General features: G+C 36.3%; 1 protein-coding gene across 3 annotated transcripts; it reads right to left on the bottom strand.

Moving 5' to 3' along the window:
• Nucleotides 1-36,388: 36,388 nt before the first annotated feature.
• HINT1 (histidine triad nucleotide binding protein 1) lies at nt 36,389-52,417 on the bottom strand. 3 transcript variants are annotated; one of them, XM_074199479.1, is made up of 4 exons: nt 43,097-43,139; nt 42,899-43,057; nt 41,180-41,284; nt 36,389-36,691 (listed from the first exon to the last, which is right to left on the bottom strand). In XM_074199479.1, exons 2-4 carry the CDS (start codon nt 43,007-43,009, stop codon nt 36,527-36,529), a joined length of 381 nt encoding a protein of 126 aa, XP_074055580.1. In that variant the 5' UTR covers nt 43,010-43,057; nt 43,097-43,139; the 3' UTR covers nt 36,389-36,526. The 3 variants fall into 3 exon arrangements, with proteins under 3 accessions (XP_074055580.1, XP_074055578.1, XP_074055579.1); XM_074199477.1 differs by lacking the exons at nt 42,899-43,057; nt 43,097-43,139 and adding an exon at nt 52,246-52,417; XM_074199478.1 differs by having other exon boundaries at nt 42,899-43,173.
• Nucleotides 52,418-72,089: the final 19,672 nt, after the last annotated feature.

Raw genomic sequence — 72,089 nt, 5'->3', positions numbered from 1 at the left:
CCCCTTTCAGGTATAAACTCTTTTGAATTTATATGAAAGACATTCAACAAATTAATTCTATAATCAGCCCTGATAGGTACACTCCATTCCTGGTCAAGAACCTATCATTCTCTATTTTAAAGTCTGATTCAGAAATCTAAATCCAGATTCAGATATCTCAACCAAACATTCACTTTCCAGAAATGACTTTTCCATATCCTTTCCTTTTAATGGGAAGCAGTAATAAGAGCACCTTAGTTACCTTTTCACTTGAGATGCAGCCCAAGACTACATCATTTCTGAAAATGTTTTTTGAGTTCATTTGGATAGCATCATTTATGCTTACATATATCACTGGCTGTGTCATCTCTTTTGTCAGTTATCATGTCAACAAACTCTGGAAGACAGCACAATTCTATTTTTTACCAGATCGACAAATAAACTTGCTCAGTACTCTTCAGCAGGAGGTCATAAACCACAACTACTATTCCTTTCTGCTAACCTACATTGAATGGTTTTTCAAGTGAAAGACTTACCTGTGGGGAAAACTTTATCAGTCAACTCCCACTTCAGGAAAAACCCATTTTGTTTTCCTTATCTCCAAATGTTCAGGGATCTTACTTCTTCCTTTCTGCCTCAGTGTTTCCACACTCACACACAGTTTTCCACACTCAAATCTCCTAGCAACGATTAGAATTTTTTTTGCTTCTTCAGAATTTTATTGCTGAATCTCAGTCTAAAACACTTATTTCCAGAATTGTTCTGTTTTTGTTTTGTTTTTTAACATTAATAACTGTCTCTGGTAATATGAAGAGTAGAGTTACTCAAGCCATTTCACTTTCTTTTCTAAAAGAGAGATCAGAGATGAGGTGGAGCCAATTTGTTAGGAAGAAGCCAGGAAATTGTATGAACTCTCCCTTAAATTCCCTCAGAAACAACATTAAATCAAGTCTCTAGAAGGATTCTGGAGCAACATAATCTGCAAAATGATGAAATGAAACAATTTCCTAGTTTAAGATACTTAGAAGGACTTAGAAGGCCAGTTATGAAGGCTCCAACTCCAGTACAGAAGGCAAATGAGAATCCTGGAACAATAGATGAGAATAGGCCAGACCACTCCAGTTCAGGAAGCAAGTTGTCAGCACTTAAGGACCCAGCATGGAAAGCTAGGGATCAAGTCCCTTGATCCTCAGCACAAAAAGTTTGATGCAGTAACCCTGGGAGCAGAGCTCAACTATTTTAAAAATGAGCAAAACAAAAAACAAAACAAAACAAAAATACAAAGAACCCTGACCATAGAAAGCTATTATGGTAACAAGAAAATTTAAAATATAAACTCAAAAGAGGAAATCAGCAAAATACCTACATGGGAAACCTTAAAGGGATTTATGAATTGGATTCAAGCTCAAAAGTCCTCTTGGAAGAGTTTAAAAGGAATTTTAGAAATCACATAATGAGAGGAAGAAGAAAAATTGGAGAAAATGAAAGATGCAGGAGAATTATTTGATTAAATTAAATTATTTAAAAAGTCAATAGCTTGGAAAAGGAATCACAACAACTGACTGAAAAAAACAACTCCTTAAAAATAAAATTGGTCAAATGGAAAAACATCCATTCAATAAAACAGAGCACCAGCCCTGGAGTCAGAAGTACCTGAGTTCAAATTCAGCCTCAGACACTTAATAATTATCTAGCTGTGTGGCCTTGGGCAAGTCACTTAACCCCATTGCCTTGCAAAAACTAAAAAAAAAAAGGGAGCAAGGACACAACCTTGCTTCACTCCATTGGTGAAATCTCAAGAGCATTGTCTAATATCTAGGACCCAGGCAAACATGTCATCATGATGTACAATAATATAAACTTCTCTAGGCAGCCAAATACTTTCCATAAACCCTCATGATTGACAGTTATCAAAGGCTTTAGTCAGAGCTACAAACACTGTATACAGACCTTTAGTCTTCTCTTGGCATTTTTCTTGCAATTGTTGGGCAGCAAATATCCTGTTAACTGTTACTTGACCTTTTCTGAAGCCCCACTGGCTCTCAGGGAGGTGACTGTCTTCCAGAAGAAGGATCATTCTATTGAGGAGGATTCTGGCAAGAATCTTACCAGCAATGATTAAAAGAGAAATGCTCCTATGATTGTCACAGGACAATCTATTCCCTTTACCTTTACAGAAATGAACAATGAAAGTATCCTTGAATTCTTGAGTGATGATCTCCTAGATAACCAAGGAAATTTCAGTCAGCTTTTGTATGAGATTTAAACTCCCCATCTTTTAAATCTCAGTTGGAATAGAATCAGCACCAGGTACTTTGCCACATGAAAGGATGCTAACAGCATTCAAACCTCTTCTTCAGTTGGAGCTTCAGCTAGGGATGAATTGACTTCAACATGAGATAAATAGTCAATGGCTTCTAGTAATATAAAAAAATTAGGCAAAAAAAAAAAGAATGGGAGAGGAAGAAAGATAGAGACAGAATAGGGTAAATTACAGTATATGAAGAGGCACAAAGATATATTACAATAGAGGACAAGAAGGGAGGGGGTAAGCATTGCTTGAATTTTGCTACCAGTGGATTTGGTTCAAAGAGGGAATAACACATACTCAGTTGCACTTAACAATTATCTTAAACAAAATTAGGCAGCGGAAAAGAAAAACAAAAGGGAGAAAGTGTATGATAGAAAGGGGGCAGAACACGGAGAGAGAAAGGAGGGCAGAAAAGGCAAGATAAAGGAGGACCTGATAGAAGAGAAGAAAGATTGAGAGAAATGGTCAAAAGCAAAACACTGGTAAGGAGAGATAGGATGAAAAAAGAGAAAAAAAGGATAAACAGGAAAATAGGATGGAAGGAAATATAAAATTAATCATCATAACTAAATGTAAATGAGATGAATTCTTCCCTACAATGGAATCAGATAACTGAGTGGATGGAAAATCACTATCCTACAATGTGCTGCTACCAAAAACACATTTGATGCAGACAGATACATACAGCATAAAGGTAAAAAGTTGGTGAAGAATTTGTTATGTTTCAGCTAAAGTAAACCAAAAAAAGGGGGGGAGATAGCAATTCTGATCTTAGATTAAAAAAAAAAAGCAAAAGTAACTCAATTAAAAGAGATAAGGAAGGGCACTATAGCTTCTAAAAGTATCATAGACCATGAAAAAATATCAAGACTAAACATTTATGCACCAAGTGGTATAGCATCCAAATTCTTGGAGGAGAATTTAAGTGAGTTTCAGGAAATAATAGACTGCAAAAATTTTACTATTCAACCACAAAATAAACAAGAACAAGATTTTTGAAAAGTTAGATATAATAGACCTCTGGAGAAAACTCAATGGGGATAGAAAGGAATATACCTTTTTCTCATTGAACATGGTACCTGCACAAAAATTGGCTGTGTGTGTGTTAAGGCATAAAAGCCTCACTATCAAATGCAGAAAGAGAGAAAGATGAAACCCTTGCTTTTCAGATCATGATGCAATAAAATAAAGGGCCAGGAAAAGATATAGATTAAATTTTTTTTTAGGGTTTTTTTTTTTTGCAAGGCGAACGGGGTTAAGTGGCTTGCCCAAGACCACACAGCTAGGCAATTACTAAGTATCTGAGACCAGATTTGAACCCAGGTACTCCTGACTCCAGGGCCGGTGCTTTATCCACTGCGCCACCTAGCCACCCCTAGATTAAAAATTAATTGAAAACTGAACAACTTAATCTTAAAGAAAGAATGGATCAAACAAGAAATATTAAAAAGAATGACAAAAAGACAAAATACTGAAACTTATGCGATGCAACCAAAATAGCTGTAAGGGGAAATTTTATACTTCTAATGCTTTCATGAATAAATTAGAGAAAGAGGAGATAAATGAATTGGTTTGCAACTAAAAAAAACTAGAAAAAATCAAATTCAGAATCCCCAATTAAATACCAAATTAGAAATTCTGAAAAAATCAAAGAAGAGATTATTAAAATTGAAAGTAAGAAAACTATTGAACTAATAAACAAAATTCAATAACTATACACACACACACAAATACATACATACACTTTTGGTTAATTTAATTAATTTTCTTTTTGGTTTTTTTTTTAGGTGTTTTTTTTTGCAAGGCAAATGGGGTTAAGTGGCTTGCCCAAGGCCACACAGCTAGGTAATTATTAAGTGTCTGAAACCGGATTTGAACCCAGGTACTCCTGACTCCAAGGCCGGTGCTTTATCCACTGCGCCACCTAGCCGCCCCAGTACGCCACCTAGCCGCCCCTTAATTTAATTTAAAAAAACATAAAGAGGAAAACCAAATTACCAATATCAAAAGTGAAAAAGTTGAATTCACCATCAATGAAGAGGAAATTAAAGCAATAATTTGAAGCTATTTTGCCCAATTGTATGCCAATAAATCTGACAATGTAAGTTAAATAGATTAACATTTACAAAATGAATTTCCCAAATTATTGGAAGAAGAAATAAAATATTTAAACAATTTCATTTTGGAAAAAAAATTAAACATCATCAGTGAACTTCCTAAGGAAAAAAATCTCCAGAATCAAATGGCTTTACAATTCTAACAAACACTTAAAAATAATTAATTCCAATTCTTTATAAACTATTTGGGAAAAAAAAGGTGAGAAAAGAAGCGCTGCCAAACTCCTTTTATCACACAGACATGGTGTTTATACTAAACCAGAAAGAGAAAAAACAGGCACAGAAAATTATAGATCAATTTTCCAAGTGAATATTGATACAAAAAATTTTAAATAAAATATTAGCAAAGAGAATACAGCAATTTCTCACCAGAAAATACACTATGACCAGGAGGAATGTATACCAGGAAGCTAGGACTGGTTCAAGCTTAAGAAAACTGGAGTATAATTGATCAAATCAATAATAAACCTAGCAGAAATCATATGATTATCTCAATAGATTTTTTAAATTATTCATTTATTTCATCAATATGCATATGTATATTTTTAAGTTACAAAATTTCCTTCCATCCTCCCTTCCCACACCCCTCTGTTCAGTAGTGAACAGTCAGGTTATCATTGTAGACATATGTTTTGGATAAACATATTTACATATTGGTCATGTTTTGGTATGAGGAATTAGGACTAAGGGAACTAGAGATACATAAGAGATAATTTTTGTAAAGTGTTCATCAGATTCTGAGGGACTGGTTTTTCTTTTTTCTTTTTTTTGTTTGTTTTGTGTTTCTTCCACTGGATTAAGTTAGCATTGTCCATAGCTGGTCTCCTATGGCTGTTATAGCTCTCTGAACTGCTGAGAGGAGCTGTATCCGTCAAGGTTGATCAACTCACTCCCTTCACTCAGCATCAGATCCTGTAATTCATTCCATGCTTCTGTAGAAGGTGACTACTCATGGTTTCTCATAGAACAATAATAATATAAGGTATTCATGTACCATAAATACTTGTTTAGCCTTTCCCCAATTAATGAGCATCCCCTCAATTTCCAATTCTTTACCACAACAAAAAGAGCTGCTATAAATATTTTGGAACATGTGGGACCTTTCACATTTTTTGTGATTTCTTCTGGATATAGATTTAGAATTGGAAGAGTACAATCACTTTTATTGTTCTTTCAGCAGAGTTCCATATTGCTATCCAGAATGGTCGGATACATTCACAACTCCACCAGCAAAGCATCAAAGTCCAAATCTTCCCACAACCTCTCCAACATTGATCATTTTCCCTTTTTTTTCATCTTGGCCAATCTGAGAGGTGCGAAGTAATACCTCATTGTTGCTTTATTTTGCATTTCTCTAATCAATAATGATTAGGAACATTTTTCATATGATTATATATAGCTTTAATTTCTTCATTTGAAAACTGTCTATTCATATCCTTTGACCATTTATCAAATGAGGAATGACGTTAACCTTGTAAATTTGATGCAGTTCTCTAAATATTTTAGAAATGAGACCTTTATCAGACCTCCTAGTTGTGAAGACTGTTTCCCAGCTTTCTGCCATCCTTCTAAATTAGGCAGCATTGATTTTATTAGTGCAAAACCTCTTTAATTTAAAATAGTTAAAATCATCCATTTTACAGTATTCTATTGTTTGGTCATAAATTTATCCCCTTTCCATAGATCTGATAGATACAGTATTTCTTGCTCTATTAATTTATCTATGTATTGCCCTTTATGTCTAAATCCTGTACCCATTTTGACCTTATTTTGGTATAAGTTGTGAGATGTGGGTTTATGCCAAGTTTTTGCCATGCTATTTTCTAGTTTTCCCAACAATTTTTGTCAAATAGTGATGTCTTATTCCAGAAGCTGATGTCTTTGGGTTTGTCAAATAATAGATTGCTGTAGTCATTTACTGGGGTTTCTTTTGAACCAATCCTAGTCCACTGATCCATTACTCTATTTCTTAACAAGTACCAGGAAGTTTTGAGAACTGCTGCTGCAAAAGCTTTTTCTTGACTCTTATGTGAAATATCTTAACCACTTACTCTCCTTTCTCTTCTTCCCAGCACTTTCCATTATCACCCTTTGACTCCATATTTTTACTATATTATATCAATATATTCTACTCTTTCCTGTGCGCTGTCTCTTTATGTTCCTTCTAAAAGCTCTTATAAATGAGAAAGTTCATATGAGTAATCAACATCTTTTTCACATGCAGGAATACAAAAAAGTCAACATCATTAAGTTCCTCATAGTAAGTCCTTCTCGTCCATTCCCTCTATGGTTCACCAGAGTCCTGTACTTGAAGATCAAATTTTCTGTTCAGCTCTGGTTGTTTCAAGAGGAAAGCTTGAAAGTCCCATTTCATTGAAAGTCTATCTTTTCCCCTGAAAGGGTATGCTCAGTTTTGCTGGGTAGTTGATTCATGGTTGTAAACCAAGATCTTTTGCCTTCTAGAATATCATATTCCAATCCCTACAAGCCCTTTATGTGGATGCTGCCAGATGCTGTGTAATCATGCCTATAGAACCACAGTAGTTGAATTGTTTATTTCTAGCAGCTTTTAGTAATTTCTCTTTGACTTGGGAATTTTGGAATTTGGCTATAATATTCCTGGAAGTTTTTCTTTTGGGATCTCTTTCCAGAGGTGACTGGTGAATTCCCTCAATTTCTATTTTACCCTCTGCTTCTAGGATTTCAGGGCAATTTTGCTGAATTATTTCTTGAAAAATGAAATCTAGGCTCTTTTCCTGGTCATGACTTTCAGGTAGTCCAATAATTTTTAAATTATCTCTTCTAGATCTGTTTTCAAGGTTGGTTGTTTTTTCCAATGAGATATTTCACAGTTTCTTCTAATTTCTGGCTTTTTTGGAAGAGCTTTATTTCTTCCTGATTTCTTGCAAAGTCATCAGCTTCTTTTAGTTCCATTCTGCATTTGAAGGAGTTATTTTCTTCAGAGAGCTTTTTATAATCTCCTTTTCCAGCTGACCAATTTTGCTTTTTAAGCCATTATTCTCATAAAAATCAATTTCTCACAGGTAGGTCAAGGTAATATAATTATAAGAAAATTCATCTGGAAGAACAAAAACTCAAGACCATCAAGAGAATGAGTGAAAAAAATGCAAAGGAAGGTGGCTGGTTCTAAAATTTTATTATAAAGTGGCAATCATCAAAACTATTTCATTCTGGCTAAGAAATACAGTGGTGGGTCAATGGAATAGATTCAGTACAAAAGAAACAGTAGTAAAATGACTATAGTTATTTACTATTTGATAAATACAAAGACTACAGTTTCTTGAATAAGAACTCACTATCTGACAAGAACTGCTAGGAAAACTGAAAAATAGTATGGCAGAAGCTAGGCATAGACCAGCATTTCATGCCCTATACCAAGATAAAGTCAAAATGGGTACATGATTTAGATCAACAAAAAGGGTGATACCATAAGCCAAATTGGAAAACAAGGAACAGTTTATCTGCCAGATCTATGAAGACAGAAAGAATTTATGACCAAAAAAAGAGCATGAGAATATTATAAAATGCAAAATGGATAATTTTGATTACAATAAATTGAAATTTTTTTTGCACAACAGAACCAATACAACCACTTCTAGAAGGAAAGTAGAATGCTGGGAAACAATTTTTATAGCCAATATATCTGATAAAAGTCTCATTCTAAAATATATAGAGAATTGAGCAAATTTATAAGAATATAATTATTCCCCAATTGCTAAACAACCAAAGAGAAAACAAATTCTGCATAACCTTTGATCAAGCAATACCACTACTAGGTCTGTATTCCAAAGAAATCATAAAAATGGAAAAAGGACTCACAAAAATATTTGACAGTTCTTTTTGTAGTGCCAAAGGATTAGAAATTGAGGGGATGCCCATCAATTGGTGAATGATTGAACAAGTTGTAATACTATTGTTCTATAAGAAATGAAGAGCAGGTAGATTTCAGAAAAACCTGGAAAGACTTACATGAACTGATGCTAGGTGAAATGAACAGAACCAGGAGAACATTATACACCTTAACAGCAAAATTGCATGATAATCAACTTAGACTTAGCTCTTCTCAGCAATACAGAGATCAAAGACAATTCCAAAAGACTTGTGATGGAAAATGCCATTTACATCCAGAGAAGGAACTATGGAGTCAGAATGCAGATCAAAGAATTCTATTTTCACTTTTTTTAATTTGTTTATTTTTTTGTTTTTTCTTTCTGTTCTGATTCTTCTTTCACAATATGAGTAATATGGAAATATTTTAACATGATTCTATATGTATTACATAGATCAGATTACTTGATGTCTTGGGATAAGGTGAGGAAAGAAAGAGAGAGGGGAAAAACTGGAACTCAAAATCTTACCTAAATGAATGTTGAAAACTATTTTACATGTAATTGAAAAAATAAAATAATATTTTCTAAAAGAAAGATCAACCTGTACTTTGAGCTTAGATAATAATCATTTGTCCATGGAAGAAATACAAGTACTGTATTCTCAGTAAAAATTATTGCAAAATTTTTCTGATTCTTCATACTTACTAGACAGGAGATCCTCATATTTTTTCTTTCTTCCTAGTAGAAGAATTGCTCGGGAAAACTTACTGAAAGTGATTATAATTCAATAGTTAATATTAGGGATGGCTAGGTGGTGCAGTGGATAAAGCACCGGCCCTGGAGTCAGGAGTACCTGGGTTCAAATCCAGTCTCAGACACTTAATGATTACCTAGCTGTGTGGCCTTGGGCAAGTCACTTTAACCCTATTTGCCTTGCAAAAAAAACCTAAAAAAAATTTAAAAATTTAAAAAATAGTTAATATTCATCTCGACACTTTAGTATCTAGTTATAGGTACTTCATAGACACACTCAACTTTTAAAAACAAAATATAGATTGAACATAACACTTAAATATTTCATCATACAAAGAAGAGAAATATAATTGCATAAGAAATAAAGAAATAGTGAACACCTCTACATATTTAATATGTAGTTTCATATAAACACATATATGAAAATATATTTATATTTAATATATAAAATTTATTTATATATTTAAACATGTTAATATAAATTACTTATACATATTTTAACAAATATAAATATATAGGTATATATGTGTGTATATATAGATTTATAGGGGCAGCTAATTTGAGGTAGTGGATACAATATGAGGCCTTGAGGCTGTGAATCAGGAAGAGCTGAGTTCAAATCTTATCTAAGACACTAGCTGTGTAATCCTGGGTAAGTCACAACCCTATTTGCTTCAGCTTCCTCATCTGTAAAATGAGCTAGAGAAGGAATGACATGCTTCTCTATTATCTTTACCAATAAAAACATAAATATGGTCACAAACACTCAGACAAAAAATGATTGATTAACAACTACATAATGTGTGTATATACTTGTAAAATTTAAAGTTTAACAGGTTAGTAACATAAATATTCTTTTGTATTTTCCTTCAGCACTTCTATTTCTTTTATGCATTTTATTGATGGTCCATTCTGTTGATGCTATTTTTATTACTTCCTAATCCATCAACTCCAAAAAAATAAGTGTAATAAACATACAGTTTAAAAAAGGCAAATCAAGGCACTGACTATATATATAAGAAAGAATATCTGAGTCTCTACCTATAGTTTGTCATATGTCCTAAGAGATTTGCTTTGTCAATTTTCTGTAGGCATGACTGATTACTGCTTTATAGTTCATAGTTCTTTAAAAATAATTTCCCTACAAACCATTACTGTGGTCATTGAGTATATCTTTCTCCTGTTTTGGATTACATCAATCTGAATCCATTAACAAAAGGTTTTTTTTCTTTATTCCTTCTTATATGTTCCAATAAAAGTCTATTACATTCATATGCCACAGTTTGTTTGGCCAAAATGGGTACCCATTTTGTTTTCAGTTCTTTGCTACAAAAAGAAGTGCTGCTTTAAAAATTATCTTTTATACATGAATTATTTCCCTCTGACCTTGATCTCTATGGGGTCCATGATTAATGGTGCTTAAAGTATATACATAAGTTAGAGACTTTATCAGAAATAATTGTAATTCTTTCCCAGAATGATTCGATCAATTTACAGCTCTGCAGCGGTGTATTTGTGTGCTTGTCCTTCTTCCAAAAACTCCAATTTTTCTCTTTTGTCATTTTTATCAGTCTTATAAGTCTGAAGTGGAACATCATAGTTACTTTATGTTTCTCCTAGTGACTTTGGAAATTCTGTACTTGTTTTGAGGTAAAGAAAAGAAAGGAGGAGAGGAAAGTGGGGCAACCTTTATTTTCAAAGAGTCAGGGATGGGATGCCACAACACACATGTGAATTGTATTTTAGTTGAACAAAAGTCACAAGCCTCACTTTCTTCCCCAGAGTCATCTGGGTCCAATGGCTAAATATGGATTAGAACAACTGGAAATGGAGATGTAGGCTTTTTAAAATTGGATTTAGGCAACATCTACTGAATGATTAATGTAAGAAAGAAATTAGGAAAGTGGGGCAACATTTATTTTCAAAGAGTCAGGGATGTGATGCCACAACACACATGTGAATTGTATTTTAGTTGAACAAAAGTCACAAGCCTCACTTTCTTCCCCAGAGTCATCTGGGTCCAATGGCTAAATATGGATTAGAACAACTGGAAATGGAGATGTAGGCTTTTTAAAATTGGATTTAGGCAACATCTACTGAATGATTAATGTAAGAAAGAAATGAGGCAGAGAATGGCCTCTTTGACATAGTCCCTCTTTAATAGGACCTTCCTAGGGTTGGAGTTTAGAAATTTTATTCATTTGACATGTTTACTTCCTTATTGTCAACAGATTTAACAACGAAACAGATTTAAAGTTGTTGGTCAGTGAAATATCCAGGTTATTTGATCCCTCTTGGAGACAGGAGCCATAGAGGTAAAGGGGTGGAGTTTGTGTTATCTCCCTCCAGTCTTGTAAAAATAGCTGCAAACAGAAGGATATTCTTGGCCCATTTTTCTTTCCATTTATAAAAAGACACAATAAGTGAATGGTAGGAAAAAGAAAAGTTGCTGACACTTCAATCTGATAGGCTTAAAGGATTGAACTTTTTCTGCAAAAAATTCAAAAGCATAATCTCTAGAAGGAAGAAGTGAGGTGCACTGAACTACAGAGCATGAACTATGAGCATGGCTGGTGAATATAAAAATGTTATCAGAGCCTGGGTTCATATGTGAATTCTTCCCCATAGTTAGGTAAGAAGGTACAGAGTAAATATAAAATAAATACAAAGTAGATGAAAGAAGAATCCTGGCAGATATTCCATCTGAACCACAACTTGAAAACCAGGATTACTAGTTGTCCAACTAATTGCCTACTTCCCCAGTTTGTCACAAAAACCATCCCCATGCCTCCATAGCCCACTCTTGTCTCCTGCTCAAAGATGGTAACCTAGAAAGCTAACCCAAATTCAAGGCGTTCTTTGGTCATTCTTTAAGCTCGTCAATAATGATTATAATGTTTGTTTCAGAAGACCTAAGAGAAGACAATTTATAGCAAAAGCAAAAGAAAGAAAAATAGCAAAGAAAATTCTATATACACACAGGGATACATTCTCATACTATTCACCACACCATTGATGAGGGAGGGAACATGTATGGTGAGAAAACAAAAGTAGAAAAGAGTTTTACATACAACCAGGACAACTCCTAGTCCTGGGGCTGTGTCACAAGATGGAATTGCTTTTTTTGCCTCCAAATATGCCCTTTGAAGTTTTTCCGAAGCCACATGTCATTTTTAAGTGATTCCACTGCACTGTATTCTTTGCTGGTTTATTAACTTTGCCACTAGGTTATATATTGGTTTTCTCCTCTGAACTAACTTCATGGTTCTCTCCTGCTATCTCTGATAAACTGCTAAATTGTAAATACTATGTGAATACTTTTTTCCACAGAGGGGCTATTGTAGCTCTTTTCACAAGTCAGATAAATAGCTATCACTGGCCAGCCTGCAGAAGTCCTCAGGTTAAGATTCAGTCTTTCTTTAGAATATCTTTAATTCTTCCTAACTCAGGAATTTCTTTCTGTCCAGTCTATTATTTGATTTAGGATAGGAACTTTTAGTTCCTATCATACCCCTGACTCTTAGACTAGCATAAGAGGACAGAATTGTTCTGACCTAATTATACCAATTAAAGGGTGGCATACCCTCTGAGAGAAAATGAAATACCAATAAAATAGGGGCTCATATAAACTTGATTATTAATAAGTTTTATTAGAGTTAATTAGGTTCATTGGGAGAATTTACTCAGAAAAGGTCAGTTGTCCTAGGAGGCAGTAGGACAAAGTAGCGCTGTGAATCCCTGAATCGAATCTGAGGCTATCAGGTATTATATTGATACAAAACAAAGAAGGCATAATGCCAGAGATGGCCCAGAGTCACATGCAAATTTTCCCATATGACAATTGGAACTTCTTTTGCTGTTTACATTTACTCAAATAGTTTACATTTTTCTGTGGAGTCATAGGTCATATTCCTATTTTTTGTTATTACATATACCTGAGTCCTTGCAAAGCCCTGTAAGGATTTGTCTTGTAAAACTGTAATAGTAGCATCAACTGGGGAATGATTGAACAAACCATGATATGTGATTATGATGTAATATTATTCTACTAAAAGAAATAATGAGCAGGATGCTCTCAAGAAAACCTGGAAAAATTAACATGAGCTAATGCAAAGTTTGTACAAAGTAAAAGCAATATTTTAAAATAATCAGTTAAGAATGATTTAAATATTGCCAGTAATACAAATGACTTAGGGCAAGGCTTAAGGATTCGTGATGAAAAATGCTATCCATCCCTAGAGAAAGAACAAATGGTTTTTGAATACAGATTGAAGCATTTTTTTTTACTAAATTTTTGAGGTTTTCTTTTGCTGTTTTTTTAAAGTATGTGGGGGAGGGATATATTTTCAAGAACAACATTACCATTTTGGAAATGTTTTGCATTATTATACATGTTTAAACTAAAAAAACAAAGATTGTAAGGATAGGGTGGACCAAATGACCCTATGTCTTGCCTTACTATAGGTACTAAATTCATCTCTCTTTCCATTACTGGAATGCTCTCTATCCTCAATTATTTTCCTCTATAAACCAAAATTCCTAAGTCATTAGTACTCCTTCCTCAAATACTTTTGCTTATCTGTGTCCATGTTTATGCTTTAGATTTCATTTCTTTCTTTGTATCCTTAGCACTTAGTAGGATGCAAATTGTGAATTCTCTTCTACTGCCTGCATTTTCTTCTTAAACCAAGTTCATTTTTACCCTTAGATAATTTCTAACCTAGTCTTCCCCCTTTTATTACATGTCCTCTGGAACTCTGACACCATCACTAACAAATTCTTTTTTTGTCCTCTCACTTATCTTTTTATTTAAGAAAGGCTTTGTGAACATTTAGAAAATGTATCTGTAGTCACAGTGAATCTCAGCATGCCTTAACAAGAACAATTAACTTCATTTCCTTATTTGACAGAATTACTATACAGGCAGAAAAGGGAGATGCCACGGATGCCAAATTTTTCCCAGACTTCAGGAGAGTATCTCTATGTATTATTACCTTCAGGAATCTATCCCTGATGCTGTGTTATTTAACATATTTGGCAATGAGTAGGATGAAGGTCTAATATAAATGTCATGTTAAATTTGTAGATGATATAAAGCTGGAAGAGATAATTAACATTAGATTATAGAACCAAGATGTCAAAAGATATTGAAAGGCTAGAATTATGTGTGAAATCTAAAAAAGATAAAATCTATTGAAACAAAAGTAAAGGAAGTATAGATTTTAAAATATTAACTGTATAAGTAAAAGATGTAAGAGACATGGATAGGTAGCATTTTATTTTCAAAAGCTCTGTAGAATTAAATGCAATGCAATCCTTATATGAGACAATAAGGCAACCCAAAAGTTAATTCAGTTTCATGATATATGGAATTTCTAGTCTCACTGAATTCTAGTCAGATGTATGGAGAATTGTGTTAAGTTCTCTGCAAAGCATTTTAGCCAAGACAGTCAGAGGAGGATAATAAAGATATTGAAGGATCTGGATATAAAGCCATTGGTTGAAAGAACTAGGGATGTTTAGCTTACAGAAGATAGTAATGACAATAACAACAACAGTTAATGTTTATGTAGTGCTTTAATATGTACCAAAAACTATATTTAGTGTTTTACAATTATTATCTTATTTGATCCCCTCCACAAACTTGGGAAGTAAATGTTTTTATTATCTTCATTTTATAGATAAGGTAACTGAGGTAGAGATTAGAGAAGACTTAGGGAAGAAAGTGGAACAGAATAATAACATGTCGGGGCGGCTAGGTGGTGCAGTAGACAGAGCACTGGCCTTGGAGTCAGGAGTACCTGAGTTCAAATCCGGCCTCAGACACTTAATAATTACCTAGTTGTGTGGCCCTTGGGCAAGCCACTTAACCCCATTGCCTTGCAAAAACTAAAAAAAATAAAATAAAATAACATGCCATGGTAATAATAAAATTTATACAGAAGAACAATGAGATTTGTTATGTTCTATCCTACAGAACACAATTAGGAGAAATATTTGGAAGCTACAGAAAGGCAGATTTCAATTTGATGTAAAGGAAAAGTTTCTAATCATTAGAAGTATCCAGAAATAGAATGAAGACTCCCATTTGAATCTTTAAATGAATATTGAATAGAAAAGACTGTAGGATAACTTATTAGGAATATTGTGCAATGGATTTTTTGGTCAGGTACAAAATTGATTCATTTATTCAAGACCCCTCTAATTCTAATTCCAAGACTCTATTTTTCTTATATTCATAACACTGATTATTTTTCTGGAAAACACCTATCCTTTAATCTCAAAAAATCTTCTGCAACTCCAATTTATATAGCAATCAAAATTATACTACTGGGAAATCCTGGAAGTTAGTGAACTGAGAGGCAACTTAGATATATTCCCTCTCCCCCACTTATCACAATAAAAAATTCAAATAAAGAATCCACAAATGCAGAAAATTCAGCAATGACAGGAAGAATGAAGAGTGAAAGACTTCATTACCTCTCTAGATTTTCCCATTCCCTCCACATACCACCCACCACCTACCTCACAAAGTTCTGGTTTGGGGAAAGGAAGGAGAAAATTGGCCATAAGAAGAATATTTCCAACAAAATTACCACAAAAGGAAAAACTCATGCAGAATGGATGGGAGGATAAATAAATCAACATTTGGAAATATAATGAATAGATGAGCACTTTGCAACAAAGAAAAATGTGCCAAAATCCACTGAGGAAGATAAAGATTAACCATAATAAATTCTGTCAATCTCCTATATGTTAATAGAGTAAATCTAAGAATCTCAAGATTAATTTGGAAAAACAGTAAAGAATAAGTAAAAAAGTGGCATAGTGGATAAAGCACCACCAGCCCTGAAGTCAGGAGTACCTGGGTTCAAATTCAGTCTCAGACACTTAATAATTACCTATCTGTGTGGCCTTGGGCAAGCCACTTAACCCCATTTGCCTTGAAAAACCTAAAAAAACAAAATAAGTAAAAAAAAAATCAAAGAAATAAAAACAAAAAATAGAACTCTTAAGAAATCAACAAGAAACTAGAGATCTTACAATAGAAACTTCCATTAGATTCTTTAAATATAATCACAGAATCAAAATGCAAAAATTCAGACAGGAGTATAAGAAAGGAACAAAAAACAGAGAAGCATGTCAGAGTGCTAATAAGCAAGAATATTGAAATCAAAGATGTGATTAAATTAAACAATCTAAGAATTATACATTTCCCCTCAATGTATCATGAAAAATTGAAACAATAACATATTTCAAGAAATCCTGCAAAGAAATGCAGTATTAGGAGGATATTGTTGGATCTGAATCTATAGAATTCACATAATGCCAAAAGAAAGAAATCTGAAGTTGAACTTGCAAGAAATGTGATAATGAAATTTCAGAACTACATCAAAGAACAAATTTTGTAGGCAACATGAAGAAACAAGCAAACAAACTCCAGTTGCCAAGAAGAATGAAGCAGAATGGCATAAAATTATTCCATCATTATAAGAAATTATATGAAAAATAGAATTCTGAAGAGCAGGAGATCAGCTGACACTTCAGTATAACAAACCACAAATTAAGCTGAGTTTAAATGACAAAAGAAACTTGCACTTAGGAAAAGGGTAGGATCTGATCATTTTTTTTAAAAAAGAATAAAGGGTTGAATGGGATATCCAATATATAAATACATAAACAAAAGAAAATTAAATAATGAATAACAAAGCAACAAAATGTCTGTTTTCAGTGGCTTGGGTTGGATAAGACAAATGTGATATGGGAGAGATTTCTATTTGCTTCTATAATTGTTCTTTTATTGCTTTCAGTGAGCTTAAAGAAAATGAATCTATGCCCCAATATTTTCAGTTATAGTAACTGAACAGTTAATATAGTATATACATATACTACAAGGTATATAGTAACAGTTGAAGTATTTACAGCAATAGCAGTAAATATAAAAAGCATTATAGTAACTTGTCTCCAGATAACTATGAAATAAAAAGATGAAATTAAACATAAATATTCATAAAATAATTTAAAAAATAACCCCCTCAAGAAATATTTAAGATAGCTTAGGGTTGGTTCTACTGTAAAAGATTATCAATTTGATGCAAATAAAATAGAGTAAATAGTGTTCCTTTGTATTGGTACTACAAGAAATGTAGTTGCTAAATGAAAAATGAGAACTCCACAAGGTTTACCAGCAGGATAGTTCTTCCATTTCTAAGAAAGTAGAATTTAATTCCACCAGAAATGAAGTCCAACAATGATCAATGTTAGGAGATGGGAAATCTGGCACAATGATGCATTGCTAGTAGAGTTGTGAACTGATCCAACCTTTCTGGAGAGCAATTTGTAATTATACTAAAAGGGCAATAAAAATGTGATTCGGCAATACCACTACTGGATCCCGAAGAGATCATGAAAAAGGGTAAAAACATCACTAGTACAAAAAATATTTATAGCTGCCCTATATGTGGTATTAAAGGATTGGAAATGGAAGGGATCAATTGGGGAATGGCTGAACAAATTGTGGTATATGTATGCTATGGGACTCTACTGTTCTATTAGAAATAAGGATGGATGGGATTTCAGAGAATCCTGGAAAAACTTATATGAACTGATGCTGAGCAAGATGAGCAGAACCAGAAGAACATTGTATACCCTAACAGCAACATGGGGGTGATGATCACTCTTAATGGACTTGCTCATTCCATCAGTGCAACAATGCAACAATCAGGGACAGTTTTAGGATCTCTGTGATGGAGAATAACATCTGTATCCAGGGAAAGAACTGTGGAATTTAAACAAAAAATCAAAGATTATTACCTTCAATTTTTTTTTTAGGTTTTTGCAAGGCAATGGGGTTAAGTGGCATGCCCAAGGCCACACAACTAGGTAATTACTAAGTGTCTGAGGCCAGATTTGAACTCAGGTACTCCTGACTCCAGGGCCAGTGCTCTATCCACTATGCCACCTAGCTGCACCCTACCTTCAATTTTTTTTAAAAAGTTGCTTTATGTATTATATAATTTTCCTATCTCTAATATTTTATTTCTTCCTCAAGGATATGTTTTTTTCTCTCTCAACACATTAAATTTTGATCGATGCATAGCATGAAAACAATGTAAAGATTATCAGATTGTCTTTTTGTTGGGGGGAGGAAAGGGAAGGGGGAGGAAAAATTGTAAAATTCAAAACCTTACACAACATGATAGGTAGAAACTACTATTGTATATAATTGGAAAACAAATAAAATATTTATTTAAAAAAGAGTAAAGTCTAAGTGAAGCTTAGAAAGATGCAGGACTCTTGGCTCAGTAAGAAGGCAGGTGAAATTCAATTTTTTTAGACAGTAGCAAACCAAAATGCTTTTCTGATACCCTGAAAGCTACTTATGCACCAAAAACATATGATGCATCTCAGTTACTCAGTGTGTTGATGGATCCACATTAATTAACAATAAGGACATGATCCTAGAGAGATGGACTGAACATTTCCATAGTGTTCTTAACAGACAATAATCAATTAATGCAAAAGCATTAGACCATTTACCTCAAGTTGAAGTCAATCAGCTAATGTTCCAATTGAAGAAGAGGTTTTGAATGCCATTAGACTCCTTTAAAGTGGCAAAGCATCTAGTGCTGATTCTATTCCACCTGATTTTATTCCACTCATCCAAAAACCGATGGAAATTTTCCAGATTATATGGCATGAATAGGTTATCCCCCAAGAATTCAAGGATGTCTCCATCATCCATCTCTATAAAGGTAAAGTGAATAGATTGCCCTGTGACAATCCCAGGGGTATTTCTCTTTTAGTCTTTGCTGTTAAGATTCTTTCCAAAGACCCCAATAGGTAAATCCTTTACCCAGAAGTTGGTCACCTTCCTGGGAATCAGTGTGGCTTCAGAAAAGGTAGAGCAGCAGTTGATACGGTGTTTGCTGTCCAGGAAAAATGCCAACAACGTTGATAGAGTTGACCTTTGATACTGTCAATTGCAAGGGTTAATGGAAAACTACGTCCAAATTTGGTTACCCAGAGAAGTTCATCAGTATTGTACATCAGTCCCATGATAGAACGCAAGCCTGGGTTCCGGACAGTGAATGATGCTCTTGAGATTTCTCAGTCACCAATGAAGTAAAACAAGAATGTGTCTATGCTCCCATAATTTTTAGCATGACGTTTTCTGCCATGTTATCAAAATGCCTTCACTAAGGATGAACATGGCCTCAAGATCAGATACTGCACTAATGGAAATTCTTTAACTTGAAAAGGCCACAAGCCAAGACCAAAGTGGAGGGAGTGTTGATGCATAATATTCTGTTTATGGATGATTGTGTATTCAATGCAGCCTCTGATGCTGAGATGCAACAAATGGCTTGATTCTCTGCTGCTTGTGCTAATTTTGGTCTAACAATAAACACAAGAAAACATCAGCACCATCAGCCACCACCACACCACAAATGTGGAACCACTGATTACAGCAAATGGAGAAGTTATAAGTACTGTGGACAAGTTCACTTTACATTGGCAATGCCCTTTCCAAGGAGGCACACATTGAAAATGAGGTTGACACTCACATTGCCAGAGTTAATTCAGTATTTGAGAGGCGCCAAAAGAAAGAATGGGAGAACAGAGATATTAGACTGACTACCAAACTGAAGGTATATATAGGTCATTGTGCTGACCTCATTGCTATATGCCTTTGAAGCCTGGACAGCTCACCAGTGCCAGCCATATCAGGAAACTGAACCACTTCCATTTAAATTGTCTTAGGAAGATTCTTAAGATCACCTGGCAGGAGAAGATACCAAACACTGAGGTCCTTTCTCGAGATAAACTGCCTAGCATTCCAATATTACTACTGAGAGTTCAACTATGATGGGCTGGACATGTTGTTTGAATGCCAGACATATGCTTGTCAAAAAAGCTATTTAATGGAGAACTCACACAGGGCAAGTGCTCACAAGGGGGTCAGAAGAAGTGAAATCAATACACCCTGAAGGTCTCATTGGGGAACTTTAGAATTGACTGTGCAGCATGGGAGACACTGGCACAGGACCACCCAGCATGGCATTCCCTCATCAGTGAGGGTACTGCACTGTATGAAGAAGGCAGAAGTGAAGCAGCTCAAAGGAAACATGACATCTGTAACTTTAGAGTACCCACCCCAGGTATTCACATGTAGCATTTGTGCCCAACCTGAGGTACAGTATTCCTAGCTCACTGGTCTGATCAGCCACAGTAAGACACCCTGTAATTTGTCTCAGACATAGTGATCTCATTTTGGTCTTCTTTGACAAAGAATGGCAATAGGCAACCAGAAGAAATGAAGCTACCATCATGCCAAAATTTATGGGATGCAGCCTAGGCAGTCTTTAGGGGAAATTTTATAACTCTAAATGCTTATAATAAATAAATAGAGGGTGGCTAGGTGGCGTAGTGGATAGAGCACCAGCCCTGGAGTCAGGAGTACCTGGGTTCAAATCTGGTCTCAGACACTTAATAATGACTTAGCTGTGTGGCCTTGGGCAAGCCATTTAATCCTGTTTGCCTGCAAAAACCTAAATAAATAAATGAATGAATGAATGAATGAATATATATATATACATATATATAAGCAAACAAACAAATAAACAAATAAATAGAGAAAGAGAACAATGAAATAGGCATGCAACTGAAAAAGCTAGAAAAAGAACAAATTAACGATTAGCAATTAAATGCTAAATTAGAAATTCTGAAAATCAAGAGAGAAATTAGTAAAATTGAAAGCAAGAAAACTTTTGACCTAATAAATATAATTAAGAGTTGGTTTTTATGAAAAAAAATAAAATAGATGAAACTTTGTTAATCTGATTTTTAAAAAAAGAAAGAGAATAACCAACTTGCCAGTAACAGAAATGAAAAGAGTGAACCAACCACCAGAGGATATTAAAAAGATAGTTGAGCTATTTTGCCAAAAATATGCCAATAAATTTGGTAATCTGAGTGAAATAGATAAATATTTACAAAAGCACAAACTGCCCAGATTAACAGAAGATATGAAATACTTAAATAACCCCATTTCAGAAAAATAAATTGAAGAAACCATCAATAAACTCCTTAAGAAAAAGTCTTCAGGGGGCAGAGCCAAGATGGTGACAAGAAAGGATCCTGTCTTAGGTGCTCTCTCATAAAACTCATCAGCTAAGGACTCTAACTAAACTTTCGAGAGACAAAACCCACAGAGGGACCCAGCGAGGCAGTTCTCCTACTCAAGGTAACCTGGAAAAGAGCAGAAAGGCTCTGCTCCCTGGGGTCGGTGGGGCAGCCCGCCAGAGGGAAAGAACTTCAGCCTCCAGGAGGCAGCCCCAGGGCGCTGGGAGCCGAGGCTCATAGCAGTGGGGGGAGTCTCCTGAGCTACACCCTGGGGAGCACCAGGCACAAATTGGGGGAACAGCGGAGAACCTCTGCCAGAGCGAGGATTTGGAGCCCAGCCCTCAGGACACACAGCTAGCAACTTGGTCTTTCAGCAGCCCAGATCAAGGAAGAGAAGCTGGCGGAGCCCCCAGGGCATGATCCCATTGAACCTAGAGAGGGGAGTGAAGAGAGACTGCAGAGCTCTGTCCTCTGCCCCGGAACAGAATTCTGGGGCTCTGACCACATTCAGATCCTGATCCCAGTCTAGGCCCCAAAAGAACAGCAGCCCCCCCCCACCTCAGCCCCATGGCAGGGGGGCGGGGTGCACATGGCCATTCACAGACCAGGAGGGAGGACAGAGCCTCACACAAAGACCCTTGTGGGAGTGTCCCAAAAACTCAGGAAGCACCCCAAAACCAGGCTCAGGCTGGGAAAATGAGCAGAGAAGAGGAACACCATTGAGAAATATTTTGCAAATGAGCCCAAGAAATATCAAAATACTCAGTCTGAAGATGAGGAAACACAAGCTCCTGCATCTAAAGACTCCAAGAAAAACAGAAATTGGGCTCAGGCTATGACAGAGCTCAAAAAAAGACTTTGAAAATCAAACGAGGGAGTTAGAAGAAAAACTGGGAAAAGAAAGGAGATGCAGGAAAAACATGAAAATGAAGTCAGCAGCTTAGTCAAGGAAATCCAAAAAAAAATGCCTAAGAAAATAGCATGCTAAAAACCAGCTTAGGTCAAATGGATAAAACAGTTCAAAAAAGTTATTGAGGAGAAGAAAGCTTTAAAAAGCAAAATTGGCCAGATGGAAAAAGAGATAAGAAAACTCTCTGAGGAGAACAAATCCTTCAGACAAAGAATAGAATTCAGGGACATTGATGAATTTACCAGAAATCAGGAATCAATACTTCAAAATCAAAAAAATGAAGAATTAGAAGAAAATGTGAAATATCTCATTGAAAAAACAACTGATATGGAAAACAGACTTAGGAAAGATAATTTAAAAATTATTGGAATACCTGAAAGTCATGATCAGGAAAAGAGCCTTGACATCATTTTCAAAGAATTACTACAGGAAAATTGTCCTGATATTCTAGAAGCAGAGGGCAAAATAGAAATGGAGAGAATCCACTGATCCCCCCGAGAAAGAGATCCCAAAAAACCAACCCCCAGGAATATTATAGCCAAGTTCCAGAACTCCTAAGTCAAAGAGAAAACATTACAAGCAGCCAGAAGGACACAGTTCAAATATCGTGGAGCTGCAGTCAGGATCACATAGGACTTAGCAGCAACTACATTGGAAGCTTGTAGGGCTTGGAATATAATATACCGGAAGGCAAAAGAGCTTAGAATGCAGCCAAGAATGAATGAACTACCCAGCAAGGTTGAATGTCCTCTTCCAGGGAAGAAGATGGACTTTCAATGAACCAGGTGAATTTCAAATGTTCCTATTGGAATGGCCAGATACAGGACTCAGGTGAAGCATGGAGATTGGAGGAGAGGGGGGAAATATGAGGGACTTAATGATGATGAACTGCATGTATTCCTGAATAGAAAAATGACACTGGATAATACTCATATGAACCTTCTCAGTTAATAGAGCAGGTAGAGGGAGATTTTATAGTTGAAGCACAGGAGAAAGATGAATTTGAAGATAAAATATGGTGTAAAAATGGAGTCAATAGAAAAAAAGGGAAATGTAATGGGAGAAAGAAAAAGGGGAGGGGGAATAGGCCAAGATATCTCATATAATAAGTTTTTTCTTTATTACAATGAGCTATTGCAATGATATGGAACGGAGGGAGGCAAGGGGGAATGAGGGAATCTTTGCTCTCATCAGAGGTGGCTAAGAGAGGAAACACCATAAATTCATCAATGGGGTATAGGCATCTGGAGTAAGAAGGGGGGGCAGGGGAAGGGGTGGGGATGTGAATGAAGGAGGAGAGGATGGACCATGGGGGGGGGGGAGTGGTCAGATATATCACATTTTCTTTTTTACTTCTTGCAAGGGGCTGGGATTGGATGGCCTGTCCTGGACCATAGGGCCAGGTAGATGCTGGGCCTAAGGGGTGGTATGGGGGTCTCGGGGCCTCATGGCCCAGGGACCAGGGATCTGTCTACTGCGCCACTCAGCTACCCCAGCAGAGTCAGAGTGAAAGGAGAGAGAAAATATAGTACATGGTAGAAGAGAAATATGAAAGGAGGGAGTTGCGATCAGCAATGGCAATGGTGGAAAAATATGGAAGTAACTTTTGCAATGGACTTACCATAAAGAATAGGATCCACCCATGACAGAGTTGTTGGTGTTGGAACAAAGACTGAAGCGCATTTTTTATTATTATTATTTTGGGGGGGGGGTGCAGGGCAAATGGTGCTGGGTGGCCTGCCTGGAGACAGATAGCAGGGTGATCTTTGGTTGTCTGAGGCCAGATTTGGACCCAGATGCTCCTGACTCAAGGGCCAATGCTCTGTCCACTACCCAGCCACCCCTACTATTATTACTATTTTATTTTATTTTGGGTCTTTTTTTCCTTTTTTTTTTTTTTTTGGTTTTTGCAGGGCAGTGGGATTCAGGTGGCTTGCATGTCACATGGCTGGGTGATTGTTGGGTCTACGGGGCCGGATGTGGGTTCAGGTGGCCGTGGCTCCGGGGCTGGTGCTCCGTCTATTGAGCCACCTGGCCATACCTACAATTATTACTATTATTTTTTATTTTAATTTTTTTCTCTCCCCTTTACTTTATCACTCAAGCAAGTCTATATTTATGGGGGGGTATTTTGTTTACTCTTAAACAAGAATATTTTATTAGTGTAAAAAACATTATTTGTACAAAATGAGAATAAATATTAAAAAAAAGAAAAAGTCTCCAGGTCCAGATGAAATTAAAATTGAATTCTACCAAACATTTAAGGATAATTAATCCTTATTCTACATAAACTATTTTAAAACAAATAGGAGGAATTCTGCCAAATTCCTTTTATGACACCAATGTGATACTTAAACCAGAAAGAACCAAAACAATGAAAACTATAGGTCAATCTCCCTATTGAACATTGATGCAAAAACCTTAAATAAAATTTTAGCAAACATTAAATTACAACTAGGATAATACACCATGATCAGATAGGATTTATACCAGGTAGGTAAGTATGGTTCATTATTAGGAAAACACTTGACATAACTGAACATATCAAGAACAAAACCAACAGAAATCATATATTATTTCAATAGATACTGAAAAAGCATTTGATAAAATACAACATCGATTCCTATTAAAAACATTAGAAAGTATAGGAATAAATGGAGTTTTCCTTAAAATAATAAATAGCATCTATCTAAAACATCAACAAAATATTACGTGTAATTGGAATTAAACTCAGAGCATTTCCAATAAAATCGGGGGGTGAAACAAGGATGCCCATTATCACCATTATTATTCAGTCTAATACCAGAAATGCTAGCTTTAGTAATAAGAGAAGAAAAATAAATTGAAGGAATCAGAATTGCCAATGAGGAAGCAAAACTTTCACTCTTTGCAGATGATATGATGGTATACTTAGAGAACCCAAGAAAATCATCTTAAAAAACTCCTTAAAATAATTAACAAACTCAGCAAAGTAGTAGGATATAAAATAAACCCACATAAATCATCAGCATTTCTTTATATGAACAACAAAACATATGAGTAAGAGCTAGAAAGAGAAATTCCATTTAAAGCAACTCTAGATAACATTAAATACTTGGGAATCTACCGCCTAAGGCAAATCCAGAAACTATATGAACACAATTAAAAAGCACTTCTCACTCAAATAAAGTCAGATCTAAACAATTGGAAAAAAATGTCAATTTCTCATGGTTAAGTCAAGTTAATATAATAAAAATGATAATTCTACCCAAATTACTTATTCCATGCCATACCAAACTATCAAATAACTATTTTACTAAGCCAGAAAAAATAGCAACAAAATCCATTGCTAAATATCAAGGAAACTGATAAAAAAAAATATAAAGGAAGGTGGCCTAGCTCTACCAGATTGAAAATTATACTATAAAGTGGCAGTCCTCAAAAATACCTGGTACTAGTTATGAAATAAGAGTAATGGATCAGTGGATTAGGATAGGTTCAAAAGAAACAGTAATGGGGCGGCTAGGTGGTGCAGTGGACAGAGCAACGGCCCTGGAGTCAGGAGTACCTGAGTTCAAATCCGACCTCAGACACTTAATAATTACCTAGCTGTGTGGCCTTGGGCAAGACACTTAACCCCATTTGCCTTGCAAAAAAAAAAGAAAAAAGAAAAGAAACAGTAGTAACTGACTACAGTAAACTATTGTTTGACAAACCCAAAGACATTAGCTTCTGGGATAAGAACTCACTGTTTGACAAAAATTGTTGGGAAAACTAGAGAAAACTATGGCAAAAAAATATACATAGACCTACATTTCACAGCCTATAGTAAAATAAGGTCAAAATGGATACAGGATTTAGACATAAAGTGCAACACCATAGACCAATTAACATACCAAGAAATATTCTATCCATCAAATATGTGGAAAGGGGATAAATTTATGACCAAAGAAAAATTAGAGTCCATTACAAACTGCAAAATGGATGATCTTGACTATATTACAATTAAAAAGTCTTTGCATTAATAAAATCAGCGCTGCCAAAATTAGAAGGAAAACAGAAAGCTGGGAACCAACCAGGGGTTCTGATAAAGGTCTCAATTCTAAAATGTTTAGAGAACTGTATCATATTTGTAAGGTCACAAATCTTTCCCCAATTAATAAATGATCAAAGGATATGAACAAACAGTTTTCAAATGAAGAAATTAAAGCTATATAAAATCATATGGAAAAAATGCTCCAAATGATTACTGATTAGAGAAATGCAAATTAAAACAACTCTGAAGTGTCACATCACACATATCAGATTGGCTAAGGTGACAAAAGGGATAACAATCATGTTGGAGAGGTTGCTGGAGGATTGGGATATTGATGCTTTGCTGGTAGAATTGTGACTGATCCAACCATTCTGGAAAGCAATATGTAACCATGTCCAAAGAGCAATAAAAATGATCATACTCTTCCAATTCTAGGGCTATATTCAGAAGAAAACACACACAAAAATGGGAAAGGTCCCACATGTTCCAAAATATTTATAGCAACTCTTTTTTGTCATGGCAAAGAATTAGAAATTGAGGGGATGCTCATCAATTGGTGAAAGGCTAAACAAGTTATGGTAAATGAATATCATAGAATATTATTGTTCTATAAGAAACCATGAATGGTTGGACTCTAGATTAGCATGAAATTAATTACAGGATCTGATGCTGAGTGAAGGGAGTGAATTGATCAACCTTGATGGATACAACTCCTCCCCAGGAGACCAGCTATGGTCAACCAGTGGAAGAAAAACAAAACAAAACAAAAACCTACAGAATCTTAATAAACACTACACTCACTTTTTTAAAAATTTCTCTTATGTATTTCTTTCCTATCTCATGAATTTCTTTCTTTTCCTTTAATCCTAATTACCATACCAAAAATGACATAAATGTATATACGATAGTCACCTGACTGCCACTGAGAGAAGGGGAGTAGAAAGGGAGTAGTATAGAAGGCAATCATGCAACTTAAAAATATGCATATGCATATGCATGTGATGAATGTTGAAAAACTTTTATAACGTGTAATTAGAAAAATAAAATATCAAATAAAAAAATTGAGGGGATAGAAAAAAAGTGAAGTTATAGCAGAATAAATAAAAGATTGTCCTAATGGGTGAATTATGAGCATAGATGAAATAAAACTGTGCACTATACATCATAATAAAATAAAATTGATCTTACCAACTTTAGTTATAAGGATGAGGTCAAAATTTCATTTAGCTGGGTGTAAACACATTTTTTCCATTGAATCAAACAGTAAGCAGAGCCTGTGCTGTTAACAAGAACAAACTCCAGAATTTAAAAATCACTGTAGAAAAAAATTTCTTAAGTCATTTGGTAAAGAGAGAAGCTGGAAAGAAGTTTACCTCTCCAGAGCTCTGAAAGGTTTACAATTATATAGGGTTTTGACAAAGGAATCCATAATTAAGCCTCATATAAATCACATGAATTTCAACTAATAAGCAATTTCACCTATGGGAAAACTTGAAAGAACGATAGATTGGAATGAATGAAGAGATATAAAAATAAAATTTGGGCAGAGCCAAAACAAGTCTTGAATGTAATAATCCAAAACAATAACACTTTGAGTAAATCCAGAAACTTGAGGAATCCATAATACCTTGTAAGCATCTCTAGGATTCCTAGAAGTCAGGCAACATTCTGGGTACAAGCAACTTCTAAGCACATAAAGTTGAATTTAAACAGTATAATAATTTTTCCAAACAACACAACAAAGAATTCTTTCCAATTTTCTCCTGTCAGACTTTTTCAAGTCAACATTCTCTACTAGAGAAAGCATAATTGCAGAACTCAGTTATTATTTCAGTAGGAGTTCCTTAAAATAAGATGAATAAATGACTGGATCCTTGTTATTCTCTATCCTGTCTAAAGCCTGATATAATTTATTTAAGGAGGGGTAGGGACCAGATTGGTGACAAATTTTCCTAACGTCTCCTTGAGGGATCAATTTGAGTAAATCTCAAGGGCTCAAACTTATACTAGGAAACAAGTACGATGAGTATCACACAAAATCGTAATTTCATCATCTCTTTGATGTCATAAAAGTTGAACAAACTTTCTAAGCAGAATCATAGTATTATATACCCCTTAAGGAGAAAAACCTCATTAAACAGATTCTATAGGTAAATTAAGTCAGGTTACAGATTAAACCTATTTTGAAAGTTCACAATTAACTGCTTTAGAGATTTACATATCACAAAGGTAATCAAGAAAATTTAGTTATTTAGGGAGACTGACAAAAATACTTTAGGAAGCTCAAACTTCCCTTTTTCTTCTCCCTGAGGAATGTTGAACAATTAACATCATCATTCTATGATTCAGGTTTTGTTGTTGTTGAGTAGTTTTTCAGTATTGTTCAACTCTTTGTGACCCCATTTGGGGTTTTCTTGGCAGAGATACTGGAGTGATTTGCCATTTTCTTTCCTTCTCTAGCTCATTTTACAGATGAGGATGATGAGGATGAGGATGATGTCTGTCCTTCATTTTTGAAGACCATAACATCAGAGGTGATGAGATGACAAGCACATGAACTGGATTTGAGTGAGGGATGCTGTGCTAATCATCAGCCTCACCTTCTCCATCTGGGTCCAGTGGCCAGATATGAAATCAGGACAACTAGAGATGCTCCTGGATATGAAACAATCAAGAGTTAAGTGACTTGCCCGAAGTCACACAGCTAGTAAATATCAAGTATCTGAGACTAGATTTGAATTTCTGTCCTACTGACTCTAAAGCCAGTGCTTTATCCACTACATCACCTTTCTGGTCACTGGACCAGATGGGCTCTAGAGGTTAAAATGAGATTGGGGACTTAGCACAGCCTCACTCAAATCCAATTTACATGCATTATAGATAAGGAATTGAGGCAAACAGGGTTAAGTGACTTGGTTCTGGTTCAGTTCTGTTCACAACTAGGGTCACACACACAACTAGTAAGTGTCTCAAGCCATATCTGAACTCATAAAGATGTTCCTGACTACAAGCCCAGTACTCTATACAGTTAACCTTAAAAAATTGCAAAACAACTTGTCCTGATCCCTAAATAATATATTGCCCATTCATAAACATATCATGAAAAATAAAAGCCAGAATGATTCAATAATGATGATCAATATTAAATAACATCCAGTCTTATTTTTGTTAACCCACTCCCAGTGTCCATTTAATCAGTACATTTAATTTTGAATTCCAACTATCACATGTAGTTGTCTGGTCCCTAGAAATATCTTCCTTTTCTACATGTTCAAAAATATTTATAGTAGCTCTTTTTGTAGTGATCAAGAATTGGAAATTGAGGGAATGCTTATTAATTAGGAAACGACTGAACAAATTAGGGTATATGAATGTGATGGAGGACTATTGTTTTGTAATAAATCAAGAGCAGGCAGACTTCAGAAAAACCTGGAAAGACTTGCATGAACTGATGCTGAGTAAAGTGAACAGAACCAGAACATTGTACACATTAACAGCAACAATTGTGAAATGATCTACTATGGTAGACTCAGATTCTCTCAGTAGTTCAGTGATCAATGACAATTTTAAAAGAGTGCTGATAGAAAATACCACCCACCTCCACGAAAAAAAAATTATGGAGTCTGAATCAGATCAATGCATACTACGGTTACCTTTTAAAACTTTTTAATGTATTTTCTTTCTCATGTTTTCTCCCTTTAGTTAATTCTTCTTTCACAACATAATATGGAAATATTTTAAACATGACTGTACATGTATAACTTTTATAGATTGCTTGATGCTGCCATGGGGAGTGGAGAGGGAAGGTAAGGTGGTAGAAAAATATGGAACTGAAAAGCTTAATGTTAAATGTTGAAAACTATCTTTGCATGAAATTGGGAAAACATTTTTTAAAATAAGAAAAAAAGAAAAGAAAATAGACAACCTCAAAAGCTGGGAAGCAATTTTTACAGCCTGTGTTTCAGATAAAGATCTCATATCTAAAATAGATAAAGAACTGAGTCAAATGTATAAAAATACAAGTCATTCCCCAATTGATAAATGATCAAAGGATGTGAACAAAGTTTTCAGAAGAAGAAATTAAAGCTATTTAGTGCCATATAAAAAATGCTCTAAATCATTATTAAATAAGTGCAAATTAAAACTCTGAGTTACCCCCTCACATCTATCAGATTAGTTAATATGACAGAAAAGAAAAATGATATGGATGGATGGAATTTGGGAAAATTGGGACACCAGTGCCTTGTTGTTGGGAGTTGTGAACTGAAACAACCATTCTGGAGAGCAATTTATAACTATGCCCAAAGAGCAACCAAATTCTACATACTCTTTGATCCATCAATACTGTTACTAGTTCTATATACCAAAAAGATCATAAAAAAGGGAGAAAAGACCCACATGTTCAAAAATATTTAAAGCAGTTCCTTTTGCGACAAAAAATTACAAAGTGAGGGGATTATCCATCAATTAGTGAATGACTGAACAAGGTGTGATATATGAATGTAATGTAAAACTATTGTTCTTTAAGAAATGATGAGCAGACAGATTTCAGAAAAACCTAGAAAGGCTTACATGAACTAATGCTGGGTGAAATCAGCAAAACCAGGAGAACATTGTACACTTTAATAGCAACAATGTATGATAATCAACTATGACAGACTTAGCTCTTCTCAGTAATACAGAGATCAAAGACAACTCCAAAAGACTTTTGATGGAAAATGTCATTTACATGTAGAGAAAGAATGCATATCAAAGTATAATATATTAACTTTAAATTTTTTCTTAAAAGTTAAGTCTTCAGTCTTCGTTCAAACTCAATTCTTTAATTTAAAAAATGTCTTATTATGTCATTCTGCTATATCTCATAATATATGTTTCTTCCTTAATAATAGTAATAATTCTCTCATCACATTCAATTTGAATCAATGTATACCATGGAAACAATGTAAAGACTGGCAAAGTGTCTTCTGTGGGGGAGGTGGGGGGGGGAAGTAAGATTAGGGGAAAAATTGTAAAACTCTAAAATAAATAAAATCTTTTAAGTAAAAAAAGGTATAATTTCTCTCTCATCACATTCAACTTAGATCAATGCATACTATGAGAATGATGTAAAGAATAGCAAACTTCTTGTGGGGTGGGGGGAGGGAAGCAATATTGGGGGAAAATTTGTAAAACTCAAAATAAATAAAACTTTAAAAATTTTATATATATATATATATATATATATATATATATATATATATATATATATATATGTGTGTGTGTGTGTGTGAAACCTGTATCAGATTATTTACTGTCTTGGGAGGAGAGACACAAAGAAAAATTTGGAAATCAAAATTTTATAAAAATGAATGTAGAAAACTATTGTTACATCTAATTAGGAAAAAATATAATTGAGAAAAAATACAATATGAAACAGAAAACCCAGAGTGGTTCAAAAATGATTAACAGTATTAAATAATATCAAGGCCCCTTATTCCTGCAATCTACTTCCAGTGTACATTAATCAGAACATTTAATTTTGTTGTTTTTTTTAATTTATTTTTAAATTTCTTTTAAGGCAATTGGTTAAGTGACTTGCCCAAGGTCGCACAGCTAGGTAATTATTAAGTGTCTGAGGTCAGATTTGAACTCAGGTTCTCTTGACTTCAGGGCCAGTGCTCTATCCACTGTGCCACCTAGGTACCTCTATACATTTAATTTTGAATCTCACTTGTCACATGCAATTATCTGGTCCCTAGAAATTTTTTTTTTCCAAATCAGAGAATATGCTTCATTTAGAGGACAGTTCTTGAGGGGCTTCTCCTTAGTAAATCCACTTCTCTGGCTCCAAGTCACTTGCAGAGATTCCCAAAGTAATTTTACTAAAATATTCCAGGACCAAGACTCAATACACTCTTTCTGAAGGGTCTAAAAGAGAAATGAGAATGGTGAAAGTAGAATTTATGGTAAAGTGCTAGAATTCATAGATCACTTAAAGAAAAAAAAGTAACAAAAAAACCCAAAACAAACCAAAAAAAAAAAAAAAGGCTTCAAACTCTTAGACATGAGATTTAAGTTTAACAATTGCATAGAAAAACAACAAATTTCAGGGACCAGGAGAAAGGCCTTAAGTACAAAGGAAAGGAGATTTAAATAAAACAACTTCTATACCTAGCAAAAAATGCAGGAAGAAATGGAACAATGTGTCCCAAAGAGAAATGGATTTCAATATGCAGTCCAAGGGGAACTACCCAGAAAATGAGTTAAACCATAAATGAAAAAAGATGGATTTTTAATAATAAACAGGTGCTGGAAGCATTCTTAGAAAGAAAACCAGACCTGATAAGATTATTTGCTTCTCAAACACTCCAGACAACATCAATACAGAATTAATGAATGAGTGCAACAGACAAAGATAGCAACAGAATGACAGCAGAGACCAGTAAGGGAATTCTTTCTAAATGACAGGGGTGAAGGCAGAAATCAGGTTGGGGTGACAAAGAGGTAGGCTGAAGTGACATCCCACATTCAAATGAATCAATAGATTTTGCTATTTTAAGTGTTTAAATAACAAAGTGGATTACCGGTAAATGAAAGATGAAAGGGAGAGTGCCAAGATAGAAGAGGACAAGAAATAAGGGGATATAGTGTATTCAGAGGAGTGGGTGAGAAGGTAGAGGGAAGAGTTGAAAAGATAAAGGATAAAGGGGAGACTGGAAAGGGTACAATTTATGAGTGCTCCTAAAGTTAAAGAGATAACTATTTTGCCTTCAAAATTCCCTCTATCTCATTTGGTTGTGAATACACAACCCTAAGCTATAGCTGTTAAAGGGAACTGAACTAGTTCTCTCCTAAAATTCTAACCCAACGAAGATTTCCCCATATGAATAGCTTCTAATTAGTAACTACTAATTAGTATTTTTCTTTAGTTTCCGAGTCATAACTCTTTTCCACTTTCCAACAAATGTTTAGTCTTCATAAACCATGCAGTGATCTTAGCAACTGCTTCATTAGTACAATTTCATTACAATCCTATTCTACCTATTGTATTTTTATCCAGAATTAGATCCAGTTTTGGAGGAAATACATTTTTCTAATTGTCAAAATTGCTTTTTGTTAGTATTTAAGACTTAATTTCTATTTTTCTTCATTGCTTATAATTTCTGTCACTAAAATATTTTGCTTTGCAGTCTTCTTTGAAATAATTACTCAATTCAAAGCTTGTCTGTCAAAAATTTTTTTCTTAAAAGTATCTCCAAGTATGTGGTTATTCAGTGAAATAATTCAGGATGTGGTAATACTTAGTAACTATTTTTTTCCTCCTAATTCCACTCTAGTCAGGCCAAATGAAAAAAACAGTTACAATTGATTAGTGAAATCCCAAATAAAACAACCTATTGGATTGACTAACATGATTGAAAAAGGAAAAGATAAATCCTGGAGGGGATATGGAAAAACAGTATACTAAAGCACTGCTGATGGAGTTGCCAACTGGTCCAACCATTCTGGAGAACAATTTGGAACTATACCCAAATAATAAAATTACCTAGAATCTTTTACCCAGGAATATCATTACCAGTGGTATCCTGGATCTCAAAGAAATTAAAAAACAAAAAAAGGAAAAGCACTAATAATACTGTTCAAAAATATAGGAGCCTTTTTTTGTGGTGGCAAAGAATTGAAAATTGAGCGGTATGCTCATCAATTGGGGCATGGCTGAGCTAGTTTGTGTTTTATGATTATGATGAAATACTTTTGTGCTATTAAAAATGAAAGGGTTAGCTAGTTTTCAGAAAAACCTGAGATTTATATGAACTGATGCAAAATGCATTGAGCAGAGCACTCTAAAAAGTAATAGCATTACTGTAAGGATGACCAACTGTGAAAGCACTTAGCTACTTTAATCAACATAATGATCCCAGATAATTCCAAAGGATTCATTATGAAAAATGTCATCAACCTCCAGAAAAACTGTTGAACTGAGTGTAAGTTGAAGCATAATCTTTCCACTTTATTTTTCGTGCAACATGGGTAATATAGAAATGTTCTACATAACTTCATGAGAGGGAAATGGACTGAAGGAATAGAATTTGGAACTCAAATTTTATTAAAATAAATTTTATAACTGCCTAACATGTATAATTTATACCAAACTGTTCTCAAAAAAGGGAGTGGTGGACCAGTGGAATAGACTAGGTGCAATAGCAGGAAACAATTATAGTAATCTGCTGTTTGATAAACCCAAAGAGTCCAGCTATTGGGATAAAAACTCTCTTTGATTAAAAACTGCTGAGAAAATTGGAAGTTAGTATGGAAGAAACTTAGATTAGACCAACACCTCACACCCTTTACCAAGAAAGGATCCAAATGGATACAGGATTTAGACATAAAAAAAAAAATACCATAAGCAAATTAGAAGATCAAGGACTAGTTTACCTGTCAGATCTATGGAAAGGAGAGCAGTTTATGACTAAGGAAGAGATGGAGAACATCACCAAAAACAAACTAGATGATTTCGATTACATTAAATTAAAAAGCTTTTGCACGGATAAAACCACTGTAACCAAGATCAAAAGAAATATAGTAAACTGGGAAACAATCTTTACAACTAATGATTCTGGCATTTCTAAAATATACAGAGAACTGAGTCATATTTTAAAAAAAAAAAGCCATTCCCCAATTAACAAATGGTCAAAGGATATGCAAAGGCAATTTACAGATGAGATCAAAGCATTCCATAGCCTATAAAAATTGCTCTAAATCATTATTAGAGAAATGCAAATTAAAGCTTCTCTGAGGTACCACCTCACACCTCTCAGACTGGCCAATATGACCAGAAAGGACAATGATCATTGTTGGAAATCTGGGACACTATTACACTGTTGGTGGAGCTGTGAAATCATCCAACCTTTCTGGAGAGAAATCTGGAACTATGCCCAAAGGGCAACAAAAATGTGCATATCCTTTGATCCAGCAATACCACTACTGGGTCTATACCCTGAAAAGATGATGAAAAAGATCACTTGTACAAAAATATTCATAGCAGCCCTGTTTGTGCTGGCAAAGAATTGGAAATCAAGTAAATGTCCTTCAGTTTGGGAATGGCTTAGCAAACTGTGGTATATGTATGTCATGGAACACTACTGTTCTATTAGAAACCAGGAGGGATGGAAATTCAGGGAAGCCTGGAGGGATTTGCATGAACTGATGCTGAGCGAGATGAGCAGAACCAGAAAAACACTGTACACCCTAACAGCAACACAGGGGGTCATGATCAACCTTGATGGACTTGCTCATTCCATCAGTGCAACAATCAGGGACAATTTTGGACTGTCTGCAATGGAGAATACCATCTGTATCTAGATAAAGAACCGTGGAGTTTGATCAAAGTTCAAGGACTATTCCCTTTAATTTAGGAAAAAAAACAGATATCTTATTGTCTGATCTTGTTATCTCTTATATTTTTTGTTTCTTTCTTAAGGATATGATTTCTCTCTCATCACACTCAATTTGGATCAATGTACAACATGGAAACAAAGTAAAGACTGACATTGCTTTTCTGTGGGGGGAGGGAAGTAGGGTTGGGGGAAAAATTGTAAAACTCAAAATAAATAAAATCTTTAATAAAAAAGAAAAAGTTAAAGAAAAGAAAGGGAGTGGAAGGGAGTGGGGAAGGAGAAAAAATTTGGAACTCAAAAAAAATTAATTACATGTAATTGGAAAAAATTAAGTTTTCCTTAAAAGCAAAAATGTTAGAAATGAATTTTTCTATTAAAAAATGTCTTTTGCCTATAAAGCTTGTCAATCACTATGTAATCAGAAAAAGATTGCACAAATGGGCAAAATGGGCCCAAAATTAAGTAAGAGGAAAAATACAGGCTGAATGTCTTTAGAAAAGCTCCTTCAATGACTTCAATTTTCTCCTGAAAAAGTTATATCTTTTTAATATATTAATATTGTAATAAATAATTTGTAATTGTAAATTGAAACTTAATATTCTGCCTGGATAATATGATTTGGAACATGGAACAGAAATGTCTCCAAAGAAATGAATATCACATACAGTCAGCACCAAAGCATAACCCAAAATCTCATGAGGGAAATTTATAATAGGAAAAAAAAAGATAGACTGGCGCAGTGGGTAGAGCACCAGCCCTGAAGTCAGGAGTACCTGGGTTCAGATCCGGCCTCAAACACTTAATAATTACCTAGCTATGTGGCCTTGGGCAAACCACTTAACCTCATTTGCCTTGCAAAAACCTTAAAAAAAAAAAAAAGAAAATTAAGAGTCCATATGCTGGAAAAAAATTAAATAATATTTCAATCAAATTCAGAAGCAAGGAATACAGATAGCCGTCTTTTATTGTATACATTTTGAAGTGATTTCTCAATGTTTTGTTTCACAGAAAACATTAAGTATACTCAATTTAACATATATAATAGTAAACATGCCTTGCTCCTGAAATAAATCATTCCAACAATTTAACCAGGAGGCCATTTCATCTGACGTCCTCCAAGAACATGCAGATGGATATGATACACAGATTGCCCCCCATCTGCACCTTCGTTGATAACCATTCGATAACCTTTCTTCAGCCCCAGGTCAGCTGCACATTTCTTGCCAACAATCATTAAGTGTCCAAGAAGCTAGGAAAGAATAAAAATTGTATATATCAACACTTGCAATATATAACTACCACTTTTGATTAAATTATAAATCATTTATCAAGTTAAAAATTTCTCCCTAGAAAAAGGGCAAATATATACCTTCAAATCTTTCATATTTTATAGATGCTCTGCAGAGGATCCAGTGAATGTGTCAGAGGCTTCCCTCTGCAGTTATATATATATATATATTTTTTGAGGATTCTCTTGAGACCTCTGCTATCCCTGACTCTCACTAAGACTGATCCAAATCACCTCTTTGTCCAATCATACATTTTCTTGATGCCATTTCTTACATGTACGTTATCAATGAATAGATATGCTGAAAGCTATTTGTGCCCACCCTGTGGAACCTAAAATGTTGATTTTTCAAGCATTATGTGGGTCCAAGTTTAACTACACATTATCAGAAAAATATTTGTACTTTAAAAAATGGATAGAACCTGAGAATCATTAAAACTACTCTGTAACTTCTCAAATGCTTTTCAGTCTAACCTCTTCCTCTAGGTTCAGCTCGGAGTCCAAAACATTGTATGTTGTAATGCCTATCCTAAACACTGTCATGCTAACTCAAAAGACTATCCACTTTCTTATCAGTCTGGGCAATGAGTGTGTTTTTCATTTATTTCATGTATTTCCTGTGAGATGCAAAATGCTGTAATATATACAGGTAGTAGCTCCTGGGATGGAGTTGGGTCTGGATTCAAGGAAAATCTGAAAATAGCCTCAGACACTTACTAGTTGAATGACCCTGGGCAAGTCTCTTAATTCACTGTTTGAGTCCTCATCCATAAAATGGAAGGAATAAAATAGCACCTACTACCTGGGACTGCTTTGAGGATCAAATGTAAAACAGCAGTGAGGGGCACAGATTAAGCTACATACAAGTTAGCAATTATTATTTATAGAAGAGTTTTCAATCAGCATCGATGAAAAACAGTTAAACACTGACTGAAGCTCCCATTTTGGTGAAATAACATTTCCAAACCAAAAAAAGAATTTCCAATATGTATTTAAGCTTCACAAGTTTAAAACTACATTGAGTTTACTCACATCCTATATACTTAGAGTAGAAGGGACCTTAGAAGTCACAGTCATCTTGTTTTCAGGTGAGATGGCTGAGACTCAGAAAGGTAAAATGACTTATTGAAAATGAAACAATTACTAAGTAGCAGAGTTAAGATTTGAACCCAAAGACACTTCAAATCTATTCCTCTTCTCACTAGACCATGCAATATAACGTTAGGTTGACCTCTTTTGAATCATCCTTATTAGTCCCACTGTAAGTGAGGCTCAATTCAACTAGTCAAAACTTAAAGGATTACACCAATCAAAGAAAATCTCTCTTCCACTTGGAACTCTTAAGGTACATTCTCTGTGACAGGACAAACATATATTTTATATACCTTCATCAAGCACACACACACTGATCAATCATGCCTCACTTAAAAAACTAAAAACTTAAAAAACATCAAAAAGACATTAAAAAAGAATTGCTGTGCACATCAAAAAGACATTAAAAAAGAATTGCTGCGCTGGTTTATCAGCAAATCTCATATAATTTTAATATACACACACAAGATTCCTCATATATATATATATACATATATATATATATATATGGTAAATACTGAGGTAATTATTCTTTTCTAATAAGCAAAGTAGGTTATTGCATTCTCTTCAGTAAATTGCTAAAAAAAAAATAATAAAAAATAATTTAGTCTTCAACAACGAGTTACTTTTCTTGTAAGATCTACAAATGCTCTTGGGATAGTGGCCCATTTGGGTAGACCTGGTTTTGCTTTCATTGACATTCTACTATACAGGGTGTCCCAAAAGTTTCAGTGCAGGTTTAAGCTTTAAGGATACATTGAATGTAGTTTTATAGATGAGTTTGTATCCTAAACCAGTTTTACTTTCAGCTGCCACACCACTCCATTTGGCAAGGAAATCAAATGTTTGCTCACTAAGGTAGTTTCTTGCTTTTTTTTATTTTTTTAGGTTTTTGCAGGAAATGATAACAATGTACTTATGTTTGCTTGTTTTCATTTACTTACAGTGACAGCTTTTAAGAGATCAGGAAGGATAAATTTAGTCTATCATCAGTCTCAAACTCAAATACTTCTGGATAGAGGAGAAACTGATGAAATTTCCATCCTCCTAAAACAACAACTTGAGAACTCAAGGCTACCTCTCCTCCATATATAAGTATCTTAGAATACTGTTGTTAACAGGCCACTTAATTTTACACTACTCCCTCAGGTAACTCTCAAATTATAAGCCACAGAAAAGCTGCAAAAAAAGCTTTCATAATATGAAGTTCCTTGGACAGGCAAAATCTTAAGTCTTTAAAAAAAAAACCTACTTATAATGAATATTAAGACAATAAATACATAATATGGGAAACAAGTTAAAAAATTCATTATCAACCCCATGTAATTACAGGTGAATATTTTATTATACATCAACATAGCCCTAACCATTTTATTATGACTTCCCCCAAACGATTACATGATCGGAATTTTATTTCTAAACAATGCTTCATTACTGGACCATCTGATTTGATTTTGCCATCTTTCTCCTTTTAAAAATTCCTATCATAATAGCTAGCATTTATATATTGCTTTAAGGTTTTCAAAGCTTTTACACAACCCACTTCTTCACAACCCTGAGAGGTAGATGCTATTACCTCAATTTTACAAATGAAATAACTGCAGGCAACCTTACCTAGTCACACAACTAGTGTGTAAAACAAAATTTCCAGATCTTTCTGACACCAAGTTGGGTACCCTGTCCATAATATTACTCAAATGGCTAGGCCTTCATTAAGTCAACTAGTAGTTTTAGTTTTGGAGTCCCTGTTGGTGAAAGTCATAATGTGGAATCCTTAAGCCGTGAAACTATTATATGGCTTTACTTTATAAGTAAAGGTCATGAATGATATGAGTTTCTTAGCAAAAGTTTCTATCAGTAAAAGCCACAAGAAGAATAATAGAGTCCTTATCAACAAGCTATTTATAATGTAAACCAATATTAATATAACCCAAAATAAAGCACACTAACCAAAGTACAATCAAGGCAGGACCAATCTACAGCTTTACATGCCCGAGTCCCCAACCAAACTAAGCCCCCAGGTGTCTGGGACCTGAAGCCAGTGTTGAGCTGAGGAGACTCAAAAATACATCCAATCCACACTAACATACTCCTAACTGATTTTTATAATTTCCATGGGAATTTTGGGGAGTCTTTGAAGAAATTCCAATATGTTGTCAGCCCTAGACTGATCTGATGTAAGTATCTCACTATGATTATTAAACTACGTATATAATCAATCTGGATCTCCCCAGCCTTTTTGTTTGGAATCCTACTGGAGTATGGGTTTGTTGGGGAAAGGGATGGAGATTAGGGGGGAGGGAGAGGGAGACTTGATGGCCTTGAATATCCCACTGAAGGGGAATTTTAAGCAAGACAAATACATGCTGTTAAATTTTTTTTCAATTTACATCTATGTATGTCTTAACATTCAAATCATGTATACTTATTATTTAAAGTTTTCTCTTCAGACACTGTTATGTAGTTTTTTCCCAATAAGCAGACATTACAAAGCAATCCCTGTGAAATCTTGATGTAAAGTTACTAAAAAAATTTGATCTTGTTTGTTCCAAGTAATCAAACATTGAGAGATATGTAACTTTAATAAAAGAAATAATATGACATACACCCTAGTACTTTAGGAGAAAAATTTCAAAAAATTAAAAAAATAGACAGGATCCCAAAGTCTGAAATTCTAATAGAAAAAATGGTTAAGGAACAAAAATCTTATTATACAAACCAAAATGATTCCAAAAAGGAAGAAACTGCATTAAATAATGTACAATGATTGACAACTGTGAGGAAGGAATCCAGTCTACTGGCAGCCATGATCAGAATATATCTGGAGACCTGAATCCAGTTCTGGGAGCTTACAATAATAGCATTTTAAGAAGGAAACTCACAAGTCATAGTATAGCCAGAGAATGACAAAAGATAATGAGAGGATCAGAAATAGTGGCATTGGAGAATTGGTTGAAATATCTGATGATACTTAAATTAGAATAGAAATAATTGACTTCTCCAGTTGCCCTCGTTATCCCTTCAGCTGTCTGGCAGCATACTGTCCTTATTAAAAAAATCAACCTGTATTCAGTGCTCAACAAATATTTATTGATGTTAAGTGAGAAAATCAGAATAAATAAATTTAAGCCTTTTCCTAAAAATAAACAGAAGCAGCAAAGTTGAAAGGAAAGCTAGAAGGTAAGACAAAATAGTGGTAGAGATACCACTCTATAAAAATACAGGCTTTGAAAAAAAAGGTTTTATAAATTCTGTTCTAAAATGTAACTTGTAAGAATAAGGTTTTTTAGCTTTAAAGGGCAAAGGTAAAAAAAAGCAAAGGTAGAAATAAACAAGGTCTTATTAAATTTTACTTACATTTTCATCCTCCTCTTCTGCTACAGATATCTGGGTAATGGGTTTCTTGGGTATCACTAGGAAATGTGTTGGGGCTTGTGGGCAAACATCATGAAAAGCAAGACACTAGGGTAAAAACAGAAACAAAGTTTGTGGGTCAAAAAATAACTCAACTCTAAATTTCAGACATTATCCATATAAAACTTACTAGGATAATAGCACTTAACAGGAAAAAAAGACAAAACAAAACAAAAATACTCTGGAGCAATTAAGACTCCAATACTTTTAATACCAGCTGCTCCTTTACTCTGTTTCTGCACATACAAACATACATACTTACAACAACAGTTGTTTGGTCAATTTTACTAAAATTTATACTTTATATTAAGTTATTTTGTTGGTTAGAATAAAAATGCACCTTTAGAAACACCTAATTGGTAAGATGCCAGGGAACAATTCATGAATATTGGTCAACAATATGTTTATGACATAGTATTTTTCCACAGGAAATTAAAAGAACTGAATAGAAGTTGTGATATTATTTTTTTTTGGCTTCAAAATATATAGTTTGTAATCCTAAAAGCAAACCCTAAATCCTGAAAATGTTTCATACAGACTATATTAGATTACATGCTGTGGGGAGGGGGAAGAGAAAGAGAAAAATGTGGCATTCAAAACCTTACAAAAAAAGAATGCTGAAAACTATCTTTCCAAGTAGCTGGAAAAATTGGCACACACACACACACACACACACACACACACACAGTCTATAACTAAATGCTGTATGTTTACCACACATTTTTTTATTTTTACAATGTGATTAAGTGACTTGCACAGGGTATCACAACTAGTATATTACATACTTTCTTAATGAAAAGACACACTTTCTTTTGCATTTTTTTACAAACTACAGTTAAAGCTAGCTACCTTATCTCAAGTAAAAAAAATGGAGAGTCCAAATCCTGGTCTAGTCATCTGTTTGGATGACACAGCATTTTTTTTTTTGCCTTTTACAAACTATAGTTATCTAGTTATCTCAAGTAAAATCATTAGAAAATTGAGAGTCCAAACTCCAGTCTCCAAAGGCTTGTTTTTAAATGTGTTTGGATTACATCTGAGTCGGGTTCATTAGATTTGGAGATCAATGCAACAAATTCATCTCAAAGAACAAGTTTCCAAGTCTCTACTTGGAGCAACGACGACGTGGGAAGGCTACACATGACAGCATTCACTACTTCGGGGTGTGAGGGCTGCAGGGACGGCCTGCCCTTCAGAAACAGAACTGCGGCGGCAGGACGGCGGGGCCCCGCCGGCGGGGGCTGCTCACGCCGCGGGCCAGGGCAGGTTCCCGCCTCGGGCCGGGCCGGGCCGCGCTCCCTCCGCGCCCAGCGCGCTCCGCCGCTCAGATTTGTGACCTCGGGCAGCGGGCAGCGGGCAGCGGGCAGCGGGCAGCATGGCGCCGGGGGCGGCCTTTTATTCCCGGCGTAGCGGGGCGCCTGCGGCGGGGCGCGGGGCCACGGAGGAGGAACCGCAGAAACCTGACAACTCTCCCGCACCGGCCTTTCATTTTGCAGGAACACCAAAAAGCGGAGCCGAGGCGCAGGGAGTGGCACGGCGGCTGGCGAGGGTGGGGCTTTCCGGGGAGACGGCAGGGGAGCCCGGGAAACCCGGGGTGACCGTAAACTGGGGGGCCCCCTGCCCCTGCGGCCCGCGCCCCCGGCCCCGCTTCCCCCTTCCTACCCGGTCATCCTCATAAATGATCTTGGCCGGAATCTCCTTGCGGATGATTTTGCCGAAGATGGTGTCTCCCCCCGGCTGGGCGGTCTGCGCCTTGGTGATCTCGTCTGCCATCCCGGCGGCGGCTGTGCCCGGCGGCTGTGCCCGGCGGCTGTGCCCGGCGGCTGTGCCCGGCGGCTGTGCCCGGCGGCTGTGCCCGGCCGGCTCCCGCCACCTCAGGAGCCGCGGCCACAACGGTCCTCCGCCCGGGACTGCGGCCACTGCCCCGGGAGCGCGCGCCGCTACTGAGCATGCTCACACCCACGCGCTGGGGCCACGTGGGAGCCTCCGCTTGCAGCCTCTCTCTGCGCTGGGTTTGAGTAACCAGGACTGGTAAAAACTCATTAAATATAGAAAATGGGGAACAGCCAAGAAAACCGGCGCCAGAGGCAGCCTAGCAGGGGTGCCGCGGCTCCCCTTTCGGCTCGGCCGGGGATACGGAGCACGCCCCGCGCCTCCCCTCCGGCACCGGCCCGGCCCCCGTGGGTCTCAGGACGGGGGCCTCCATCGGAAGAGCTCATAGTATGCTTCTCTTCCGATGACAGAAACACCAAGTGGCTCAGGACGGCTCTGGGCTGACTTCAACTTATACGTTCGGCTACGACCACTCACTGCTGTCTCTAAAAGGAGAAAGTGTTGGGGGTTTTCTCAAAAGATCATCCGGGGGCGGCTAAGTGGCGCAGTGGACAGAGCACCGGCCCCGAGTCAGGAGGACCTGAGTTCAAATCCGACAGACACTTAATCATTACCTAGCTGTGTGGCCTTCGGCAAGCCACTTAACCTTATTGCCTTGCCAAAACTAAAAAAATAAAAGATCATCTGTCAGATTTTTCGGATGGCAATATTCAAGGGGAAAAGAAATCTACTTTGCACTGCACTTGAAGATTAAAATAAGGAAAGAATTTTGTTTTCATAATCCTAAAGAATCAAGAACATACTAATTTTTCCTACTAAAAGTTATCTCAGCCATTTTTTAGGGCTCAGAATTTATATGAGTAGTGACTGTCCTGGAACTTATTTGCTGAAAACAATCTTTAGACGATTTTTTGGCCAAATGTGACTACATCTTTGACTCTGGACTTTTCTGCAGTCATTGCAGCCTCTGGCCATTCCTCTGAAATACTTTTCTTGAGGCAGCTAAGTGGCACAATAAATAAAATGCTGGTTCAGGAAATTCCAATCTAGCTCTGGATATTGTGTAACCCTGGGCAAGTCATTTGTCTGCCTCAGGTTCCTCAACCATAAAAGGGGGATTAAAAATAGCACCAAGGTTGTTGTTAGGACTTTGAGACATTTGCAAATTGCTGAACATGGTTGGTTCTTGTCCTTCACTATCTAAGAAGACTAAAATGACATCACTATGTTTGACTGTGACTGATTGGACCAATATGGGCTAGGAATGCTCTACCATAGGTTGGGCACAAATAGTCCACGTGAACACCTGGGGTGGGTACTCTAAACTTTAATGTCACAATTCCTTTGAGCTGTTTCAATTCTGCCTTCCTTATAGATGGCAGCACCCTCACCACTCAGCACCCTCACCGATGAGGGCATGCCATGCTAGGAGGTCCTGTACCAGTGTCTCTCATTCTAACAGTCAATTCTAAAGTTCTTCGATGAGACCTTCAGGGTCTTACTATAGCTTCTTCTGGACAGCCTTGTAACTGCTTGCCTGTGTGAGTTCTTTGTAAAATAGATTTTTTTGGCAAGTGTATGTCTGACATTCTAACAATGTGTCCAGCCCATTGTAGTTGCACTCTCTGTAGTAATGTTGGAATGCTAGTCAAAGTAATAATACTTAATGACTAGTGGTACTTCTCCCAGACTACTTGACTGGTTCATCATGACCAGAGGGCAAGACTTTAATCTGAATTCTCTTTCTATACCCTCTCAATATAAAGTCTTATCAGTTCGATGGGTTTGATAATCATTTCTATACAGATCTCTAGATCTAGTCTGTCTCCAGCACTCAACTACCTAGTCAACATTTCAAACTAGATGTCCTTTTGTTACAGGAAATCCCAAGAGGCTCTGGAGGTGTCTCAGAACTCTTGAGATACCTGATTCAGAGGTGGTAAAAGATTCAGAGGTGGTAAAAGAATCTCATGGAAGGAACCATATCTCAGTCAAAAGGAGTCAAAAGACCTTTATTGATGCTTATAAAATAAATGGAGTAAACAGGTGGATCAGCTAATTGACTGACTAGGAAAGAGGAAAGAAGTATATTTAAGAAGAGATTTTGGATGTCAGTCAGGTTCCCATAGGCTCAGAAATTTCCCACTAGTGAAGTTTCTCAGAGCTGGAGTTCAGTGGAAAGGGAGAAGGGAAATTGAGGAGACTCTATGCAAGGTCTTCTCATTCTGGGTCCCTTAGATAAGGAAGACAGTACCTTCCCAAGCTGAGTTCAGCTTGCACCCATGTCTGAGTCCACAATCCCCCCCCCAAGGTCCCCTTTTCTCTTCTGAGGCTCAGGTGATAAATATCTATATAAAAACAGGGAGGCAGGTTCACATGGATGAGAGAAGACTCTTTTCTCTATAATCTATTCTTCACAAGGTCAGCCCAGCTAGAATACCAAATTTAAAAGTTTACTTTGGAAGAGTACAGAATTTTACCTATCTATCATCAGCTACACAAAGTCCAAGCACCTATATTAGTGCAGTTAACTCAATCACCCTAAACTAAGATGTTTGTGATAACTCAGCATGTTCAAAATAGAACTTGCCCAGTTCTGGCAAGGGCTCTATCACTACTCAATCTCCTAGGTTCACAACCTCAGCATTATCCTCGACTCCTCAATTTACTTCACCACACAGATAACAATCAGCTGCCAAATTGTTTTTTTCTACTTTCACAATACCTCATGCATCTGAGCCCTTCTCACTACTCACATGTGTCATCATCCTAATTGAGTTTTTCATAATCTCTCACCCATATTGTTCCCCTCTCTAATCTCTTTCCAGCTGCCAAAGTGATATTCCTTAAACCCAAATCTGATCATCATTCAGAACCCTACTTAAGAAGTCACTTCAGTGCCTCTTTTAGGATAAAATAAGAAATTTCTCTCTTTGGCATTTACATTTTTTCACAATCTAGCTCCATCTACCTTTCAATCGATAATTATTTGTTAATCACTGATTTGCCAGACTGTTTGTTGGATGATAGGGATACAAATCCAAAAGAATGAAACAATCCCACTCAAAATGAGCTTGTGTTCCCTCTAAGGGAGAACATAGTACATATAAAAATATATACAGTACAAATATACACTTAATGTATTTGTATGTATGGAAACACATACACCTCTACGAATTAGTTAAATACAAGATAATAGGGGGAGAGAGGAGAATCAGTAAAAACTTCATACTTTTTTTTGGGGGGGTGCCTAAACTGTCTTAAAGAAAAAGCAGGATATGTGAAGAGATAAGAAGGGAGTGCTTTGGAGACAGAAGACAGCGATTCTAGAATGAGAAATAGAGGTTAAGGCCATTTTGGCTGGATCACAGACTCCCTGAAAAGGTAGTAATGTTTAATGGGGCAGAGAAGAAGGCTAAAAAAAGAAGTTTGTATTTTATCCTTGAGGAAATCAAGATGCTATTGCTTTGACCTTTGTAATTGAAGAGAAACATCTCCTCATATACATGACAACATGATTTGCACAATGATGTTTATTATAGTGATATTTGACAGGAAACAGGGTTTCTGGTGATGGTCTGATGCTGCAGCAGTAGTCCTTGATCTTTGAGTATAATTTTTTATCTCCCATTTCACAGAAGCACTTTGGTGCCTGGCACAAATGCTAGTATGTAATTTCTGGCAACAAAGTGGCTATAACATGGTCATCCAAACCTGATTCTTAGTATCACCATCAGTATGGCCTTCTCAGACCTTCAACCATTCAAGGCCCTTTAACTGGAATGAGTGTACTTTAAATCCTTTAACAAAGATTCACTGGAGAGCAAGGCTTGTGCCAGCAAACTCAGTAATTGCAGCTCCAATAGTGTATTTTAAAGTTGCTGCAGTTAAAAAGCTCATAGTTGGATCTTGGGATGGAGCTAGTATGTAGTTCCCTGCCTCTGAGCACCCCCTCAATGCTCTTAGAGGCAATACTATTGGTTTTTTCTAAGTAGGAGAGTTACAGGTTGAAATTTGCCCTGAAAAACTACTCTGGCAGTAGTGTATGGAAAGTATTGGAATATAGAGAGACTTGAAATAGAGAGATCATCAGTAAACCATTGCAAAACCTAGAGGAATGATGGTGAAGACCTGCACTAGGTAAAGTAAGAGCTGCCTAAGTGCAGTGAAAGTACAAAAGGAAAGTATTGGAAACTGACTGAATGTGGGATAAACTAAAGAACTGAGGATGTTACTGAGATTACAGAAACACTGATGGCATTTTGATAGGAATAGGGAAGATAGGTTAGAGAAATGAATTTAGGGAGAAAGATAAAGAGTTCGGTTTCAGCCATATTGAGTTTGTCTGAGATATCTCTGGAACATCCAATTTGAATATTTAACAGGCTGTTAAATAACTCCTTACAGGCCAATCAAACTGTTGGTGCCTCTTAACATTACATCTCCCATCTTATCCAAGGTTCCTGTCTTTGTTCTGACTCTCTCTCCTATGTTTTGAATGCAGTCCCCTCTTCACTACTGTGGCTGGGAATACCTTGTTTCCTTAAAGAATTAACTCAAGCACAACCTGCCACATGTAACAGATTGATTCCAGACCAGGAGAGGCTGGTTTCAGATCTAATTTCTGAAAAAAAAGAGGTCTGGCTCTTTTCTCACTCTTTCTAATTCTTTATGTCCCCACCACTGGGCCTTGAAGTTCATCACTTAAAGTTTTGATTTGGCACTTGCCTTCCTGTAAGGGAACAGAAAGGTAAATCACTATACAAGATTAATCAAGTATGGAACAGTTATTCTCACCACACAAAAGGAATGTTAAAAACACCCTCCAAGATAAATGTGGAAAAATATTTAAAACACAATCATCACTAACTCCAAAATCCTCCCAGGAATCAAAACACTGAAACCTAAGTCATTTACTTGAACTGATAAACAGGTATTTATCACCTCCATCGTAGTTCTACAATATCTGATCCAATCCCACAAAGTTCATGTATTCTGACAAGCTAGGACAGATTCATTTCGTTTTAGTGGCTGCCTTCTCTGAAGGCTGAGAAAGATGTAGTTGCAGAAACCTAATTCTACTGTTCCTAAGTAGAGGATCAATTGACTCCAGACATTTCAAACAGCCTCTAAGAATGGAAAGGTACATCTCATGATCTATCTTTGATTACCTATATTCAGTGAAAGAAACAGAAAAGGCTACCAGAAGCTAAAGGCCTAAACTTGCCTAGGAAGTAGATTTGGAAAAAAGAAAGTTTCAAAGTACTCTAAGGTATTAATATTTAGAGGTAATTTCACTTTATTTTAAAATTCAATGAAGAAAAATTAGGAAACAAGAAACTTACGTTTCTTAAACTAAAAGATAGCTTGTAGATCAAGCAGCCTTAACACTCATTTTCCACAAAAATAAAGTGATTGAAATTGTAAAATGGAATGGAAAGGATTCTTAAATGCTTTTAAATCAAGCACTGTGATACATGTTATAATAATGCTTGTCCTTCATATTCGAAGAAGACCATGACATCAGGGAGGTGATATCATGACAAGTACATCCTCCAGAACCAAATGAGTCCAGTGGCCAGATACGAATCAGGATGACTAAAGACAGCCCTGGATATGAGGAAAATCAGGGTTAAGTTACTTGTCCAAGGTCACCAACTAGTGAGTGGAAAGTATCTGAGGCTAGATTCGAACTCCCATCCTCCTGAATCTAAGGTCAGTGCTCAATCCACTGCACCACCTAGTTGCCTTTGCAGTGAGAGCCAAAATGAAGTTAGAAACATGAATTTATAATGTACCCGATTGGAGAAATCATGTGACTTTCTCTGGATCAATTCAACAACTCATGAATAGAAACAAAGAAAGTGGAGGGTTTGGTGTAATCCAGGAGTCAAATTTGTCATGAAAAGAGTGTTGAAAGCAAACAATCAAGGGATTAGAGAGCAAAGACAATAAAAGTGAAATGGTAAATTATAGAGTTAAGACTGGAAAGTGAAGTCAACACAGGGCTAACAGTCTGAGAAAGTACTGAGGCTGGAGGACCTAGAATGTTTAATAAAAGCAAAAACTAGGTTTATGAGGATAGAAGAATAAAGAGAGATGGAATAATAGAGTTTATGATCATGTTGAAAAGATCAGATTTAGGGCAGCTAGGTGGTGAAGTGGATAGAGCACCAGCTCTGGAGTCAAGAGGACCTGAGTTCAAATTTGACCTCAGACAATTTAACCTAGCTTTGTGATCTTAGGCAAATCACTTAGCCCCACTGCCTTGCAAAAAAGAAAAAAAAAGATCAGATTTTCTAATTAAGGAAGTGTAATACTTATGGGTTATGCTGAGATCCAGTATGTTTCCATACCCACATATGGCTAAGGTGGAATAAAAAGCTCATGAGATTTAAGGAGGCTTTGGAATTGGAAGGCTAGAGTTTAAGGGAACTTACATGTGAATATTGAAGTCTCCTATTATAAGGGCAGAGGTTGCAAAGGAGAACAAAGAAAATCAGGTGTTCAACTCCTTGAGAAAGAATGGCCTAGGGGCACCACAATCTGAAATGGGTAAAAAATTTTGGTTGAATGGGCCTCAATGAGTATTGCTGGAAAAGGGAAAATATGGAAGTAGTGGTGAGGGGCAAGGTATATTTTGATACTATTTCCAGGAGCAGAGTAAGTGAGAAGGTAAAGCTGTTGCTAGAAAAAATGGCCAAGAAGGAGTGTGATTGAGGGAAATCAAGTCTCAGTATGGGCAAGTAGAAAAAAGGAGTGAAGTGAGAAGTCCAAAATTAAGGAAGGTAAATTCAATAAGGATCATGAACTCCCATAAGTCCTGTGAAAGGGATAGAATGGGACATGGATGAATTGAGATTAGGAAGGATAAAGATGAAAGCTCTGAATGTGGGACTAGGGGCCCACTTGCTACTCCATGGCTAGTAATTGAATAATATATGAATACCAAGAGAAGGAGATGGGAGATTATTAGCTGCAAAGATAGTAAGTAGTAAGTGGTAGATCAATTGTAATGCTCAGAGTCTCCATGAATGAAGTAACAAAGAAGAAAGGTTATTAGGAAGAAGTCAGAGAGTGCTGGTTTGGAAGCCTACATGTGGATTGAAATCTTGCCTGTTCTTCTTCTGAGGTAGGACGTGGTTCTTTTGTGCCCTGCTTCTAACCTCCCATCCCTATTAGATTAAGGATCAGATTCTTTTGCTTGGCCCAGTAAGAGAGAATAAGAATAACTGGAAATTGAAGAAACAAAATTTAGCCCAATTAAAAAAAAAAAAACTTTGTAGAGAGTTGTCAAAAAATAAAAAATAAAAAGATCTGTGTTGCCAAAAGTGAGTTTGCTTTTTCTTCAAGCAGAGGCTAGGTGACCAGTTTGAAGTTGTTATAAGGTAATTCAGGTTCATGTAGAAGTAACATTAAATGATTTGAGGACTTTCTAGCTTTCAGATTTTAGGACCATATGGGGATTACCAATTTTGGAGAATTAGATAGGCTGAAGTAAAATAGTTAACATTAAAACACCTAAGATCACAGATTTAATTCTCAGACTCTAGTGTCTAAACTCATTTTACAAGTGAGCATAAATGACTTTGCCCAAAGTCAAACAGACAAGTAAATGGAAGAGTTAGGATGCTAAAGAAGACTCTGACTCCAAATCCATTGTTTCCTACTCGATTCACTTCTTTCAATATTAAACATTAAAATACTAAACATAATTTAATTTTCCTCCTTCCATATCCAGTAGAAAAGATAGAATTATAAATATTAATTATAACCATTCTCCATTCAAGTTAGATTCTGAATGAATGGCAACTTTTTGTCTGATTCTAGTATAAAATACTTAGCATAGAATCGATGTCGTTCACAAGAGGAAGCAAAGATATTGATGGTGATATTTCAGTGAGTTTTAAATGCTACAAAAATCAGTCTCACAGTTGAGAATAACCTAGAGACCTATTGATCAAGAGGGAATTATTATATTAATATAAGTTTCAAAGTATGTTGGTTTAAAAGATGACTTTTCAACAAGCTAGGGGTGAAAGGCAGCACAGTACAATGGAGAAATGCACTAAAATTTTGAGGCCAGGACTTTGGACAAGTAATCATTAACATTTTTAATCTTTAAAATCATACACCTATGCCATCTACCTCCTAAAGATGTTAGGAAGGCAATAATGACTAATGGTTTTGGTAATAAAAGACCTAGATTCAAATCTGGATCTGTTTATTGTGTGACTTGTATTGTTTATCTTTCCTGACAAATTATAGCCTCTCTTAATGGCATATACTGTATCTTTAGCCACCATGTTACATAGATATTCAGTCCTTTCTAAGGCAGTAGGTATCCTTTTTGTCGAATAAATGAATAGATGGATTTGTCACTCCTCCATCAATCTAATTATGGATCCACTGTGTAGGCAAACAAAAAAAATTAAAGTTACTGCCCCCTCTTTCAGGAATCGAACTTCTCAAGCAGCCCCAAAATTTTTCACTTTTTGTGGTATGAATTTTTCCACTCAAATCCTACTACTGACTATGGATGGCAAGGAATTTGGGGGGGGGGACCCAAAACCAAAACACTAGAGGTAGTAACATTTAGAATAGTTAGCACCAGACTCAGAATGCCAGAGTAACAACAGTGCGAGTGCTAACAGGTTTGTCCTTAAATGAAGCAAACGAGCCAGGGTTTACAAGTCAGCAAGAAACTTAAGCAACCCCTTCCTTTTTCTGGGCGTAGGGGGAGATGGAGAGGAGAAAAAAGGAGAGAGATGTAAGTACAGATGGATAGATTTCTGTATGGACATATTTTGAAAGGGGTGGATTAGATAACAGGTTTATAAGACACATGGTGTCATTGGATGACCCCTAGGAGATGGGTGTCGTCATCCAGGCTGTCACAGGTGAGGAACCTGACACGATGACGTATCAGAGTTACAATGTCACTAAGTGTCTCGCTCGGGATTCCCTGACTCCAAGGCCGGAGCCAAAGGCCCCGCAGCCCCGTGGCGCTGCCCGGCGGCCTCCGACCTCCCTTCCCGATGGAAATCTCTCAATCCCACCTAAGTGCCCACGCCAACGCGGGAGCGCCGCTGGAATAAGTCATCGCCAAAACAGTGCGTCCTTTCACGAAATACAGGCGCAGACTGACGCTACAGAGACAGAACCGAGATCCTTACCGAACCTAGCCGCCCCCCAACAAGAGGCAGCACTTGGCAATGCCCCCAGCTAGCCTTCCTCGGCAGGTACCGCCTCCAGGTCTCGGCCGCGCCTCCCCAGCCCCCACCCCGGCGCCAGGAGCGGCGCTGACGCAACTTCCGCTTCGTCTCTCTTGCCATTGGACCGGCTCTCTTTTCACGCGCTCTTCTCTAAGTCCCGCCTTTTCAGCCCATCTCCTTCCTCTTCCCCCCCTCTTCTTTTCCTTCCTTATATCTCTTGTACAGTTTAAGGAAGGTGATAGGGCAGACAAAATGAACTCAATCAGCGAGAGGAGGGGTTGAGGACGGCTGCCGGTGACGATTGGCTTTCAGGAGGGTGCGGTAGGCGGGAGCTAGGCGGTGATTGGCTCCTGGGAGTCGGAAGCAAAGGACGACAACTGCTGATAGGCTGAAGTGGAGCGAGGTGATTGGGCAGGTGGGAGGAGTGGGTGGTGCTGCTGCGGCTGCCCGCCTCTAAGCGGCGTTTCTCCGAGGGGCACTGTGTGCCTGGAGGGAGTCAGCCCCTGGCTTTGGGCCTGTCTCGTCCAGTGACTCTCCCTATCGCTTTTTGAATGAGGCCACGAACGCTTTTTTATGTTTAAACACTATAAGGGGCAGTGGGGTTGGGGTGGCTTGCACATCACACCGCTGGGTGATTGTTGGGTGTACGGGGCCAGATGTGGGCTCGGGTGCTCGTGGCTCCAGGGCTGGCGCTCCGTCCATTGCTCCACCTGGCCATACCTACAATTATTACTATTATTTTTAATTTTAATTTTTTTCTCTCCCCTTTATTTTATCGCTGAAGCAAGTCTATATTTATGGGGGGGGTATCTCGTTCACTCTTAAACAAGAATATTTTACTAATGTAAAAATAACATTAATTGTACAAAATGAGAATAAATATTAAATTTAAAAAAAAAAATAAACACTATAAGGCCTAAACTTCCTTTTGACGATACAGTTAGGTTCGAAGTCAGATGTGCCCTCGCAACTTCACACCTGAATGCCCACCCGAGTACCCGCCGGGGTTAAAGGTGAAGGAGAAATGCCTTTTTTTGTTTTTTTGTTTTTTTAGGGTTTTTTGCAAGGCAATGGGGTTAAGTGACTTGTCCAAGGTCACACAGCTAGGTAATTATTAAGTGTCCTAGCTGCCCCTCTTCATTTCTTTCGACAGATCTGAACACATGAATAAATCCCAACTCTGATCCTTACCAATTACATGATTATGGATAAGTCAATTTTGACAGACTGGGTTTCCACATTTGTAAAACAGGGCTAATACTGATAATACCTATATTATGGGATTGTTGTGAGGCTCAAATGAGATTTACTTCAAGTGATTTGCAAATCTTAGATACTATATTTCAGTTATGATAGTATTCTCTGTTCTATGTCATAAGAGAATTTTAGGACAACTGCCATTTGCCAGAAACAACAAATCACATAATTGGATGAAGTCTTTTGAATTTTGCTGAAGCATCTGACTTTAGACCTGGCACTATCTGGTTAGTTTCTGCAGTCTGCAAAATTATCAGCTTTGTTATAATAGGTAATCAATCAGTTTAAAAGATGTAGATCTTCCCCTTCCTGGGGCAACTAGGTGGTACAATGGATAGAGCACCTGCCTTGGATTCAGAAGGACCTGAGTTCAAATTTGGCCTCAGACACTTAATAATTACCTAGCTATGGGACCTTGGACAAGTCACTTAACTTCATTGCCTTGCAAAAACCTAACCAAAAAAAAAAAATCCAAAAGATGCAAATCTTCCCCTTCTATCCTTTCTTTGATGTGTAAACTATTTATCTCCCATTTTGCCCTCTGTAAAAATTCCTATTCTATCCAACCACTTTGTCCTATTGTAAGATGACTGAAAATGTTATCCATGACCAACAAATGTTTTGTTTTACAATGGGATAATGCTGGGCATATAATAAACTACCTGAGTTGATATAACCAGTAAACAATACCTGAAAAGGAATTCTTGAATAGTTTTGTATCAGTCTGCCAAAGGTTGAGTTATCTATAATCATGTAATTTAGTAGGGGACAGAATCTATCTTTATTCATGTGTTCAGATGAAGATATTTAAATTGGAGAAGAAAAGATACATGTCATCTAATTCTTTTTTTTTTAGGTTTTTTTTGCAGGGCAATGGGATTAAGTGGCTTGCCCAAGGCCACACAGCTAGGTAATTATTAAGTGTCTGAGGTCGGATTTGAACTCAGGTACTCCTGGCTCCAGGGCCGGTGCTCTATCCATTGGGCCACCTAGCCACCCCCATGTCATCTAATTCTGAAGGCCTGGCACAGAAGGTGATTTAGATTTGTTCTGTTTGATCTCTCCAGGAGCAAAAGGTGGAAATTGCAAGAATAGAATGTCTCAGGAGGTAATGATAGAATTTGATGGATTCTTTCAAGGGGATTGGATGAACACTTGTCAGCTGTGTGGTAGAAGGGAATCCTTATTTCTCTATTTGAACTATTTAGCTATTGAGGTCTCTTCCAATTCTGAAATTCTTTGATTCCATGAAATTCAGTGACCTTTTTGGAATTGTCAGTCTCATTGACCCTTTTGTTATTTGACACTACTTAAAAACACCTGGTAGACAAAAATATTTATTTTGATTTGTTAATTTTAATTTATTCTGGGCAAGTGAATTATTGACTTTAGCAAACCCTGAACCTTTTCCCCCCTCTTTACATATACTTTTTTTCCTCCTTCATGACAAAAAAAGTTAAAGGCAAAAATTCAGAAAAAAAAGTATAGGTAAAAAAGTTTCTTTGACATGTTAGGGAGGAAGTATTTTCTCCATATCACACTCCCTAGCTATGAGTGTCTTCAAAGTTCCCTTCTCTCTCTACACTCTTTTGGTAACCTTATCAATTCCCATGGATTCAACTAGCATCACTATGCAAATGATTACAGATTTAAAAATACAACCCCAGCTTTTTCCCTTGAGCCTCAGTTCCATATGACCAGTTGCCTATTGAACATTTTACACTGGATATGCCAGGTTTACACATCAAAGAAACAATAACATTAATATCTTTCTTCAAAAGCACCACCAAACTTCCAACTTCCTGGATTTGTAACCCTTAGCATCACTCCAAATTTTTTCTTGTCCTTAATCTCACATAGCCAGTCATTTGTCAAATTTTGCCTTTGTATCTTCATAACATCTCTCAAAATCAACCTATTTAATTAATCCCTAATCCCTTATCTTTTACCTTAGCTCAGGCCTTCATCACCTAGATTTATTGCAAAAGTCTCCTATTTAGTCTCTCTCCCTTAAGTCTCTCTACTCAAGCATATTCTACCCTCTGTTGCCAAAATCATTTTCTTTGTTTCCATGACTATGGGACGACTCCTCAGTCAACTCCAGTGGCTGCCTGTCATCTCCAAGATAAAGCAGAAACTTCTCTCTTGAGTTTGGAAAGCCCTGTGCAGTCTGACTCCTTTGCATCCAAATTGACCTTGTCCCTACTGCTCACATATGATTCTCCTGTCTCCCATTTATTTGCCTTTACACTGACCATTCCACATGACTTTTCTCCCTACCTCCCTTTTACAGAACTCCTTCCTTTAAAATGAGGTAGCCAGGAGGCAGTGGGTAGAGTGGTAGGCTAGAATCAGGAAGACTTAAGTTTAAAGTTAACCTCAGACTCAGTGACCTGGACAAGACACTTAAGCTCTGCTTGGTTTCCTCAACTGTGAAATGGAGATAATAACAGCATTTGCTTTGCAAGGTTATTGTGAGGATAAAAGGAGATAATAATTGTTAAAAAGCACTTAGCACAGTGTCTGCACATTTAAAATATGCAATATTAAATGCTTATTCCCTTTTTCCCAAAATGCAATTCAAGGACAATTTTCTGCATGAATCCCTTTCTAATTTTCTCTTGGCAGAATGCTTGTGTCCTCCCCTTAAACTATTTTTATATTGAATTACTTTTCATATATTTATATTGTTCACTTTATACTGATACACTTTTATCTGAATTTATTTGTCCTAGAAGAACATAAACTCATTCCAAACAGAGATAGTTTCATTCTTTGTACTTTATCCTGGCACCTGGCCCAGGGTCTGACACATAGGAGGAGCTTAAAAAGTGTGTGTTGATTGATTGTTTCAGAGCTAACCTCAAAACCAGGAAGAACTGCCTCTGACATTTCCTGGCTTTATCAGCAAGCAGATCTCTTAATCTCTCATTGCTCCAACCCACAAAAATAATTAATGATGAAGTAGTCAAGCTCTTTTTAGTAGAAGGAATTTCTTCATCTATGAGTTCCTTATGCAAATGAAATAACAGTTTCTATCCCTTGATCCTTTAGATTTTGCCTGTTTTCTAAAACTGTAGCATCACTGTTATATGAGAATTTTGTTACTAGCCTCAGGGATATAGGTAGCTAAATTACATCAGGTGTATATCTTAACATAAACTTTTCCCACCTTTCAGTTTACCTATGGCTAATGTAATTTTCTATCAAAATCACTATTGAAGTTCACAATTAGCATATTGCCAAAATGGAACATTAGGCTGAGTAGAATAAAATGAAATGGGATAAATGGAAATAAATAAATGTAAAGTCTTAAATTGGGGTAAAATTGATTTTCACAAATACTAGATGGAGGTGGCATGGTTTAAAATTTTAAAACAATGACAAAATGATGCTGATTGTTGTCTCAGGATACTGTTTACTGAAACATAATGTTGAGAAAGGTGCTCTTCCCCAAAAAATATTAATACAGAGAGCACAAAAAGTATAGAAAAACCTTCTTCTATTCAAAATACTTCTTTAAATGATTAATTAATAGATACTTTACATATTTGTTAACTTCTACATTATCTTTATTGGTATAGGATTTTTTTTTAAAAAATTAACCTATTGAATACCTGTTCTTTCATTTATATATCTGTATTTATCTAGATTCATGGCTGAGTATGGGACCTTTATGTAGATAGTATTATAATTTTCCTTGAAGTTAAATCATAGGGAAAGACATAACATTGAAGTCCATTCTAGAGGTGGAAGCAAGATGATGAAGTAGAAAGAAAAATACGAGCATCCTGCACAAAACAAAAACCTCTAAATAGATCTAAAAAACATATTAAACTGAATCTTGATGGGGGTAAATCCATGACAGAAATACAGTGAGTCATTTTTTAGCCTACTGTGACATAAGGAGGCAGATATCTGGACTGAAGTGGTTGCCTGAAGTATTTCTATGTGTAGGAAGAGTAAGGGGAGGTGCCAGACCCATCTCAGAGCACTTTATGGTGATAGATCTAACTGCCATCTTTGAAGCTTATTCTTCACTTCTGGATCACAAATCTAGGGTGAACTTATGAGAAAATGTGCCTAGAGTGACCTTAACACTGAGAAAAGAGAAAAGTTAGAAGCAAGTAGCAGTGTTTTGCCCCCTGAAGACTGCCAAAGAATACCCAGGGCAATAATTCCAAAACCAACCAACTGAACCAACAGAGCTTCCCAGATGGCCAACTACTTAGACTGAAATTCAGGTCAGGAACTTGCAGAACTCACACCAGAGGAAAAGCATTCAGACTTTAACTTGAATGAGACCACATTGGAAACACTGCAAACTTACAGGTCTTCAGCCTGAGCTGTCCCTAACATGGAACAAGATAATACTCAATACCCCAAGAAAACTGCAATTCCCTCCTGAGGAACTTAGACATAATATCAAGTACAAAGTCAGGAAGTAGGGCAGAAGAATGAACAAACAGAAAACAATCCCACCATAAAAAGCTATTATGGCAATAGGGATGATCAAGAAGAAAAGGACTCCAAAATATCACAGATTCAACCAGAATTCTTGGAAAGAAAAGGTTACAAAAAAAAAAGTTTTTATCAAATGAGTCATAGAATGAGAACATTAGAAGAAAGTATTGGAAAGAAACTTAACAACTAAGCATAAGACAGAAAGAAAATTAACAACTTAGCATGAGAGGTACATGCCTTACCCAAGCAACAAAGTCCCTGAAAATTAGAATAACAAGAGAAATCAATGACTTCATAAGACAGCCAAAGAAATGTTAAAACAAAATCAAAAGATGGAAAATATAGAAATAAACATGCAATTCACCTAAAAAACATCAAGGAACAGCAGACTAATTTGGAAATATGTTAAAAATGAATGTACATGTCCAGCCTATATCAGATTGTTGCTGGCATGGGGAGGGGGCGGGGAAGGGAGGATAGAAACATGTGGAACTTGAAAACTTACAAAAGGATGAATCTTGAATACTATCTTTGCATGTAATTGGAAAAATAACAACAACAATAATAACATCAAGGAGAAAAAAATTTTAAAATATCAGATTACTAAAGTGCCTTGACCAAAATAAAAACCTAGACATCACACTTCAAGGAATATTAAAACTGTTAAATCTATTAGAACCATAAAACAAAGTAGAAATAGAAAGAACTCACCAAATATCCCCTGAAAGAAATCACAACAGGAAACCTTCCAAAGAAAAAAATACTGCTTACAGCCAATATGAAAGAATTCAAAGATCCTTTACACTGTAAGCTCTACTATCTTTTACCTCTTTTTGTATCCCCAGCATTTATCATAGAGCCTGGCATGAAGTAGATGTTTAATAAATATTTTCTGGTTAATCGATTTGATAGCTGCCATGCCCAGGAGGGGAAAGCGAAGAAGTAGGGAACATATAGTGTGTGCCAAGGGGAGACATTCCTGAGGGAAAGACTAGAACTTGGTAGAAACTTTGAAGTTCAAACACTTCTTGACAAAGAAGGATAAACTGCTCACATTCTAAAATAGGGAGATGAGATGTGTCCTCACTGGACCCTTTTGTCATCAGTAGTTATAGAGGGAGACCAGTTAGAAGGTATAAGAGCGATTTGAGTACAGTTTGGTGATGTTAAAGAGAAAAATGCAAAGAATAGCGAAGAGGAATACCTGAGAGGAGTGGAAAGGAAGGAAAAGCTAGGGGAAATTATCTGACATCATCAGACTGCACAGAGTGAGGGTGGGAAACTACTGGCATTTGAACTTCATTCTAATCTGAACTGTCAAATGAGGAAAGGATACACATGGTTTGTATAAAAATATATTCAACTCAGAAATTAGAAAAGGGAAAATTACTGGAAGGGAGATTTCAAAGAAGGGATTAGTTGTAAACAAAACAAAATCATGGGAAACTATGGAGGGATTTTACACATTAAAGAATGGGCTAAAGAAGTTATGATATATAAATGTAATGGAATGTTATTGTTCTGTAAGAAATGATGGAGACTGTTTCAGATAAACCTAAGAAGACTAATATGAACGAACACAGGTTGAAATGAACTAAAAAGAATTGAACAATTTATTCAGCAAAAGCAATATGGTAAAGACAACTTTAAAAAATTAGAAAATGTGATCAATGTATTTACCAATCATGATTCCAACAAACAGCCTCTGAGTGCAAAATGAGACCTATATATATTTTTTACTACAGCTTATGTAGAAATTTGTTTTGTTTGACTATATATGTTTGTAAAAGTCTTTTTTTTTTTAGTTCTCATTGAGGTGGGAGGAAGGAAAGATGAATTTTTATGACATCAAAAATAAATGTAGGGGTGGCTAGGTGGCACAGACCTGAGTTCAAATCCTGCCTCAGACACTTAATAATTATCTAGCTATGTGGCCTTGGGCAAGCCACTTAACCCCATTGCCTTGCAAAAAAAAAAAACCCACCCATAAATAAATAAATAAATAAATGAATAAACAAACAAATAAATGTAACAGGCAGCTTGGTGGCACAATGGACAGAGTCTGGCCCTGAAGTCAAGAAGATCTGAGTTCAAATGTGACCTCAGAGACTTGATACTAAGTATGTGACCTTTGTCAAGTAATTTATCCCTATGGCCACACCAAAAAAAAAAAAGCCAAAAAACCCAATATATCTGTAATTTTAAAAAAATTATTCTTAACAGTATCATAAACTCAGCTGCATTTTTGTAGTTTTTTCTTAATGTTAAAACATTGATATATTTTATTTTACATTATAGGTTTTTCAAAGCATTTTTGTATGCATTATGTCATTTGCTGCTCAATTTTCTGAGATAGAGAAGATACTGTAAAGATTTTTGCCTATGAGAAAATAGCCTTTTTTTTTTTTAGAGGTTAAACAGCATAAGAAGAAACTGGGTTCTGTTAACTCAGAGATCAGTTTTCTTTTTTTAAACTAAATTTCACATTCTAGACTTTGCCACCTTGCTTCCTTGTTTTTCCCCACTACCCCTGCTGCCCATTTTTCCCAGTGGTAAAGTCTGCCTGAAACATTAGATTGTGAGCTTCCTAACTGCATAAGCTGCCTTTTGCCTCCTTTGCATCCACTGGGTTTGTTACAGAGTCTGTCATAGTAGATTTTTAATGTTTATGGATTTAATTGAAACTTCTGTTTTGAGGAAGGTTTAAGACCAGGTATGCTACATTCTTTGAATTTCACAACCATGCCACTATATATTGTCTTTCTCAATTAGAATGTAAACTTTTTGAAGGCAGGAACTGCCTTTTTTCTTTTGTTTATATCCCCAGTAATTTGCACAGTGCCTGAAACATAATAATAAGCACTTAATAAATGCTTGCTGACCTTGCTCTTAACTAAACCATGCTATTTCTCTTGAGAGAATGCTTTGATAAAAATCTTCAGGCCTATCCATAGTTAGGATAGTGAGAATGAAATCTGTTTTTCAACAAGCATTTATCGAGTACCTGTTGTAGGTCAGGCATTGCTCTTGGTCTTGAGAGCCCAAGTCAAAAATAAAATAATCCTGTTCTCAAAAAGACCTTTACAGAGGACCATCACACAGTGCCATAGACCATAAAAGAATACATTAATAGGTACTGTTTTGTATCCAATCAGAAGAAAATACTCCTTTGAGAAATTAAAATTAAACTTAATAAATTATTTTAAAATTCCTTTTCATTAGTTTATATTAACATTTGCACTTGCTATTCCAACTGCATGGCTGAAGGATAACCAGTTTTTCATCTTGTCTGGTTTGTTTTTCATTTTGGTTGTTAGTCTGGTTGAATCTCTTTTGATTGGTATGAAAGCCTCTAGTATTTTGGGGCTGGAAGCAGTCAGTACAAAGTCATCTATAAATGGAGTATACAGAGGATCAATCTCTAGTGAAGATTCTTAACATTTTTTTGGAGTCAGCACTCTAGTGAAACCTATGGACCCCTTTTCAGAATAGTGATTTTAAATACATAAAATAGGTGGAAAGATGATAAATTTCTGTAGTGAAAATTGGTTTTCTGTTTCAAATTTATAGACCCTCTGGAATTTGTCTTTGGATAGTAGATTTCAGATAAAGAATTCCTTATTTCTAAAGAATCCATTTTTAATTTGGATTCCTTAAAGATATTCTTTCTTTGGGGGGGGCATATTTTTTCATCTTGTTTTTGCTTCACTTACTAAGAAGGTCATTGGATGGTCATAGCAGGATTTCATATCCTTAAGCACTTGTCAGGAAGTTGTTATTGTTGTTTCTCAAAGAAGACCATGACATTAGGGAGGTGATGCCATGAAAATCATGTGAATTGGATTTGAGTGAGAAGGCTGTGCTAAGACACCAGTCTCAGTTTCTCATCCAGAGGCCCTGGGTCCAGATATGGATCAGGACTATTGGAGATGACCCTGGTTGGGAGGTGGTTAGAGTTAATTGACTTATCCAAAGTCACACAGCTAGTAGGTGTCAAGTGTATGAGGTCATATTTGAACTCATTTCCTCCTTATTCCAGGGCCAGTGCTCTATTTACTGTTCCATATAGCTACCTTATATATCCCATATTAATATTTTAATATTTTAATTAATTATAAAACATAAATTATAAAATATATTGTAAGTTATAAAAATATATAAATATTATTAGTAGTATATTATCAGTTGTATATTGTAAACATGTGGTCTCTTGTAGAGAATGTAGAGAATTACAAAAACCTGTCATTTTGCATCATCAGCATAATGCCTGAAGCATAGTAGACACTTACTAAATGCATATTGACTGATTTTTATTTTTTTTATTCATGGTCTAAACTCATAAAATCTCATACTTGAACAGGATCTCAGAAATAATTTAGTCCAAGCTATATCTGAATAGGATATCCTTCATCACTGACAAAGTCATCAGACTTCCACTTGAATATCTGTAGAGACAGGAATTCAACAACCTCCTGAGGCAGCCCATTCTACATTTTTTATTACTGTGCTGCTTGGGAAGCTTTTCCTTATATTAAACTGAAATCTATAAATTTTTTTCATCCTTTGGTTGAAGTGCTGTGCACTAGGACCATGAAAGCAACTCTAATCTTTCTTCCACTTGAGACTCTTTATCTTGAAGACTATCCTCCCTATTTCTAGGGTGGCACAGTGGATAAAGTGCTGAACCTGGAATCAGGAAGCTCCTTCCTCAGTCACCAACTGTGTGATCCTAGGCAAATTTAATCCAAAATGGAAATACTAGTAACCCCTCCCTCCCAGGGTTGTTGTGAGGATCAGATGAGATAAAATTAATAAAAGACTTAGCAGTCTCTGACACAAAGGAGGAGGAGCTTAATTGAGGCTTTTTAATCCCTTACTCCCACCAAGTCTTTTCAGGTTCCTTCAGTCAATCATTTAATGAAGTGATTTTGAGTTCCCTCACTATATCAGTCTCCCACTTTTAGTTTATCACTAGTCTTTCTAAAAGGTAATGGGTAGAACTGAACATAATACAATTATATGACCTAATCAGGGTGGAATATAGTATGCTAAATTGAGTTTCTAGAACCTAACATGTCACTAGGTTTTTTTTACCTGCTTTGTCACCTTAATAAATTGTATTGTTTGTTTTTCACAAAACTCCCACAGTCTTTTTGAAAAAATAAAATTTATTTTTATTTATTTATACATACAAGCATTCAGTTAAACTCACACACAAGAATATAAGAAACCATATTATTGCCACACCAAAAGATTTATTTATGATCTATTTAATAGGATCATAAATTTAGATCTTTAGGAGACCGTAGAGTCTGTAAAATCTTATCCCCTTATTTTTCAGATTAGGAACCTGAGATTTAGGAAGATTATATGGGTTATTCAATTATAGACTTAGGATACGCCCAAAGTAAGATTTAGACCCTAGGTGGATTAGGATTATTTTAAAATCTTGCTATTATTAAAGAGTTGGTCTTTAAGTCAGGAAGATCTGATTCAGGTCCACCTTTTATATACTGGGTATATGACTGGGCGGGTTACTTAATCTTTCAGTTTTCTTGGCAGTTCTCTAAGACTAAAAGAAGGTATAAACTTCTCTTACTTGGAAGTTTCTTCTATATGTGAAATCATAAATTCAACATCTTCTATCATACCTCATGCAGATTAGGTTAGTTTTTCCTTTACTGGTACTGAACCTGATTTTCATTCTCCTTCCCTGGAGCTAAAGTCTCTTTCTCTGACTTTCCTGTAGCTGAGATTTCTGCCTTCTCTGTAGCTGGTAATCTCTGCCTTTTCTGGTGCTAAAATCTTTCTGCCTTCCCTGGAGCTGAGATCTCTCTGCCTTCTTCTCTTAGAGCTGGGATCTCTCTGCCTTCTTCCCTAGGATCCAAGATTTCATTACCATCCCTGGAACTGGGATTACTCTGCCAACTTTGAGAGGATGCAAGTCCCAGGTAGCTCTGAGCGAGTCCCCTGCACATCTCAGGCTTCTGTTGACTGCTTATACCATTGAATCTCATCCTTTTCATCTGACTGTGGCCAGCCTCCTACTCTGTAAGAGTAAGGAAAGAGAGCTCCCCCCCACTTCAGTCTGCTGGCAAGCAGGAAGACTAAAGCTGGGAGCCAACCCCATCCCCCACCCCCCAGCCCAGGAATTGGTGATATTCAAGTATGTATGTGGCTATAGACTTCACCCCAGAAGTGGGGACCATGCTCAGAAAAAAACTGTACAATGATATTATCCTGGAAAATGCTCAGAACTTGCTCTCCCTTGGGGCTTCTACTTCCCAGAGAAGATTTGATCCTCCACTTGGAGCAAGAAGGCCTGAGGAACTTTTCTCCAGGTGCAGAGACTTGGTTTGATGAAGAGATGAATTTATTAACTAGACATTTCTATATAACACTCTCCAGGCTGATCTCATCTTGAGAGAAAGAAATTCATTTAGAAAATCAGTTTGCTAGTAAATTGGGAAACAATCTTTACAACTAATGATTCTGACAAAGGACTCATTTCTAAAATATACAGAGAACTGAGTCATACTTTTAAAACAAAAAGCCATTCCCCAATTGACAAATGGTCAAAGGATATGCAAAGGCAATTTACAGAGGAGGAGATCAAAGCAATCTATAGCCATATGAAAAAATGCTCTAAATCATTAATTATTAGAGAAATGCCAATTAAAGCTACGCTGAGGTACCACCTCACACCTCTCAGATTGGCCAGTATGACCAGGAAGGATAATGATCATTGTTGGAAGGGATGTGGAAAATCTGGGACACTATTACACTGTTGGTGGAGCTGTGAACTCATCCAACCCTTCTGGAGAGCTATTTGGAACTATGCCCAAAGGGCAACAAAACTGTGCATACCCTTTGACCCAGCAATACCACTACTGGTTCTATACCCTGAAGAGATGAGGAAAAAGGGTAAAAACATTACTTGTACAAAAATCTTTATAGCAGCTCTGTTTGTGGTGGCAAAGAATTGGAAATCCAGTAAATGTCCTTCAATTGGGGAATGGTTTAGCAAACTGTGGTATATGGATGTCATGGAACACTATTGTTCTATTAGAAACCAGGAGGGACAGGATTTCAGGGAAACCTGGAGGGATTTGCATAAACTGATGCTGAGTGAGATGAGCAGAACCAGAAAAACACTGTACACCCTAACAGCAACATGGGAGTGATGTTCAACCTTGAAGGACTTGCTCATTCCATCAGCACAACAATTGGGAACAATTTTAGGCTGTCTGCAAAGGAGAGCACCAGCTGTATCCAGATAAGGAGCTGTGGAGTTTGAACAAAGTACAAGGACTATTCCCTTTAATTGGGGGAAAAAAAAAACAAACCCAGATGTCTTATTGTTTGATCTGGTTACCTCTGAGAATTCTGTTCTCTTTAAGGATATGATTTCTCTCTCATCACACCCAATTTGGATCGAGGTACAACATGGATACAAAGTAAAGACTGACAGAGTGCTATCTGTGGGGTAGGGGTGGGGGGAGGGAAGCAAGAATGGGGGAAAATTGTAAAACTCAAATAATATCTTTAATAAAAATTAAAAAAAACAAGAAAATTAGTTTGCTCTGCTTGTCCAAATCTTCTTAGTATCCCAACTAGGGACAAAGTAGTGATATTTCAGAACCAAGAAATGATATTTCACTAGTCTCATTTCAACCAAGGAAGAAATACATTGAGAGTAAAAACACCAAGACTTCTCAGCTACAAATTTTCCTCAAGTCTCAAAAAAAAAAAAAAAAAAAAGATTGAAAAGAACCACTGGAAGTATCCAGTGTTTATTTTTATTTTTGAATAAATAGGACTGGCCCAATTTTTCAAGTTTGGAGAATGCCAAAATGGCACACTTTCTACCACTGACTTTGGGGATCTTGTTCAATGATTAAGGGACCAATTATGAAAATGCCTTCAAGGAGTCATCTGAAGATATCTGAGGGATAAATTCCCAACCACTGATGATCCAGGAAATATGCTCGATTTTTTTTGTCTTGCTAAGTATTACCAAATATACAAATTATGACTTTTTAGTACAAAGTAGACAGACAAACACAAAACTAAAAACTCAAACTTATTCTAAATAGGGTATTGACCAAGTTTCATGTCCAGAGAAGATTCTAGTCATGAGTGTCTACAGTCAATCCACAAGCACAGATTCCCTAACAGAAAATTCTCCCTTTGTGGAAAATTTTCTCTAGGAAATTCAAGGGTCTCAAAGTTGTAATCTGAAAATTTCTAATCAACAGTGATTTAGTGCAATTTTTTCAAGATAACTGATTTTTTTTGTTTGAAAACTGCCTGAAAAGAATAGCAACCAGAATACCAGAAATGCTAAGTTGTCATTTGCTTCTGATTCCCTCTTAGGAAGGACCCAGAGGTGCTCAGTAGGCATAAAAGCAGGTGTAGTCAACTATATGACCTGTTTTAGCAAATCTGGACATCTTTAATTCAATAGAAGAAGAATCTAGTCATTTACCCCATTCCATACCTGCAATGAATCCCCAGTATTTTGTCCCTAAAAAGTAATCAGCTTCTTGAAATCCTTCAGTGAGTGGGAACTCACCACCACTTGTGGCAGTCCATTCCACCTTTGGATTAGTGTGTGTGAATATATGTGTGTATAGGGGTGGTTAGGTTTCACAGCAGATAGAGCACTGGCCTTGGAATCAGGAGTACCTGGGTTCAAATCCAGCCTTAGACAACTAATAATTACCTAGCTGTGTGGCCTTGGGCAAGCCACTTAACCCCATTTGCCTTGCAAAAAAAATATATGTGTATGTCTATATCCATCTAAAATTTTTCTTAAAAGTATATGTGCCTTTTCACAACTTCTACCCATTATTCCTAGGTTAAAGAGGTGAAGTTCAGGCAATTTTTTCATGTGACAGCCTTTCAAATATTTGAATATAGTTATATTGTCATCTCCTTTCCCCCCAATCCCCCCCCCCAACCTTCTTTAAATGTTCCCATTCCTTCAAGTATCATCTGATTTGAACTGAAGGCTATTTGCCACTCATTTTTGTATTTTCTCCACTTTGTCAATGTACTTCCTAAACTGTTCTGGTGACCAGAACTGAATACAGTAATCCAAATGTTACCTGACCAGAACATAGAGGATCTTTCACCTCCCTATTCTTGGAAGCTATGCTGCTTCTAAATCTAATTGCATTAGATTTTATGGTACTTAGACTGTTTTAAGGATAAAGAATTAACCTCAAATATCCCTTTTCTAATTTTAATTTATTAGATGTATTTTAGAGAAAAATATGTCTTTTAATTTCAACTTCTGCAGCACAGCTATACTTGAAGGTTCCCTGCCCTTTCCACTCTTAAGTACGCCATCATCTGCTGAAAAGAATTTTTGATATTGTTAGTCAAGTGACATTCCTATGTTGACAGAATGTCACATTACTTATTTTCCATTGTTTTTAAGGAGGAAAAGCGAAATTTATAACAAAATTTCTAGTTCTTATAAATCATGAATAAAAAATTTAAAAAACACATTTCAGGTGATTATTGATACTTTAATAAAACTTTGATTTAAAAGTACTGACTTGTATGGGGAAAAATTGTAAATCTGGGTTTTTTTGTTTTTGTTAAAAAAAATTTGAATGGTAATGACAAACGGTAATAAGGGGAAAAACAAGTAAATATATTTCTCTTCAGCAGCAAGGTTATGGATAAATGAATTCAAAAATAATAAAACTGATACTTCAACAGAGAAAATAGAAAAGGTAATTATAATGAAAAACTTATGGGGCGACTAGGTGGCACAGTGGATGGAGAACTGACCCTGGAGTCAGGAGTACCTGAGTTCAAATGTGACCTCAGACACTTAATAATTACCTAGCTGTGTGGCCTTGGGCAAGCTACTTAACCCTGTTGCCTTGCAAAAACCTAAAAAAATAAAAATAAAAAAATAAAAAAACCTTATGCATACTTTTCTAAGAAATGGGCAAATTTTGCAAATATTTGAATTATAAAAGTTAACACTTTATCAAGCAACCATCTCTACTACAGACGACTTCTGCTTCTTTGAAGTAGCCTCTCTTCTCAGAGTCTTCTTGCTTATGCCCAAAAAGACTATGGCTAGAAGCTGCCATGTTCAAAATCAGGATCAACAACATGTAGTAAAGTTCATAAAGCTGGAAGGGACCTTCAAGGATCTCATCCAAGTCCCAGTTTTATAAGTAAGGAGATAGGTTCATAGAAATGAAGTGACTTGCCCAAGGTTTATGGACAATTAAATGGCCAAGGGGGAGTCAGAAAATCTTTCTCAAAAGGTCAATTTCAATTTTCAGTTCAGTAAAGGAGAGAATAGTCAGGGGTAGAGAGAGAAAAGAGCAGGGCTATAGAGAGATGGCTGAGCAATGTCATTTAAATTTTAGGGATGTGGTCATGCAAATAGACTTCAAGTATTAATCTTCATATCCCCTGTGCTTCAGTTACTCTGTCACTTGCATTACTAACATATAGCCTCTCTATATCTGATGTTGGTGTTCTCATGTTCTCTTGCAATGTTACCACTGTATTCTTAATTGTAAAACCTGGTGTTTGGTTGTTTGGTTTCTCCCCCTTAATCCTAATCATTCTCTGCCTGTCTGCTTTATTTAACACTGTGGTCTGCCCTCTTGTATACTTTTCCTCTCTGGGTTTTCATATCACTGTTCTATGTGAGTTTTCATATGAGTAATCCTTCTTAATTCCTTATACTGGCTCATTATCCATATGGATTGGGGGTCATTGCCAGTTGTCCTGATTGAGATCTTGCCATTGAACTCTGATGACTCTGGAGGGAAGAGTGAGACTGATGACTCTACATGTTGCTGCCTCACTTAAATCTAGTTCATTGGCAAGTCAAGGCATCATCACCCTATTGATGTCATTGGTCTGCTATGAGAATGAAGGAAGAATAACGATAGTTTCCATGGGTTTAACTATAATTTCTTTGTAGAACACACATATTATTATGACATACATTCAAATGTATATGTAATAAATAGCACGGTGCCTGGCACATTGTAAACATGTGTTCACCGATATAAGGGATGAGAGAGTTAAGATCCAAAAAAGATCTAGACAAATTAGTAAATAGGGACAAAGACAACATGACCAAATTTAATAAGACTTAAGCTAAAATAAAACCTTATACTTGAGTTAAAATTAATTTCACAAATAAAATAAAATCAAATATTAAGTGTTATATAAATGCTAGTCATTATCAGGTATAAGATAGGACAGTGTAGCTAGACATAATTTATTTGAATAAGTCTGATGCTTTTAGTGAATTAAATATGAGCAGAGCTTTCATTAGAGCTAAACAAAGTCAGTAGTGGGAAGCCAAAAAGTTAATATCTTAGGGAGAATTAAAAGGACTAGTGCCTATAATAAAGATGAACCAGAGCAAGGTACAGCAGTACTATTGTGTTCAGTAATTGAACCACATTTTACAAAGAACATTAATAAACTGGACGGTGTTCAGAAAAGGATAATAACATGGCAAAACACCTCTAGTTCATATCAGCTGAAGAGCAGTTAAAGAAACTGGCAACTCATACAAGAGAATACTTGAGGAAGGAGATACTACAACTATCAGGTATGTGAACATTAAAAAGAGAGATTAGTTTGGTTTTTTTTTTTTTTTCTGTTTGACCCAGAGGACAGAGCTAGGGTCAATGGGTAGAAGTCACTGAGAAACAAACTTAGGCTTAATAAAAGAAAAAGATTTGTAAATCTTAGCACTGTCCTAAAGGAACCTGGCTGGACATTTAGTGGGTATCTTATAAACAAAGCATAAATGATCTACATCTCAAGGCTTTCAAGGTAATTCTTATTCATGTTAAACCAGACGGCCTCCAAGGTTATTTCCAATTCTTAACTTTCTTTCCACAAGAGTCAATATTTAATCTCTCATTAGGTAGAGTGTCATGTTGGAGAGAAAATATAGAATGATATAACTTTCAATATAAAGTAAACTTCTCCTGATTGTACTGGATCTAGTTGTGCCTGTCATTTTACAGGCCATCAAACTGAGAAGTAAAATTATTTGGTCAGGGTCTAACAACTATTTCAGTGATGAAACTTTTTTGAACCTCTGCTTTTTTTTATAAAGTTATTTATTTATTTTGAATTTTACAATTTCCCCCCCAATTTCACTTCCCTCTCCCCACCCCCCCACAGAAGGCAATCTGTTAGTCTTTACATTGTTTGTATGGTATACATCAATCTAAGTTGAATGTGATGAGAGAGAAATCATATCCTTAAGGAAGGAAAATAAAGTATGAGAGATAGCAAAATTATAAGATAACTTTTTTAAAATTAAAGGTAATAGTCTTTAGTCTTTGTTCAAACTCCACAATTTTTTCTTTGAATACAGATGGTATTCTCCATCACAGATACCCCAAAATTGTTCCTGATTGTTGCACTGATGGAATGAGCAAATCCATTAAGGTTGATCATCACTGCCATGTTGCTTTTAAGGTGTACAGTGTTCTTCTGGTTCTACTCATCTTGCTCAGCATCAATTCATGCAAACCTTTCCAGGCTTCCCTGAATTTCCATCCCTCCTGGTTCCTAATAGAACAATAGTGTTCCATCATATACATATACTAAAGTTTTTTAAGCCATTCCCTACTTGATGGACATCCCCTCAATTTCCAATTCTTTGCCACCACAAACAGAGCTGCTATGAATATTTTTGTACAAGTGATGTTTTTGCCTTTTTTCATGATCTCTTCAGGGTATAGACCCAGGAGTGGCATAGTTGAACCTCTGCTTCTTAATCCAGTGCTATTTCCATTAATCTTCCCATAATTTGTAAAAGGAGAAAATGCATAATTAGGGGCGGCTAGGTGGTGTAGTGGATAAAGCACGGGCCTTGGAGTCAAGAGTACCTGGGTTCAAATCCAGCCTCAGACACTTAATAATTACCTAGCTGTGTGGCCTTGGGCAAGCCACTTAACCCCATTTGCCTTGCAAAAACCTAAAAAAAAATGGATAATTAAAGAAATCTCTTTAAAAGTTAGTTCATACTTTAAAAGGGGGAGGGGGAGGATTTTTTTCTAACATGATTGATACAATTAAGCTTGCATACAGGTCAGAATTTTCCCTGGTGTCTGGGATAGTTTGTGAGCATTTGGAAGAAATGAATCAAAAGCTTAATCAAGAGTAGAACATACCATTTAATGTAAGTCTGAAAAGTGAGACATAAAGTGAATAAATACCCACATACATTACCAAGAACCATTTCTTGATGAGGGTTCAAAGGCTATAAACAAATGGTTCTTAAAAGAAAAATTTCAAGCTGTTAACATAAGGATCTGAATTTCTCCAAATAATCAATAAATAAGTATTTATTAGATATCTAATATTGCTAGATATTATGCTAGGCTCTGTAGTTTAAGATTTAAAAAAAATTAAGCAATTGTTTTAACAAGTTTATATAAGAGAAATGTAAATCAATAAATCTATGTTTTCACTTAATATCCAGCAAAATAGCAAAGATAACAAAAGACAAAAGTGTTGGAGTGATACTAAAAGACAGGCACACCATAATATTTTTGGTGGAACTTTGAATTTTTCTAGCCATTCTGGACAGCAATTTGGATTTATGCTTTTAAAAAAATGACTGAGGGGGCGGAGCCAAGATGGCAGCATGAAAGAAGCATTTCCCAGGAACTCCTTCCCCCTCAAAACTCCAAAAGCCATCAAATTATGACTCTAGCCAAAATTTAGAGTGGCAGAACCCACAGAAAGACTGAGTGATACATTTTCCCAGTCCAAGATAACTTAGAAGTTCCACGGGAAAGGTATGTTTCACCAGGACTGGGAACTGGTAAAAGCCCCATCACAGCACAGCCCAGGAACAGCTTGAAGGGGCAGGGAAAGAATTCTGCTACACCAGAATGAGTGTGGAATGCGGAGCACTCGCCACAGAACCTGCAGCAGGAATCTGGAGAAAGCAGCCTGCACCTCCAGAGCAACCCACAGATGGTAAGGAGGTCGGGGGAAACTGCAGAAATTTCTCTGCTCCCCCTGGGGGCAGGACTCTGCTATTTGCCCATACTCAGATC

Source organism: Macrotis lagotis, chromosome X (assembly GCF_037893015.1).
Source record: "Macrotis lagotis isolate mMagLag1 chromosome X, bilby.v1.9.chrom.fasta, whole genome shotgun sequence".
Taxonomy (NCBI): Eukaryota; Metazoa; Chordata; class Mammalia; order Peramelemorphia; family Peramelidae; genus Macrotis; species Macrotis lagotis.
This window is presented reverse-complemented; position numbering and strand designations above follow the sequence as displayed.

Coding starts and splice junctions, on each gene's coding strand:
- HINT1 (XM_074199477.1), bottom strand. CDS start 52,404: ATGGCAAGAGAGACGAAGCGGAAGTTGCGTCAGCGCCGCTCCTGGCGC. Junction 41,285..52,245: donor TTGGGGGGCGGCTAGGTTCG/GTAAGGATCTCG, acceptor TTTTTACCCTAG/TGTCTTGCTTTTCATGATGT. Junction 36,692..41,179: donor CAGAAGAGGAGGATGAAAAT/GTAAGTAAAATT, acceptor ATTCTTTCCTAG/CTTCTTGGACACTTAATGAT.